The following is a 72,089-nucleotide window of genomic DNA, read 5'->3' on the forward strand; positions in this document are numbered from 1 at the left end:
TGGGGTCTGCTTCAGCGCCAGTGCCCACAGATGACAGAGACTGAAATGGAAAAACGGGCACCACAGCTACCACTGTGGTTATTGGAAGCATAATCACAGGGGCCGGGCTGGGGGAGGAGTATTTAAGCTGTATTTTGTTTCTACTCTTGCATGGCTGCATAACAATTACCGACTTCTATTGAATCTCTCCCTGTTTGCTCCTTGGCCGTGTAGCTACACGGGATGCAGCACCCAGGCACGCCCCAGCATTGTCGCTCGCCTGTTCTGCACGAGTAGTGCCAAGGAGCACTGCGCGGCCGGGGCTGCCGCAGAGATGCCTGGGCAATGCTCCGCCGTTCCCTGCGGTTCCCATTTGCATCTCAATGCCAGAACTGGGCCGATGAGCTGGGCTCCATCTCACTTACACCAGAGTAATAATTGATTTCAGGCCTGAGTAAGTCCATTGAGCTCAGCTGAGTTTCTCCAGATTTACACTGATGTAACTGAGATCAGTTTGTGACCTCCATGTAAGATGAAACATTATTATTGAGTATTTGTCCTTTTGCGTTCATGAAGAGCCAACGATATGCTACTGACAGTCATATGCTAATAAGATAAGGGAGCAAAAGATGTCTGAGGAAGGAAGAAATAGATTCAGTGCAAATCTTTTCTAATTCTGAGACAAAGGGGAACAGTATTTAGATAGAAATGGATCTGACAACCATACTATATATAGATCTAAACTTTCACTCCCATGATTTCAAAATGTTTTTTCCATCAAGTTCAAAAAAATGAGTTATCCAAATATTCACTTTTCTCTTTCTCTCATTGAACTTTATGCTTTCATGTGAACATGCTCACCTTACTTCACAATAATGCTTTGCTCTTCTAGTTTGAAAAAAAATTCTTTGAATATTATATTATAACCTTGAAAATAAAATGCAACACTTTGGTAATTATTTTTTGATTTGTAGTTCTATTTCCTGTTGTAAAAAAAAATCTGAATTCTTTGAAATTTGAGATAAAACAAAAATTCTAGAATTTCTCTGTGAAAGAAACATGCAGTTCCTGCCTGCTGCCCAAGCCTTATCCTTTCTGTGGCAGTATGTAGGTCTGTCCTGTCCAGAATACTTCCTCCCCATTGTATTGCCTTCAACTGCCATTGCATGGCAGAGATCCCCAGGTCTTCCTGAGGATGGTACACCACATCCACCTGAAACTCCAGAGCTTGTTACGTTATTACTTGCCTATGTAGAAAGCAGCAGGAAGAGTATCAAAAAACGGAAGTATGTTAGTCATTTTGGAAAGACAGGCTGTAGTAAGCATAGTTCAGCACTGATGTCATAGTAAGATTCAACACCTTTATCCTTCCAGGGGGGAAAGAGGCAAAGTCCTACATCATATCATTCCAATCCCAACACCTTTATCCTTCCGGGGGGGCGGGGGGGGGGGGAGAGGCAAAGTCCTACATCATATCACTCCAATCCCAGCTGTTGAGAATACCTGAAATGGGAGATGGGCGGATGAACCACATCAAATTGCTTGTCTGCTTGCCAACACATAGGCTGCTTTCCCTTTTGAAGTTCATCTATCAGCTTTTCACATTTCTGTTCCCCATCCTATCATTACCCAGTTCTGTGACAACCTCTTATATAGAGGCTGGCAAATGACAAACATGGCTAGGAAATATAATGTGAAATGTTTACAGATTATATATGTATAGCTGCATAATGAGTATCTAAGAAGAAAGCACATTTCTTGGCCGAGTGGATTTAAAGAAAGTCCTACAAAGTTAAAGCCAATGCTACAAAGTTCTGTCTTTCTGCTGCCTTTCACTCTTTCCCTTCCTCTATTCTTTTTCTTTTTTTCTTTTTTTTTTTTTTTTCACTTTGTCATGAAGCAATAAGGTCAACACAGCAAGCCCATCTCTCTATGCACTGGTTACTAGCTGAGGCTATGCCTTTGATGTTGGGAGTGGGATCTGACTTACTATATATTTCACTGAAGACTTTTTAAGGTACCATATTTTTTCAGCTAGTAAATAAAAGAGATGATCCATGCTTTTCAAAGAATGGGCATGTTTTCCACACTCACAGTGGTTCTCACTACCTGACTGAAATATAATTCAGACAGCACTTGAGAAGAATTGACTTTCTAAAATCCCCACCATTGCCGCAGAGGGGCTTTGGTCCAATTTTAAATAGATATTTCTCTTCCTGGTTTTGTTCAGTTTTAAGATGCTACTCATTTAGTGCAACTTCTTTTGCAAATCCCAGAATAAAAAGAAATTTTGCAAGTGTACAAGTCAGTGCTTTTAGAAGATAATGTATTGTAAAATGATCTCTGCATCCTTTTTATACTATAAAAGTGCTGACAGCACTTTGATGTGGAAAGGATGAGATACAGTAATCTGAGGGGCTGCTATGAAAAGAACGACATGCTTTAAGCTGGAACTATACAGAGAAACACACAGACTAATGACAGCTTCACACAACATCTAATTTGATTCCTTCTTTGCACCACAGTGGAATCACTAAACCACAGCCATCTGCTAATGAGCAGGGAGGCTTCTGAACAGAGGTCACCTTTCTCCCATATTTTGTAAAATTCACTCCACCCCAGTTATAAAACCATCCATTATCTCCTTTTCTTCCACGTTTTGTTGTTGGTGAGTTTACTGTCACATAGAAATCAAATCAAGAAAGGGAAAAAGTAGTGCCTGCTTTTGCAATTGAAATTACTTCTAATTTGAAGTAGAAATTACTTCTATAGCTTGGGAAATCAGTTACAAATATTCCTAAAAAAAAAAAAAAAAGCAGACCTTCTCTCCCCCACACACGCTTCAACTAAATAACAAATGTAAAGCTGGAATACTATAGTTTCAAGCAGGAGTAACACTACATATGTGCTTGCAGATCACCACTTTACCGGCAAGTGACCTACTGTGTGGGATCACTTTTTGGTATTGCCCACTCCAGTTGGCAAATGTTGACTACAATTGTCAAGGGCAAGAAATTTCAAGAGCAGCAGAACTATTTGCGATACTGGGAAATGAAATGTCATGCTCATTAATGCACCTGTTCAGGTTTCATATTTGACTGGGTTAATGCTAAAAAGAACAAACTTCCAGATAAAGGCAAATGCTGAATTTTGAATGCTAGAGAATAAATGCATCAAGTTATTTTTATGTCTATGAATGTTAGATAGTGAAGTATTTCCTAAAGCTCAGAAATTTGTCAGATTTTTAATTAGAACAAAATTAATACACTGAATTGCAAATAATGCACTGAATTCCTAGTGAAAAGGCATGCTCATTAGCTGTACCACAACTTTCCTGTGCTTACATCATGCACAAAACACATGTGACTCACCTCGAAGTATCTGTAACCATCACAAGGCACCTAAAAATTAAAAGAGTACTTGTTTCATTTTCTCAGAGTAGAGCTTATTCTTCCACCCCTAAGGTATGTGCTGTGATCCAAACAGACTGGAAAAACTAGATGTGTGGTGTCAAAGCTATGAAGATCCATAAAATAGTGATTAAGAGAGTAGATCTTTATTTACATTTATTTGAGAAGCCAGTATAGCCTTTAAAAGATTGTTTGCATAGATGCATTTGACAGATAAATTACAGAGCATTTCTTTTTATTATTATTAGGTAATCTAATTAGTTGTAATTCTAATACAACAATGAATAATTAAGTTTTTAAGTTCGGTGAGATAAAGAATGGACACACTCTGCAACACAAAATGAGTTTATTATTTCCAGGTAAAAATATTTAGTGAACGTGTAATGAAGCTGAGGGAAGCTGCAGAATCTAAATATCTCCTATGCAGAGAACAAAGCTACATGTCACAGAGTTAAGCTTAATTCTGGTGCTGCTCCCACAATCGAGAGCATAGTTTTATTCTTTGGAACTTGGGAGTACCTGCGAATGCTATAATTTATTTCTTGTATGCGTGTTTTATAGTACTTTCTCTTTCTCATAGTTATCTTCATTCACACAGATCCATACAACTCAGAAATAACCACAGCTGGCTGGCTGCACGCTTGATCTGAACAACATCGTCTAGTTTACTGCATTGCTGCCCTGGCACAGATCTTATCACATCACAAGCCTTTCACACTTACTTATCAGGCTGAAATGCTCTGTATAGTGTGCAGGTAGAATTCAAAGTGCTGGCTTTGACCTCTAGAGCTCTCAGCGGCCTAGGACCTAGCTGAAAATCATCTGTTGTTTAAATTGAGATATACCTGAGAAAACTAGATCACTCTGCTAAAGAGAGCTGTTAGCAGGCTATTTTGGGAGACCATGCCTACTATTTAAACTTCCTGCTTCTGTAGTACATGAAGTCCTGAGCTGTTCCTGTGACAGGTTATTGAAAATTATTTAAAGCAATTATTTGCATCTGTATGCTTTTTAATTTCATTTATAAATTTCAGTTTATGGCCAACCCATGCAAGGGGATGGAGAGAAAGACATAGAACTACCCCAAATTCTGTTTGTGGTAGATGTTTTTCAGGGTTAGACAATATTAGGGCATCAGGGTGGTGTAAGAAATATTGGAGGGGAATAAATTTTGTTTGTGTAGGAGGCAGCTGTCTTGAACCAGCAGTGAGTAAGAGAGTGAGCAAAGCCGGGGGGTCACCAGCCCAGTAGGTGGCAGAGGACCCTGCTGAAGCCAGAAGGTGCCTTGGCTGGGCAGTGGAAAATCAGCTGAAGTGCGTGAACATGTGACTTCGATAGACTTGCACTTACACACTCCCGGCTCCTCAGTTTTGTTGTGAAATTGCCTGTATTGCTAAACATAACAGCACGCTGCAAAGCTTACCTGTCAGTGACGGCGGTATATGGGACTGATGGGGAAACTGTCTGACAGGACAGGGAGTTCTTCCTTTCTGTTTCATGAATTTTGATTTGTCACTGTTGTATAGGGTAACTGCTATGTAAGGCGGATGCTCTTACCTTTCATTTTAAATTATTTTCAAATAGTTTTCATTGGTGTGGAGGTCATTGATAGGAATCTGTTTCTTGCTTTCCTTTCCAGTAAGGTCTGTTACCCCAGGAGAAGACCGACCATTACAGAGAAATGAAGGTCCATGCCTGCTTCTCCTGGCTGTTCCTCTCACAAACCCAACCTCAGCCTGTCAGCCACAATCCCCAGTTCCCTTTCTCTCCCTTTCTCTTCCTTTGCCACTCCCAGCAATGAGCTAATCATAGCTAAATGTTTACTGCCCATACACAAACTTGTAGCATCACTCTGATGTATACCCTTTTACTCAGCCATAAAAATTGCTACTTTTCCATAGATAACTACATTCATATACTGTCAAGCAGTCACATTAGACTGAGTATCATCTTTTCTGGGAAGATCTGCAGTCCAAATTGTCCTACCTGTATATGGTAGGTAATCTGCACTCAGTTTTGGATTATAATTAAATAGACTTACAAAACTAGTTTGCAGGCTGAAGCCAGTGATTAATTTTCCACAAAACCCACTCCTCTTCTCTTCTCTTCTCTTCTCTTCTCTTCTCTTCTCTTCTCTTCTCTTCTCTTCTCTTCTCTTCTCTTCTCTTCTGCTTGTGACTCTTCTCGTGCTTTGTGGTGTTAACAATACATTAAATTCAATTCTACACTGAATATAAAGATTAACAAAGGGATTTTTTTTTCCCAAGTGGCATCCTTTCCTGTTTTCAAGCCCTCTTTTTCTCTCTCACCCTTACCCTCTCCCTCATGGTCTCTCTGAATGTAAAGGCTCATTGACAGATAAACTGTCATTTTTTCATTTCCAAATTTTGCTTTAAAAAATTCCTCCTTTGAGGATGATGAATTTACTAAATGCTGTGATGATGATTCCTCAGTTTTTCCACAGTCATGATGCTGTCAATCAACTGTTGTGTATTACTCAGAAAAACTAGTGATGACTTAATAAAAAAATGCAAAAAAATTATATTGCTTCAGGTTATTATAAAAATACGCCTCTATGACATTTAGAGGCTATTCATGATTATTTTCATGTGTATTTCATGCATTTTAGGGAAAATGCCTAATAGGCTTGTTATCTGTATTTTTACGACTCTGTTGTAGCTAAAGCTGTTCCTTATTTACTCTCTCTTTGTTCTTCACTTCATGCCATCTTTCTTCTCTGCTTATCCACACACAAACAAACAAACAGTGCTTCCCGCTGCCTCCTGGACCGCTGCCAGCTGTCCTGATGTCAACCGGCAAAGGACAAAACCAGCCCAGCAATAAAGAAACTCGCCAAGAAGCAATGCTTTGCAGCCTCGGCAGACAGCGCATCCTCCCTTTCTTCATGATGCCAGCAAAGATGTCCTCTGCAGGCAGAGTTCTCCATACTGGAATTATTAGAATTCAGTCATTTAGTTAACTTTCTATTATTTGGCATAAAATAAGAAAACTAAAATAAACTGTCTTTTGACAGTCCTTCCAACCAACATCTCTGGTTGCAATGCTTGGCAGAATTTTTATGTTTAGAGATTGATATACTGGTGAGTAGTTAATTGACTTAATTTTCTTAAACTGCCCCTTCCCAAATAAAAGCTCTTGGGGGCACTGTTTCATTATGAAAAGAAAGGAGAAGAGCTGAGAAAAAGATACTTCTGTTCTCAGAATTTAATTTCCCACAACGACACACAGTGATACTACAGAGAATGACACATAAGTGATAGAAGCTTTACCAGTAAATTTTGGAGCTATGAAAACTCCTCAGTGTCAAAAATTAATAACTACATTCAAAGTAATTTATAACAGGAGCTGAGAAGCAGTGGAACAATATATTAGGGAACTTACAAAAGGATTTCCAGAAGTAACAGCTCATTATAGCTATAGGTAGGAGGTGGGGAAAAAATCCATATTGTTGCTAGCAATTGGTATGGTAGAAAATAACAACAGCTATTTGATTAGGTAGGGAAAAAATAGAAATACATTTTACTTCCTAGAGAATCTGTGCCTGAAAGAAGAAATTCTAAAAAGAATTGATTAACAAGACATGCTTTCTCCTATTAATTCTTATACAAGCAAATTACCTATGATCCAATGCTTAAAAAAACCACAACAAAACCCCAAACCCTTCAACACTTACTAATGCATACTGTCAGGAATGCACATGAAACAGAAAATCAAATCAGGTTTTCAGGTTTTCAGGAAACGTTCATGTCCAAAGCCAGACTACCTTCAAATTTTAAGATGATATAAAATGAGATTTTTAAAATTACATCTATAAAGTAAACCCAGTTTAAAGCTGAGTCATAGTAGGTCTGCAGGATGCCTCATCCAAGTAAGAGTTAAGGAACATGTTTTTGTAAATCTTAGTAATTTTGTTCTTTTTGACCTGTGCTCTTTTTTGAGAACTACTGAATTTGAAGTGTACTGAATGGGGTGAGTATTTGTGCTTGTTTTCAGCTCTGTTAATTGAGGCGGCTGTCTGTCCTTGCTTTAACCTACTTTCTCTGCTGAAGTCATTTTGCCTTATAAATCCCATGGAGATTCGAGACACAAAGCCAGTTTATTTCTACAGTGGTCCCACTTTGTTCAGAAATATTGCCAAAGGCTTATTTGGAAACCCTCCTCATAGGAAATAGGAACATTTGGTACTTTGCAAAGACCATAAGGACTCAACTCAAAATAGAAAATACAGTTACCAACCGTAAGATGGTATACTCCCTCCCTTCAAATTTAATATCTGAGGAGAAAGCCCACTAAAAACAAAAAAAATTCATATTCATCAGGTATTAAAATGTGATGTGACTCTAAGTATTTATTTAATTATTGGTTAATTGCTTGATAGTTCTTATATATGACATTTTCTGATATGGACTTCACCACACATTCTGTAGCAAAATGTTAAAGGAAATTACTATTTTTGTGTATACTTTCATGCTCCATTTTATGCCTGAAAATGTAGAAGTCTTTTCACCATGATCAAAAAGGATGGGACATTCACAACTGCATATTTTGAAAAAGAAAATCTCATATTTATACAAATTTGTAAAAAATTGAAGTACGTGTCAGTGTGCTGGAATGCCTCCTGTTAAGCAGGCTGCAGAGGTGACTGATAGAGAGTGCCACCTGTATCCAGACAGGTTTTTTGTGAGCAGTCTTCATAATTGCTTTGTGCTTTCAAAAGAGAAGAGCATCATTATTTTACATGATCCTCCCCACAGCGAGGATGAAATCTATCTGTCCAGAAGGACTCCTGGGAAGCTGACAGTTTTTTGTCAGTGTTCAACTGCAGCCATGGTTTCCCCAGAAGTTTCATGAAGTAGATACTTTACCAGTAACAGGACAGCAAAGAAATATAACCATACCAGCAGCTGAGCAGCTGAATTTCCTACCCTGGGTAGCTGAGAGGAACTGTGCGTGGCCATAGGGGTGCAGGGAGGAGGCAGTGCTTGAGATTAGAATTTAACCTTGCAGCGGAAAATAAGAAATATGTTCCTTGAGTGCAATAGGATTCTGCCCTTCAGAAGATCCTGCCCATGTCATCATACAGTCTGTTTCGATTTAGACCATGAAGCAAATCCATTCTGTTATTCCTATTAATAGTTTTTTATTTGTTATTTATAGGAGGTCTTCATCAAAGCAATAATGCAATTAGTTTGGCATTACTCCATTAGCTGTGCCCTGGTGCTTGCAGATCTTCTGATCTGCAGGCCATAATGATAACTAAATCATCAAATAACAATAAAGTATTCTAGATCCTAAAGTTGCTATATCACAGCCCTTTGGAGAAATACAGCCATATGCCATAGGAAAACCAGTGCCCATTTTTAGCACAAGTAATACTGAGATACAAATCACATCACACAGAGTCAGAGTTAATTAAGTCAGGTACCTACTGTTTGCCTATAGTTTGCAACAGCTATTAATTTGAAGGTTTGCTATAGCACTAAGAAAAGATAATTAACAAATGTAGCATTTCATGACATGATGAACACATTTCTAAAGGGGCTTGTTATGGTGACTTCTTCTGGATAACACTGTTCTCAGTAAAATTTTAGACACTATATCATAGTAATTTAAAGGGGAAAAAATGTTAACAGATCTTACATCTGTCTCTAGGTAAAGTGGAAAAAGGCCAAGAGCTCCTACTGTTGAATATACAGTATGCAAAACCACACTGCAACTAGTAAAACTATCAAAGGAGCATCAACATTTTGGCATTTGTTTTCGTTATTTTGAACACATAATTTTGCCAATTTCTGTGAATTTGTTTTTATAATATATACATTTTTAAACATGACAGAAACTTCATATTTTGTTTAAAATCACGAGATTCATTGCAAGCAGTCGCTAGCTCCAGTCAGACAATACCTTTCCCTCTGCATTGCTGAAGAGATGAAAGATGAACACAACATCCAAATGCCAGTTCAGTAACTGAGAAATAGTTATGCTCACTTGTCCTGTAGTTAAAGGCTTGACTGGCTGCTTCTGCTCGATGAAATAATGATAAAAATACAGCAGAAAAGTGACAGAAGGAACAGGGGACTATTTTTTTTTAATTGTTGTGAAAGACAAACTATGGGAAGAACACATATTTTCCATTTCTAGCTTGGAAAATCAAAGGTGAAGAAGAATGGTCTAACCATCTAGCCACGTTTTTAGAAGCATGTAACAATTAATTCATTGATCCTTAATACAGGACAACATTTTGGTGGAATTTCCATTACAGGTGGAATATTCTTGTTTCTGATATCTTTACAGTCATGCTCCCTTTCTATTTAAAGAGTAAAATTTGAGTAAAATTACATATCAAGATTTCAGTAAGAGAAGGATTACATCATGTAAGATTTCCACACTTAGCGAAGAATATGGACACAACCCAGCAAACCACTAACTACCCATCCCGCTATGCTATACAATCACCGGTTTAATGCAGGTAGGCCAAAAAAAAAAAAAGTGCATTCATCATACCGTGTCCTATAGTTTCTGGGCACAAACCCACTTTCTGGCACTGAACGTCATGTCCCCACGAGGGGGCTCTACTGTTCCAGCTCTGCAGAAGAGCAGAGCGATTGTTTTCTTCAAAGGCCAGGAGATAAAAAAAATACTTCATATAGGCTAAAAAAAATCAGCACAAAGGAAAAAAAACATAATTGAAAGGGGTTTAGTTGCTAAATAAGCTAAACCTGCCAAGTGATGACACAGCTCAATTCATGGTATAGCCTCAAAACTTTAGACAGACTTCTAACTGCAGGGGCTGGCTGTAGAGAAACATCTTGGTTTGATGAACTCTTATCACTGTGGGAGAGAACCAGCATTCTTCTGCAGTTGTGTAAGGACGAAGTGAAACTAAGGACATGAATACACCAGTTTACACAGACCGGAGCGACCTGTACCTACAGTGCTACCTCTGGCTTCAGTCCGCACCACTAAATAGGAATGACTTCAAACAAACAAAAAACCACTAACATCAATGAGCAAAACCTGAGCGTAAAAAAAAGACCTTTTTATGCCAATCTGCATTTGCTGTGCCCTTCTTTTCTGAATAATATGCTTAGTCTGTGTATTACTTTAAGGGTAGAAGGTGCCTGAAGGGACAGGAATTGTTTCCAGTCCTAGAAGCTGGTCGGAGAACAGCATTGCCACAAAATTAAAAGAAAGGAAATGTTAGCATACGGACTAGGAACCTGCTTTAAACAGGAGCTGAGCAGAGTTTTGACTACTATGAGAAGCAGCTGAGAGGCTGTCATTAAAAATAATAGAAAACATATGTGATGTGTTTTCACACACTGGAAATTGTGTGGAAGTTCCACATATGATCATGCCTACCCACTGAGCTCATGGGGATAGCTTTGCTTTGATGAGGTTTCAAAACAAGCTAGGAGTCTGCTGGCGCTTTCTTGGAAAAAATAAAATTTGTGATGGAGTGTCACAAATGTCACCCATTTGATGTACCAAAGAGAGATATTTCTCAGTTAGTATTGTAAATCCATGATCTCCTAGCATTTATTAAAATGTAATGGTGATGGGACTTCACAGCATAGATATTAGATACCTCTAAAACAGTGGTATATACATGATGTAAGAGCATTCTTCTTTCTTTCTCTCTCTCTCCCCCACATGTTGCTTCTTAATACCCTGTAGCAGAGATTACTGCTGCCACAAAAAAGGTAGCAGAAGGGATTGCACAGCCATGTCCCACCCCGCTACAGAACAAGTTCAGCTTTGTTGTCTCAGTCCTCCTTTGCTGGCTAGGCTCAGCTCACTTATCTGACCTTGTACTGAAACCACAGAGGATGTGATTTCTTGTCTCAGCTGAGGTGTGGAGTAATATCCTACAGCTGGAGCATTGTAACAGCTATCTGGAGATAGAGTTTGAGCCTTGCACAAAAATGTGATTCCTCAGCATGCTAAAGGTCACACTGATTAACTCTAATGGGAATTAGTTGTGTATAAATGCCTTACTCCTAATAAAGCAGGCAGGGAAACCAGTCTCCAATCCCTCATTCTGTGATTAATTAATAAAGCAATATTAACTGCAAAGAATCAGCTACCAGAATAAGGTATTGGAGCAGCTATGGTTGCTTATCCAGTAGTATTAGGTACTTTCAGTGAGCTTCTAGATACAAGCCTTTATTGCTTATTTGTAGAAGACTGGGAGTTGATGGAGCTACAGCTGCTCATGCCAGGAGGGGCACGAGTCCAGGGAGTGCAGCATGTGGGTGATTTTTAACTTGTATCATTTCAAGCACAATGACAAAAACTGCCATGGGAAAATAACATGACTAAAACTATGTTTCCTGTGGCTTACTAATGGAGTATTCATGCACAACATTAAGCTGATGAATATGAAATTGTTGGACACATTATCCTTTCTCCCTTTGTGGAGGTTTCAAAGATTATAATTATGTTTGGTTTAATTGCTATTAGTCTCAGTTGAATTGTCACTGCTTTCAGCATTTTCAGTGTGTAGAAATTTATATTTTAAATTTGCCTTATCTGAAGGCACAACTTCTCATGTTGATTAAATTTTGTATGAATTGGGTGTTATTGTATTTTAAGGTCTGATCTATCATTGTGCTCACTTAAGAGAAGGAGAAGCATTCCATGTTGATTATTGCTGTCCTAAATATACATAAAGCCACTTCACATGAGTTAATTCAGATACCAGAAGCAATGTGATCCTGCTAGCCCATCCATAGCACTGTGCTGACCTAATGAAACAAGGTGTATCAGACAGCACGGATTTCTACTTAGTGTGGCTATATGGTTTCTAGTACCAGAACTAGCTCACTTAAACTTAACGTAGCTCATTTATCTCCACTCCACTTGCATTGTGCAGGAGACATGCCCCAAGATAACTCAGAATACATATAAACCCATATGAAAGTAATCTCCAAAGAGCTCTAGTTAGACCACTCTCATGCAGTTTCTTCCAGTGTGTGTTTGATAATGTTCATGAGTTACTCTTGCTTTTATGCATTTTACTGGAACTGCGGGGATCATGTTTCAGTACAGCATTGAACAGAGTCCTGCCATGCTCTGACTGGTTCCACTGGGTGAAGGTGTTGCTACCTGGGGACCTGCTCTTTGCACGTGGGGGCAGCTCTGCAAAGTCACTGGGGTTACTTGTGCAGACATGTAGGACTGATGATTGAGTATACAGTTCCTCAGAGCTTTTTTTTTTTTTTTTTGCTTGTTTGTTTCTTGTGTGGTTTTGTCTTTGGTTTTTTTTTTTTCCAAGACTTCATAATCATGCTCCATTCCAATTGCAAGAATTCACTTCAGACTGAGATAGAGATAAGAAATCCTAGTCATCTCTTACACTTACAGACTAGCTGCATAGCTCCTGCAGGGTGATTAGGATTGCTACAGTTAGATGCTTCATCCACCACAACCACAGAGACCTGAGTGCTTCCCAGGCAATTAAGAAGGCCCACATGCTGAGCAAGAAGCTGTGCAAGACACACCAAGCAAGAGGATGTGCCTGAACTCCTCCTACTCTCTAGAAGTCAGAAACCACAGTCATGGCTCTGCTTCAGACTCTGAACATGTGGGATCTTGAGTGTAACAGATTCAAAAAGGCTGGTCTGAGGTATTCACCCTGCATTGCTGCCTACTCCTTAAAGCATTCACTCATGAATTGCAAGCTTTGGACATGCAAGTCTTTTCACCCTCACAGAATTAAAACTTATATCTCAAAGCACATTGCCAAACCACAAGACTAGACCCACTATAAAACTGAAGGTATTCTCCATTCACTCTGATGAGGAATAAAATGTAAGGGTGACACACCGCAGAAAAGGGACTGCAAGATGAGCAGACCAGAGAAGCAATGAGCAGAAGGGAGCTTTACTCCATAATCCAACAGTAAAAGCATTAATTTAGGAAAGGAGAAAGGGAAAACCTCACTTCACTGCTTCTATTCAGTATTAAACTCCCCTTTCCCTTTCTTGTTCAATGAATTCCACCTTCCCAGCCCCTCCTCTGCTTTCCACATTTAAGCGGAGAACTGAAGAGTGTAATTTATGCCACCCCATGTCATTCAGCTGCTTTCAAAACATAAACTTGTTTCTCAGAGGTAATCAGTTGTCTCCTGGTGAAGGCACCTCAAAGCAGACTGTTTATTTCCCATCCCTGTCCTCAGGCTCCCTCTGAGGGGAATGCTCAGCTGTCCATGTTTGTTCTCTCCCAGGGCGTTTGCAGGGACAGCCTGAGTGATGGTACGTGCGCCATCAGCCGCAGGACGTCCTTCTCGTGAGATGCTGCTGCCACATTGATGCCATATGCCTTTTTATTTCATGACACCTGTTTACACAGCGTGAGTCAGGAAAAAGATTACTTTCACAGCAGAATGGGAAACCACAGAGCGTTCACGGGCAGGCAATGTTGTATTTGCAGTGGGTTCACGGAATATCTAGTGAAAGCATTTAACAATTCATATTGTCAGAATCTGTATAACCATCCAGATACATGCTGGTTTCAGTCTCCTGTGTAATCACCACAGTTGCAAATAATTTTGAAAGCCAAATAAATAAAATTCTGTAGCTAAAACTTAGTTATAAGCAGAAAAAAAATCATGTCCTTTTCCTGATTATTATTACTTAATATATCCTATCCCGGTGTTTGTTTTGATTAAGGTTTTCTTGCTTTATCGATTATTCTTCTTAGTTTTGCAAAGTAAGTGGGAGAGTTGACTTTTATGACTTTGTAAGTAAAAATAGCTATTATCTCTGGAGTGCAGAATATTTATATCTGGTATGATGCACAATTTTACGATAGCACTACTGGCCCTTGGAAAAGCTTAAGAACAGGTTTGTTAACACTTCAAGTGCTGAAGAGCAAAGACTGGTACCTTAGTTTAAACCAAAGCAGTTTTGAGTTAAAATACTGCATAGCATGCTCAGTGATCTCAGTCACAGGACGATACTCCCTTTCTCTTACTCTTCTGTGGGTTTATAGTCTTGGACAGAAGAGCAGGGCAGACAGTTTAAATCTTGGTGGCTAAGTCTTCCACTGCTGCACCAGTTTAAACAGACTTAATCTATCAACTCATGAACATAATCTATCAAATCATGAACATCCCCTCCTCATTATGTTGTGATATTTTTTTTAACACTGATGATTTAAGCCTGTAATACTTGTTGCAGTTAAAGTAGTATTACAGGTGTGTTACCTGATGTGACAAAACAGAAGTACTATAATGTTCAGTAGAGTTGATTTAAGAACTTAAAAAAAAGAAAGAAAAAAATCTTGCACCATTTTCCAACCTTGAGAAAGTTTTACTAAATTCAGGTGATAGTTTTAAAAATTAACATTACCAGGAAATATTAAAAAAAAACTTAAAATATTAATTGCATTGCATTCATATAGTTTCATCCACAAAAGAAAAAAATCACAAAAACTGTGATCAAATAAAAGCTAGATCTCACCCCCCCCCAAATACACTGGAGGAAGCTGTGTTTTCTGCATTGTTCTACAAAAGGGTTATCAGAATAGTGAGGAAGATTAGAAATTAGCCCAATGTATCACAGCAAGCCATTGGCAAAACTGGAAAAACAACTCAGAATTCCTGAACAGAAATTATATGGTCAAGGAAAAAACAAGCTATTCCATTCCCACAGCCAGGAATGTGGTATCATTAGGGAACAGAGGAATACGTAACTGAAGAACATTTAGGGAAAAAGGAGGGGGGAGGCAAGTCGTTTCCCTGAGCAGGGTATGAGAAACAAGCCTTTATAAAGCAGGAAGATGGATTCCTGTTTGAACAAAACCAGAGTACGCAGAATTCTTTGTCTTGTGTCCTTCTGCCTGCATGAAGCAGTTAAGCAAAAGATTAGCTACAAAAACTACAAGTCATCTGACCTAAAGAGAAAGGAGAGCTGAGAGTGGTTGTTTCAGCAGTGAAAAAACATATGGGGCTCTAAATGCTTTGAGAGCTCATGGGGCAGGGTGCAGAGCCAAGATTGCCCTTTCAAGTTAGCTGAGACACCAAAGTGGTCACAAAGGACCCTGACTCAAGTGTAATCTTAGAAAAGTATTGCTTCATCAACAGTTTCCATTATTGAAATTATATAGTTTAAGAGAATAAAATTAGTGTTCTACCTACCTAATATTTTACCTAATTTAAAAAACCCCAAACCAAACCAAAAACAACAACAAAAAAAAACCCACAAAACCCTGAAACAACAAGAAAAAAACAAACAGTTCCAGGTAACCTGATAAGTACAGTATGAGAGTAAAGTTCTTTCACAAATGGTAAACTGGAAATCTTTGTAGGGTCAGGGGATGCATTTCATCCTAAGAGCAGGCTTAGGATTTAGGAATTCCCTCCATAAAACCTGCAATCTCTCGTGGCAGGCAATAAGCAGCATTCCTCAGAAAGCAGTACATGTGGTGCCAAACACCCTGCGTCCCCAAGAATCACACCTTCAGAGAGCAGAAACCAGAGCTGCTCTTTAGAAGCTGTTCTTAATTGAAAGTTTACAAGAGAAAAAGCAAAAGTCAAGCATGCAGTATGACAGAACTGCTGCAGTGGGAAAGTAAGTGACAGGTAAGAAGGAGGGAGGAAAAGGGCAGCATTGATGTTGCAGGAAAGTATATGCTTTGCAAATCAAGAAAAAGTATCTCTAGAAATGATGAGAAATTTGGATTGTAGGGTCTAACCCTGGAGTAAATAACCTCTTAGACATGAGTTTGAGTCAAACTCCCCTCTTATTATACTAAAAGGAGATGTATCTGCATTTTGAATATGGCTCTCATTACTACTAGTGACCCTACTAAAACAGAGATGTGCATGTCCAAAAGAAAAGTGAGAGGCAGCATTGTTTTAGGAATGCTAAGAACAGATGACAGCAGAATCAAAACAAATGCTGGGGTTTCATAATAATATGTAGAAACTATCATTTGATTATGTACTTCATCTATTCTCTCCTTTACATATTTTGTAAGCCAACCAAGCCAACTAGGTGTGTTCATGAAAACCAGTATTTCTTCACAAAGCACCAGTGACAATGGACACTTAATGGCATCCATGTGCCTTTGCAGGATGAAATGCTGGATCTGAGTTTTAACTAAATGGTATGACTGCATGAAAGTTATCATGATTAAAACGTTTTCCTATATTTGCATCAAAAAATCCCAGCCTCATATTTTCTAATGTATACTCAATGGATGCATAAATGCTGGGGAGGAATGGTTCTTTTAAATTGTAGCATTTCAGAGCATCTGGTTATGTGATATAATGTTACTGGTAATCATCTGTATGACATAACTTGGTGGTAGAATCAAGCCCTATTTAATGTGAAGCATAATTATGGTAACATTTGCAAGCTATATAACTAAGCCTATCTTTTACCCTTAGAAAATATGTAAGTCAAACATAAAAAAAAAATCCATAAGCAATTAAGCAATAAGGCCCCAGTAAAAGTCATCACACTAAGCCCATGCTGTTTACAAGATCACAGCTGTTAGGCCCCAGCTCTGCCAATTCGCCAGCCCCACACTTCACTTCAAGCAAGAATTGGATACAGAGGATGTTGTAGTCCTGGTTTTGCAAAGCAATCCACAGGGCGCAATGAGGAGGTGGTTTGCATCACTGTGATTTAAAAACATTTTGTTTAAGTACAAATAGTCCTGTCCCAAGAGAATTCTCACAAAATTAATACTGTATTTCCATATTGATGAGAACAAATAAAACATGAAGTGTTAAGCATGTAAGTACAACTAATTTTTAATATGCTCATCTAGTGCTCTATACACATGTATCTAATGTAATGACAAATCTTTCAGACCATGTACAAATTAAAGTTTCCTTGTTATTAAGAGTATCCCCATCCTTTAAGTAACTACATTTTTTAAATCAACATCTTAATCCTCCAAAAGCAGAAGCCTTGTATCATTCCCACAATGAGAACTGACTTACATGGGTATACATCAAGTGCTAACAGAAGAATGAGACTACTGAATAATAAAGGAAGCAAATCAGCATCCTGAAAGGTCATTTTAAAAATGGTACCTATTCCAGCAATTGCATGTAAGTCTGAGATGTTGTGAACAAGAAAAAAATTCTGGGATTCCTGACAGTAAATAATTTTTAGAAAGTAGCAAGAAGATACTGAGAACTATGCTTTCCAAAAAAAAGTGTGGAGCTTAAAATTTGTACCCTAAGCAATAGGGTACAGAGTAACTCAATAGAAGATTTCCAATTACTCCGCATTGAAGGGATTTTCCTCAAAAACAAGCACTGAATAGGACTTCTACTTTACATGAGTTTTCTTAGAGAACTTTGTGTCACAAATTTCAGAATTTAGGTGTTGGTTTTTTTTAAATGAAACATCTTCATTTTGCTTTCTTTAGTTCACCATTTTGATTTCACTGTTTATTCCTTACTTTGTGGTATATTGAATTAGCTGGTTTTCTGCACTGTTTCAATAACATTTTCCTATTGTTTCAGGAAATAATGCAACTCTACTTTTTTCCCCATGCATACTGTTTCCCCACACTGTTGTTGTCTGGTGTGAGACTGGCCAGCATCACAACACAAAGAGGAGATTAAGCCCTTATGCCCCAATTGGTCACTCTGCACCTGAAGTTCAGCTATCCAGTCCCTTTTTGCTTTACAAAATGCTAGGGAGGACTTGAGTTGCAGGTTTTAGGACCACAGTCACTAAAAACTTATTCAGATTGGCTCACCAACCTGGAGGACCAAGGCAGTGAGTCAGGGCTGCAGAACATGTGGCAGAGGAAGACTACATGACCCTAGGCACAACCAGGAGCCACCCAGCTTCTGGGTCCCAGACCTGGCCACCTGGGCTGCCCCGGGGGCTTGAGACAGGGCAAGGACTCCTCTACAGTAACTGCAAGAGACACCTCCCTCTTGACAGCTACCTAGTTGTGAGAAAGTAAAGGAGACATTTCCCCACTGCCAGGACTGGAGCACATGATTGAGGGTGCAGTTCTCACAAGAGGGGAAGGGAGAACAGGAATAAAACACATAAAATGACACACTTTCATCCGCTGATCTTTGCATGGATGCTGCAGGCAAATAGCTGCCGCTCCCAGGAAACAATCTTGTGGATTGTTCTATGAATATCATAGTTGAGCAAATTCCAGCTGTGGGAGGAACACAGGGAATGCATCAGCAGATAACACCGTATTTTTGTCTGTGAGTCAGCATAAGGCCAACATAAACTATGGCTCATCAAAATTACTCTGCTGTTGATGCGTTTCTCCCTTCTGTTTGAAAGGGGGAATTGTGGGTAGCATTTTTCCAGCATTGCTCCCACCTTGTTGCCACCTTCTTCTCCTCAACAAATACTGTGTCCCACTACACGTGTGCGCACAGGGACTTGCACGCAGATGCTGGCGGGCGCAGTGTAGCAGTACTGCCACGCGGCTCGGTTGCAGATGTCCCTGCAGGAGCCATCTGGCTCTTGGCTGAATTAATGCCTTTCTGACCCTGATCTGCTCTGTCCTCTAAGAGTTTATTTTCATTATCTCACAAGGGTAGAAAATGAACCGTAAGCATTTTAAGACCTTACATAGCATTTCCCTTTTTTTTCCCCCTCCCTATGCATTTAATTGCTTTCCACAATCCAAACAGATTTGTGCCTACAATAAGCCACAGGCCCTTTGTTAGCGTGAATCAGTGGTGCTCAATTACTTCAAACTTTCAGAGGCCAAAAAAACCCCCTCTAATAAACGGGTATCCTAACAGCATTGTAACACTCAATATGGTATGATGTATTATGTCTGTCCTGGACATATTTCAAGTAATGTTTAACCAGCAGCTTACGCATAAGTGACAGAAGTGAGTGCTACAGGTGTTATTCAAGGGGCAGGTGTACTAAATTCATTCAGAAAATTCACTAAATTTTAGAGATGCTGGAAGACTTTGGATAACTTCTCATCCTGAAGGGAAGTGAGTCGACTGCTTGTTTGCTGTTACCTATATTTCTGACAGGAACGTTGTACATTTGGTAGCAGCGGGGTTGTTTTTTCTGAGATGCCTTCACCTGCCAAGTCAGCACCAGAGAAGCGCAGGCTGAGCTGAAAGGAGCAATACGGCTGCTATAGAGACACTCACCCAGGAGTCACCCTATCGGCTTATTTCCCGCTGGGTTTTGGGGTTTTTGTTCCCTGCCACAGCCGGTACACACATTTTCATTCTAAATAAGAGACTGAAAGGGTGCGGTACGGACGAGGCCGGTAAGCGCGGCCCCCCGCAAGATTGCCGCCGGGTCACCGCCGCCGCAGAACTACGTTTCCCGTCGTGCAGCGGTGCCGGGGCGGCCGGAAGTTCGCCCTTCCCCTGCGCGGCTCTCGGGGCTGTAGCCGTCAGCGTGCGCGCGCCGAACGCCGCCGCCGGGCGGGTCCTGAGCACGGCGCGCTCAGTGCGCGCCGCGTTCCGCCGGAAGCGACGTTGTTTGCGGCCCAGCGCGGCGGCGGGCGGTAGGTGCGGAGCTGGGTGGGCCGCGGGCTGTTGGTGGGTGACGGCGCTCCCGCGGGCAGGGCAGGGCGGCGGGTCACCCTTCTCCCCGGGAGTGGGGGGAGCCCCCGAGCGCCGCCCGCCCGCCCGCCGGCCGGGTCCTCCCACGGGTTGGGGGGCACGACCTCCCCTCCCCGGTGGCAGCTCAGCCGCGGGCGGGGGGCCGCGGGCCGGGCGGTTGCGCAGCCCCCCGGAGAGCTCGGTGGTCGGCTGGGCCGGGGCTGGGCGTCGTGAGGCTGGGCCCGTGGGCAGGGCCTCGGCATCCTCTGCCGCGGCCTGGCCGCCGCGTCTCGCTGTTGGCGCCGGCTGTGCCGGGTGGCCGCGACGGTGGTGCTGGTGAACTCCCGGCTGCCGTTTTACAGCCTTTGTCTGCTCCGACAGGGGCTGTGTAACCTTAAGAGATCTGACTAGGTTTCGGGGGGGGGTGGGGGCTCTTTGTTGTGGTTTAAGGAGTTATGCAAGCATAGCTTTAGAGAACAAATTAAAAGCGCGGGTTCCTGCACTGTGTGCAGTAGAAAGTTCATGATTGTCTTCTGTGTGTTATAGATGAAATGTTCTTCATGTGCTGAACTCCACCTTGGATTGCCTCATTGCTGCACATTCAGAACTTCATAAAAAGTAGGAAGTAAAGATGAAGAGCAGGGTGACACAAGTAAATGTAAGTGTTCTTAAACCTAAACCGTAGGGTTTGATTATTCCCTTCTTACTGGTGATTAGGCCTGTAGTTGATGTTATGTTAAATGAAACTCCCTGGATGTAAAGCAAACAATATCCATAATGGACAGCAGCTGTTTACAAGAGAAATATTACTGTGAAGTCAGTGAATTGCAGCTGTTTCTAGCACTTGTTGTCCTAACATCGGAAGTTCTGAACATTATTAGGATATAATGATAAAGTAATGGGTGAAAAGTGACAGACTGATGGCTTAACAGAGAACATAAGTATGTGGAGAAATAAAGAAAAGAGGTGTTGAAAAATTAACAGTGATGTTAAAATGGAAAGATACAGACATGGAGTAGCAGTTAATGTGGCAACTCTATTTCTTACTGTGGAAGTTAAAGCTTTCCCTTTTAAAAGTTGTGTGGTACATTTCTGAATGGATGGGAGTGAGTTTTAGGAATGCAAGAAAAAAAATTTGCTTTAAAATTACTCTCCGAAATTGGCGCTTTAGAAATGCGATATTTGTCAAGTACACTAAATTTGGGACTGGTTAGCGGAGCAATTATCTACTGATACACTGTCTCAAATCTATGGTGTTTCTCTGCCTATAATTCTAGAGTTTGACCCTGCATAGGCTTCTTCACTCTTTTGGTTCCATCTTTTCTGACTGAAGTGATTTTTAATAGGGATGCTTAAGGGGTAGTTGATACTTTCTTACGTCTTCCTAATCTGATGGTAATGGTAGTGCTCGCTCATGTGTCAAAGTAAGCCAGTCAGCACTGTTTTGGATGCTTTCAGTTAATCCGTTTGATCAAAATGGATGAGGAAGAAGACTTGTGGCAGAAAGCCTGGTCATGAAGAGCTCAGGGTGACAAGTTCTTCAGCAAACATAGCTGCTTTTGCAGGGAGACATGATGACTGCCAAATACAGAGACATCCATAATGTTTTATTTCTGTGAACACTTGTCTTTTTGGGTCTGCTTGGGCAAAGGCAGATGATGTAGAACTCATGAGAATGGATCATCCTAAAAAGACCCACTTCATCCTATCTGCTAAATACCATTTAAATACAGTAACTGTTCTGTGTTTTTCAAAGATTTTTATTACCACTTTCTTGGAAGCTTAGGATACATTTTTGCATCGTATTATTTGGAGAAAAAAACCAACAACTTCAGGACTTATTTTAACCTTGAATGATTTCAGTGATCTGCTGCATGGTATAGTCCCACAAATGAGTATTGAAAGGGCAAGAAAACCTTGTTGAAAAATGTGAATTTCTTGTACTAGCTTTGCCATCAAAGATAATGTTGCTCTGGAATTAAATTGTCAGATGGACAGTACTTTTGTACAGCTGCATACTCCCAGTAAATGATGCAATGCATTTGTATTGCACCGTTGTCTTGATTCAGGCAAGATAATAGTGGGAATAATTTTAACACAGTGTTAGAAACATACCCTAGGGAAGGTGATATTCTAGGATATGTTGTAGTGGCCTCAAAAATACAAATATAATTTACATACATATACACACACCCCAATTTGAGTGATAGTGAGTCAGCCTCATCAGTCTGTTGATACAATGGTGCTCATAATCTTTGTGTTGCTATTATTTCTTTAGGAAGCCTCAGTTAATATTGGTTTTACTTGCACAGCTCATTATAAACACTGCACTTGCCATTTAGTGAAGATACTTTTCTTTCTAATTAAGTTTTTGGAGATCATTGGGTATAACTGTCCATCAGGGTCTGCTTATAAAGGAGGTGTCATTGTATTCTACTAACCAACAGTTTTCACTGGTTCTTTGGTGGGGCAAAAACTGGCATGCTAGCATGCTATTGCATAGAATGCCACTTCAAATGAGATTAGTATTTCTGCAAAAAGTTCAGTCAAGGTGCATAAGCAAGTCCTTGCATTGAGTTTCTGCATTGATGTGAAGTGTTACCTATTTCACAGCTGATCACTGGCTGATAACATAAGATTGTGGTTCTGAAAAATCATAAATAATATTTTAAGGGAAGAGAGAGGACCCTTACAGTCCTACAGAAAAGTATAGGGGTTATAAAAGCTGCTTCTCAGCTGTACCAAAGTAGTCTTGAAACATCTTGATGAGGTGAATGTCTACGTGCATTGTAGATGCTGTTATGCTCCAATTTTTGTGTATGACTCCATACTTCTGTATGTCATGGTTCAGCCCACAGAATTTGCTGTGAACTATTTAAGTGTGTATCACTTAACTGTGCAAACTTACATTTCAAAAAAATCTAGATTTAAATTTACTTCCACGATCTGTTAAGTGGAACAGTGTGACTTAGATGTTTATAATGTATGAAGCTAGGAATGACTCATGAGAAAATAAATCATGGTTAGTAAAAAGGAGGAAGGTAAGGAGAAATTGTGCAATATAAGGGATTTTTAGGAGAGAGGAAAGACATGCTTCAAACAAGAAGTGGTGGAATTCTGTTAATGGTATTGCATGTGATGCAACAAAGTGTAAAATGGTGTATGGAAGAAGGAAGCAGGAAAGGCAGACTGAAGGTCCATCTATTCTAGTCTCCAGCAGTAATTGACAGCAGATGCCTTGAAAAGTTTAGGAACAGGGCAACCACTAAAAGTACTCGCCCACATACTCTCCCAGTCTCTGCCTATTTGCAGCTTGCTGAGCCAGATACATTTTTTTGGTAACCTATGTGAATTTCTCTTCAGTGTTTGTCCAGTCTCTTGAACGCGTGTAAGCATTTGGCATCTGCAGCATCCTGTAGCAGGGAGTCCAGCTGCCTGATTACTTGTTATTTAGAACCATCTCTCTTTGTCATAACTGACTGTCACTAGCTTTATTTGATAGCCCTTACTTCTTGTAAAGGAGTAGGGAACTGAAAACATGATATGCTTTGATCTCAAGATATACATGCTCACAGTAATTAATTAATGTTGGGGCTTGATTTTTTTCTTTCTGTTTTATTAAAGCATGGCTCCAGCTACGAGAGGAGGGAAAACTATGGTTCACGCCAGAGAAGTTTATCTCCAGAGGACAGGTAGAATGATTAAGTTTTATACCCTACAATTCTGTACATCTGTCAGATAGCGAGTTAGATAAGTTAAAAAAAAAACCACTACAACACACAAAAAACAGGTTCTGTTTCTTTTTATATAGCACCATAACTGAGCACTGAAAAATAAGTGTACATTTAGTAAAATACTTGCATGGCAATATAGTTGTAATTAAATAGATTTTTTATTAAAACTAAATCTTTAAAAAATCCTTAGCATTCAGTTAAACTGTCACGGGACTTGAAAATGGAAATTAGATGCCAGCTTTTTGCTTGGACTCACATGTTGCTGATACCACCATTGTAACCTTAGAGTAAGATTATTGATGCCAGCAGGAGGTGGAGAAATATAATTTGCAGTCTACCAAGGTATGAGATGAACTGTTACCAGTTTACTTTTAATTTCACATCTTAATTGGAATGAAACTTCTTGTACTAAACACAGTATCATTTTTTTTCTAATAGTGTCTGTTCTGTTTCATGCTACGCAGGCAGAAGTAGGTGAAACAAATGAATGCATATGTTCCAAGGAATGCACAGTGCTGAATTTACCTTTAGTATTTGATGTTATTACCTTTAGGTATTTAATTTTAAGTTTTAGGAGGAGCTTCCTTCTACAGTGCTGCTGTGATTTTTGATTATTTTTTGCTGACAACAAATTATTATAAAAGGAGCATCTTCTGTTTGAATGATGCGTATATTGAAACTCACATTGCAGAAGTGGAGCAGTTCTGTATTGTAACATTGCATTGGAAGCAGATACTAATAGCATTGCTTTTCTAAGCCTGTTGCTAAGAATGTTGTGTCTTGGGTTGTGAATAGGGATGTAGATCGTGACAGATCTCCATCTCCCAGAAAGAGAAGATACTCTGATGACAGCAGATATGATCAGGAATATTCAAGAAGGGAATACTATGATGACAGAACTTCAGAAGGAAGGTACCAAGACCTTTCTTAATCAGTAACAAATATGCATTTTAAAGAATAAAACGTGTAAACTTTTCGTGAACCCTTGGATGTGTGGTGGTTTTTTTCCTTTCTTTAGAAGGATTGAAAGGGGGAGAGAAAGACACCATGAGAAATGGGAGGAGAGAGAATTTGATCGAAGGAAGCAGAGAAGATACTCATCACCTGATCGTAGAAGTCCAGAGGAGTCAACAGTCCAGAGCTCACTTGCTCATGATGAGACCACTTCAAAGAAGAAGAAGGAAGAAGTGGATCCAATCCTTACTCGTACAGGTGGTGCATATATTCCACCTGCCAAGCTGAGGATGATGCAGGAGCAAATCACTGATAAAAACAGGTGAGTTGAAAGTAACATATTAGAATTTTGAAAAGCAAAACAGTGAAGGGTTTTAGTGAATGTTGGTGAAAATAGGATATCTTTTGAGGGCTGTGATCATTCTTTTGAAGGTATATTTTTATCAGAAGAAAGGTAAGAGAATCAGATTATGGCTGTACCTGCTTCTGCTGCAAAGTGTAAATGGAAAAGTGGGATACAGAGCACAACCAGGGATTTTTTGGAATATCTTAGAAAACTGAGCGTACTGTGTTGTAACATATCTGTGGAGAATTACATTTTGGGATATCATGTTTATTCAGTGATTTCCTAGTATTTAAATGTATAATTCTGAACTAGTTTTCACACGCAGTGACTATTTTCTTACCTATTTTACTGATTATAACTTACATTCACGTTTTCATATACAAATAAAAATTCACTCAGTGCTACCTCAAATTTATGCATTAGTAATTTGTGATACCTTTGTAATAGCTTGGCGTATCAGAGGATGAGTTGGGAAGCCTTGAAGAAGTCGATCAATGGTCTTGTCAATAAAGTGAACGTTTCTAATATAGAAAATATCATTCATGAGCTCCTTCAAGAAAATATTGTTCGGGGAAGGTAAGTCTTAGTATTTTAGAACAATTCTTAGCGTTAAAACAAATGTTAGCGGTTCTGCTAATATGTATACTGTTCATGTGTATATCACTATGTGTGCTATGTGTAGTGTATGGATGCTAGTCAGGTTTTGAAGTTAACCTTAGCCTACATTATCCTATGTAGACTAGTCCCCTACTTGGGGAAGGGGCCAGGGGGGTAAAGGAATTGTATGTTTGGAGGAATAAAAGTGCAACAGATGACATATGTTTCCTTTTCTTAAAGGTTTTTCCTAAGCATTTTATTTGAATGACTTGCAATTTACAGTCTGTCTATTTACTTTTGTATTCCCGGATTTTTTCTGTGGGACAAATATTTGTAGCCAGTATCTAGCAAAACAAATTTTATTGCAGTTATCTGGCCGGACTGTTTATTGTTGTAATTAAGAGAAGGGATTATTATGGTATTTGAGCTCAGTACTACATCATGGTGACTGTGCAAGTACTGTGTGATGACTTCCCTTGCTTCAATTTTGATGTCAATAGAGGTTAAATATGCTAGTCTAAAGGAGTATGGGTTTCTTAGATTGGCTACCATTTAAACAAACAAAACTAAACCACTACAAAAAAACCCTCTGAACAAAATATCCAGAATTAATTCTGTTACATTTCAAACAGATGGCAACACTTTTTCAGTCACAACGTAATCACTGTTATTTGAGGAGGTTATAGCTAAGGAATGCGTTAGTTACATGTATGTCATACGTGATGGGAAGATCAGAATCCTGCAAATAATGTAAAAATAACAGAAGAGAATTAAGTAAAATCTGGGGGTTGAGCAAGTAGTTCCTGAATATGATTTCTGTTAAAAGTCATAATGAAATTTCAAACAGTCTGTTGCAGGCAAGTAAAAAGCAGTTCTGCGTTTCATGTCACTGAAACTTAATTTTCATACAACCAGTAATATTTTAGTTTAAAAATTAGCTTATTGAAAATTTTTAGAATAAACTTGTCTGTGGAAGTGTTTGTGTGTGGTTTATAAGCTTATAAATTTCAAAATAATGTAGATGTAAAATCACACCATTTTCCTTTTTATAGTTAATTTTTACTTCCAAATTTGCACAAAGGTGCGTATAAAAGTAATGACATGAAGGTTTATGTGGCCGTAACATCCTTTTCTGAGTTTTCTAGGAAGAGGGTAAATAAGATCTGAACCAGACCAGTTTCAGTTTGTAAGGAAGAACTAACAGTTTCAAAATTAAATATTCTGTTTCTGCGCACTAGTATGAAGTGAGTTCTATTTCATTTGTCAACTCTAAAGTAAGTAAGAATAAGGTCCTTATGTAGTTTGTATATAGTACCCTGTAGGAGGTTTTTTGAAGATTTCAACAGACCAAAGAGAAGACAGAGTCGGACACCAGTGTGTGCACTTTGAAGATTCATATCTGGAGGGCTTTTTTTTTTCTCACCCATTCGTAATGGAGTAATACAGCAAAAATAAAATTCTATGTGCTAAAGCGTTAGAAAAAGCAAAACTGGGGGCAGGAGTCTCATTCTTTTCAGACTTTAGTCTTGACATACATTAAGTGAGAACGTTAGTATAATAACTGTTATCTCATGGTGTTTACATTCATTTAGGCTCTAAGTAGTAGGTTTTTATAATCAGTTCTCAGTTCCAAAACATAATTATTATGTTGAAAATATGCAGTTTCATTTGAGAAAAGCATTGAAAAGTATTACTTTGCTGATTCCGGTTTTACTGAGCATTCAGTTTTATTACTCCTAGGTAGATATTTATTGTTAGGGACCTTTTATGGAAATAGAATTTTTATTTCTTAGAAATTTGTTTTGCTTGTTGAAGTTATCGTTATACTGAAACACAATTATGTGTTTCTCATAAATAGTTGTGGAGCAGATGTTTTTTCTGGCACAAACAGGATTTTGTGTTTTCAGTTGAGGAAAAGAAACAGCACAATCATATGAACTTCAAAGCTAAGAAGAGCCTGCTTTGGGGTTAAAAAAGGGATAATTGCAGGATACAAGATGAAGACTTTTTGCATGCTTATCATCTTCAAATGTAGTTCTAATAGGAATATTTAATAAAGATAAGGTATCAGTTTAAGAATTTCTGAGGTCACACACATTTGGGCAACATTTTGCTAAACTCCATTTCTGGCATGATAAACAATAGTTTGAAATTGACCATCTGGTACCTTCTAACTATTCCAACTGTACAATACTATTTTATGTGATATGTACTGAATAAAAACATTAAATGTTTTATTACCAGAAAAATCTTAAACTTATGTATTTTTACAGGGGATTGTTATCTAGATCCATTTTGCAAGCTCAGAGTGCCTCTCCAATTTTTACCCATGTTTATGCAGCTCTTGTGGCAATTATCAATTCAAAGTTTCCAAATATTGGTGAATTGATTCTCAAGAGGTTGATACTAAATTTTCGCAAAGGATATCGCAGAAATGATAAGGTATGTAAAATGTGAAGAAGCAACATGCTGAAACTTGTAATTCTGCTACGTTAACCTTGTATCAAGTGTATTTAAATTACATACTTCAAAGGAACACATCCAAGAGTTGTAGGTTGGGACCTATCATTAGCACAGTAAGTATAGTAGTATTAGAGTATCGTGAAAGCTTGACAACCTGTTCTGGGTTGGTACTGTGATAGTAGTTTTGGTTGTTTGTTTTAAATCAATATCCCAAAATAGTTTCATGACTTAATCTGAGATGAACAAATCCGTAGTATGTCTGAGTTATAAATTTTTTTCTTCTCTATACGATGTGTTAAAATTTTGTTTTATTTCTTTTGCAGCAACTCTGTCTAACATCTTCAAAATTTGTTGCACATTTGATGAATCAGAATGTGGTATGTTACTTCATGTTTCTTCTCAATCCAAACCCTGTATGGCTATTTCTTTAGTCTCAAGACAGCAGCAGCCTAAGTGAAGATGCTCTCCCTGTTCTAAAGGTTACTGAAAATCTGAGTTCAGGTTTCCTTTTCATGGCTGCGTTAAGTTGTTAGGACCATTTTAGAAAAGACATTGGTAACTGCCTATGCAGTTTTCATCACTTACCATTGCATTTATGCTCCAGAGCTTCCCCAGACTTTGTAAATATGTTTGGGCTAGTATACAGACAAACCTTGATGCAAAGCAAACATCATTTAAGGCTCTGTCCCACAGATCTTAAACAGATTTTCTTGCAACACTGTCATCTGACTTAAACATCTGTGTAGGCAGAACTAGACTCAGTTGCATCTAAATCAAATTTGTATCCAGCTCTATGCTGCTACTTTATGTGTTAGAAATCAGGATACTCCAATTTAAATAATGGCAAGAAGCAGTGTTTCAGGAATGTATTGGGAATGTACAGCATTTTGGTAAAAAGCATACTAATCCAAGTGTGCCATTTGCTTATGTGCCTGATCCTGGAAGACCTGATTTAGTTATAGGCACAATGCATTTACAACTAGTTTCTGTAAAGTAAGTGCTGTGTTATTTGCTTTGTGGAAATGCATTCTGTTTTTTCTTAATGGCAAAATGTTTTTCATTGCTTGCTTGTTCATTTCAATAGCATAGTCACATTCACTACGAAGTTGGTGTAAATACAGGTGGTAAAATTGTATTTGAAATTTTTCACTTTCTCTTAATTAGCTTTGTCCCACTACTGTTGCCTTGTGTGTGTGATTAAACAAGTGTGTTGTGACATCCTCAAAAGCTGGACTGCTCCATCAAGTAAATGACTGTAATAATAGTGTAACATTGTACATTCTGATTCTTTAGTGATATTCTTTCCATAGGCTCATGAGGTTTTATGTTTGGAAATGCTCACTTTGCTTCTTGAAAGGCCTACTGATGACAGTATTGAAGTAGCGATTGGATTTATTAAAGAGAGCGGGCTCAAATTAACGGAAGTTTCTCCTAGAGGTATTAATGGTAAGTGTAATTAGCCAGAACATTTGTCTTTTTGATGTTTGTATTAGTAAATCCTTTTCATATTTACATTTCTGTCTTTTTCCCAAGCAATCTTTGACCGTCTTCGACACATTCTACATGAATCTAAAATTGATATGCGTGTTCAGTATATGATAGAAGTCATGTTTGCTGTTCGGAAGGATGGCTTCAAGGATCATCCAATCATTCCAGAGGGATTAGATCTAGTGGAAGAGGAGGATCAGTTTACTCATATGTTGCCATTAGAAGATGACTACAACCCAGAGGATGTTCTTAGTAAGTTAGAAATGGCAGATAATTCTATGACTGCATTCCCCATGAAAACAAATTTAAGATTAAATATTCATCATGTTCTTCATTTTGTATTTTAAATAAAGATTCTCTTTTATTCTAAAGATGTTTTCAAGATGGATCCAAACTTTATGGAAAATGAAGAGAAATACAAAATGCTGAAGAAAGGTAGGGGTGTGCGTACGCACGTTTTATAAATAATATTTATATATTTACACACTTATTTATAGGGCATTTACTTAACCAACTATTGTTACCAACCTTTATTATTTAACATTGGGTGATATTTGTGTCCCAGAAAATTGTCAGTTGATCATAGACCTTTCCAATGTATTCCTGCTATTTTCTTCAGTATTGTTTCTCCAGCTATGTTTTCATTTGTTTATGACATACCTATCTTTTGGGCTCTGCCACAGCCTCCACCTGAGACACCCTTTCACTCTTAGGTGTTGGATCAGGTGGTTTTGGTGATGAAACTACTGTGGTCTATATTCCTTTAATCTGGGATACTGCTCTTTCAGAAATTCTTGATGAAGGTGACAGTGAATCTGAAGCAGATCAGGAGGCTGGAAGTAGTGAGGAAGATGAAGATGATGATGAAGAGGAGGATGAAGATGGTAAGTGTGTGACTGGCACCTTTCTAGTGATTGATTGGTTGTAGATGAAACAAGAAGGAAAAGCTTAACTTGTTACACATGTTGCAAAACTAAGACTGTTCAAGTGTTAAGGGATGTTTTAATCTTAAGTTATTCTCAGATCTAAGTGTTTACTGGCAAGTAGTATAAAAGTAATGGTCTAAAAGGAAGCATTCAACACAGGCAGAAAATGAAAAGCAAGTTTGCCTGATTGTTCTTGACCATATTGGTTTAATGCAAGAAAAGCCTTTCAAACATAAGCTATTGAAAAAAAGAACATGAAAACACTTCCTTAAAAACTAGCAAAGACAACCTTTCTGGACACTTTCTAGTGCTCTATCATATTTTTAAGTTACTTTCAAAATCAGAATGAGTTTTCTTACAACTGTATTTACATCCTCTATATCTCATTTCTTACTTCAGTTCAGCCCCCTTTCTTGATCTTTAGTGGAAGCAGTCAGTGTTGACACATTTTCAAAGAATGTATTTGATTCCCAGGAAAAAAAAAGATGGATAAGCATAACTGAAGTGTTTGTGCAGACAAAGCCAGCCACGTCCCATTCTTGTAGAATACCAGGAATGGATTTCCTCACCAGTTTCCTGGAGTATTTCACAGAAGAGCGGAGCTACCAGGCTGATGAAAAGTATGAGAATTGACATAACTTTTCATCACTTATGCTATTACCAAACTTTAAAAGAATGAAGGAATATTGAATACCTTATGAAGGTGTTCCCGGAATGGTTTTAGTTTGGAACAGATTTTTCTACACTTGCTCCAGGGCAAAGCAGAACTTCTGCAGAGTGCTGGAACGTAGATCCTACACATAACAGAAACAAAGAATTTCCTGTTAAAATCAGGGAGGCTACATAAAGCATTGTATAGTTAAATTACGCAGAAAATACCTTGCTAATAATGTAGACAAGGAGTGTTAAACCCAGAGGTTGCAGTGGCTAAGTCATGTGAAAAGCCTTCAAAAGGAGAGTTATCCTCTTAAAACTGTATCTCTAAATATTTACCTGTTACAGATGAGGCAAATACTGATTTTTTTTTTCCATTCTCTGTAAAAATAAAAAATAATACATAAAAGTGCTAAACAGTCCTAAATACTTCTAGAAAAAGTAGTACATAGTGTGCTACAGACTTAGTAAATAGAGGAGCTGTTCTAAGAGTTTACATATATCTGCCTTAATGTTTTGCTTTTTACAAAACCATGTTTGTCTTTCCCAGGTCAGAAAGTTACTGTCCATGACAAAACAGAAATTAACTTGGTCTCCTTCCGTCGTACAATTTATCTTGCTATTCAGTCAAGGTAAATAAAATTTGTACACCTATGAGTGTAGTTCTTTTGAAATGGATGAACTGGAATTCTCTTACTTTTTAAATTCTTTTTTAATGTGCAATTTAAAAAAAAAAAAAAAGGCAGGGAAGTGTTCTTTATGGAGCCTGACCCAACTGTATAATGCAGACTGTTTTGACAAATGGGTACCCAAATTCTCATTCTAAGATGAATTCTGTTTGTTTCAAAATGTTTGAGTAATGCACTGGGACTTTTCTGTGAGGATTGCTGTAATCAAAATTTTCTGAGTGAATAAAAGTCAGTAATCTGCAGATTATACAGCATCTTAATAATTTCTGAAAAAAATTGTGACGTGCTTAAAGTAGAGATGCTGTAGAGTTTCTCCTCTTCTGAGAGTAAGGAGTTCTGCAGTGTGGTACTCTTCAGGCCTGTTGCCATCTGTATTGTTTGGAAAATAAGTATACAGATACCAACCCTGAATACAGATACCAGCCCTGAAGTGTACTGTATTTGTATTCGTCTTGAGAATGAAATCCCCTTGCATTACATGGCATGGACAATCAAAACATGGTGGTATAACCCCTGTGTCACCTGGGTGAAAGAAGACATTAATCTGTTGCATGCCACTCAATTCCATTGTTAAAAGTAAGCATGGCCCACAATATTCTGCAGGTCTGAACCTGCATGAGGAGTGAAATAATGTAGTTGTGGTATTGATCATTAGACATATGAATTAATACACTACGGAGATGTATGAAAGGCTCTTATATTTCTCAAAGTTACTGTTCAATACTTTGTTGCCATACTTAAGTTTGTTCATCTTCTACTGGGGTGGGAGGAGGTGCTTTCTGGTAGCTGAAGGCTTTCAATGTGAAAGAACGGGAGTGCAAAGAGGAGAGTGTGGTACATGCTGCTTTTGGAGCTTATGTACAGTGCTTGCATTCCAGTGTTTTTTCAGGCTGTGCAAAATGAGCTCACATGTTTGTGTTTTGCTGAGTTTTGTAAGATGATGTAATAGTGATAATGACCCAAGTCATCTTGTTTTCAGATTGTCTGCAAATGTAATGACTTTGGATTAATTTTCAGATACAAACTCATGAAATATAAAACGTTTATTAAAAAAAACCACAACAAAACACCCAATAAAACAGCTTTCTGAGTTAATGAGATACTTTATTTCAAAACAGTTGAAGTTTCAGCACCAATAATAAATCTTAATATAGTTCTGAAATGTTTTTTGTGTAGTGTATATTGCAGAGATAATGAGAAGTATTTTTTCTATTATTGCAGCTTAGACTTTGAAGAATGTGCTCACAAATTGCTGAAGATGGACTTTCCTGAAAGTCAGACCGTAAGCCTAATTTCTTATTCTTTTTTGTTATTAACATGGTTAAGAAACAGTACTATTTCAGAGCAAATAGACTGACACATATTTCATAGGACATTTGTCTTATGCAATTGCTTCTTTCTGTCAAGCAGTTCAAATGTTTGCTTATAGCCTGTTTGAAAAGGTTTGTTGGTTGGACTGTTGAAACATCCTATGACAAAAGTACTGTAGCAAGGCAGTCATTCTCAGAGCTCTCTCTGTCTTTGAAAGAGCTCTGAGTTGAAGATCATATTTGCAGGCAGCTGTAGACTTTATCAGTGGGGCTTGAAATTTAGGATAGTGCTAAAAGAATGTGTTTTGTTGCTTTCACAGTCCTCTGAATAATAGTGTATTGAATTAAAGCAGTTGTAAGTATGCTTTGTTGTAGTCTTGGAGATCATCAGACAAAATCTGTTTTGTCTTCAGACACTGTGTAAGGTCAATACAATTGGTATGTTTTCAAATTTTCCTGAGAGTGCTGTTGATTTTCTTGTGGCTTGAAACAATGTGTGTAGAAGTAACCTTATTAGTATAATAGTAACTAGTAAGTGGAGTTCTGGGCTACAGTTAGGTGTTCATTCTAAACTTGGTTTAATTTAGTAATCAGAAATTGGTTTGCCTATTATTTTTTCAGTTCTTGTACTGTTTTGTTACTAAGCAATTTACATGGAAGTAAACTAAGAATTCTGATGATTGTGTATTTTCTTCCCAGCTTCTTTAATTCTGTGCATGAAACGTAATACTAAGCATGCATAGGATTGTAATTCTCAGTGAAGCATAACTTGAAGAATTCTAAAGAGAAAAAAAATCCTGTTTTCCAGAAAATCAATTCAGTTATAAAGAATAGAGAGAACAATCTAGAACATACATTCTAGGTCATATCAACAGAGATATAACTTGTCTAAAACTGCTTGTTAGGTAACTGCTTAGAGAACTACTTAACTGTTGGCATTTAATACCATTGCAGTCTATCAACTACTAACTGTTCTGTGTGCAAGATCTAGTCAGAAAAAATAAATTTAATGGGGGAAGGAAAAAAAACCCAGAAAACAACCTAATTCTGACTAATGTCAGAATCTTAGGTGCATAAAAAAAAGGTAATTTTCTTTTACCACTTTATTTGGTGTTCTTGAGATTTGACTTAATATTTGCTTTTCTGTGAATCCTTTGCTTGCTGCAAACAAAAATAACCAGATGTACACAGATGAATTTAAGGTGTTACTTTTCATATACTTTATGGGGTGCTAATTTACTGAATATTAATCATCTTATATTACATAATCCTGTGAAGGGCTTTATTTGTGTCTCAGATTTGAGAAACTTTATATTTCCCCTATCAATCACAAATTAAAAATACATGAATGTTAACTGTATGCAAAAAAAAAAATGTGCAAACATGCTTGGTTTTCCCTGCTGCACTGTAAACACAGAAGTTGTTACTCCTAATTTTGTAGGAAACCTTTCAGAGCAACTCCCGGGTCTTGTTTTGAGACTTAAAGTATGGGTAAATTGAATATATATGGAACTGTTGGGAATCAATTAAATACAATGCTAACTAGAGTACAGTAGCTTTGTGACCAGCAGCACTATAATCTCTGAAATGTTTCCACTGACTTTCATGTCTCTGTAGAGAACATATGATTGGAGGAGACAAAATAGAATATCCCGCTAGCTGTGTAGTCAAGTCTCTAGACAATATTACTTTGTTCCCTTAACATCTCATTCCAACAGATTCTTTCCTATCACTTTCTGCTTTGGAAAATGTGTAAAACGCACTAAGCATCACAGGTTTTAATATCAAAATTTATAGCATCTTTGAAAACTACTACATTTATATGAATAATTTATGTATTTGGATATTAGTTTGTGGTGCTTAGATAATTTATTTTGGTTAGCACACCACCCTATTAATTAAAAAAAGAGGAATCTGAGGTGATGTAGTTATGATTCAGCTGTAATTGCTATGTATGAAATGCTTTTAAAATAAATACAGAAGTGTTATTTTTAGCATTTTGTGTGTGTGGGAAAGTATGTATCTATCTGGAGAGATAAAAATAAATTAGTATCAACCTATGATTCAGTACTAGTTGTAGGAATTACTACAATTCAAGGTTCAAAACTGCTGTAAAACTGCATCTTCTTGTCACATGAGGCAGCGTCTTTGTGCTGATTTCTTTTTTTTCCCTAAGAATCATCATTACTTTCCACCTCACCTTAATCAAAGATGTGAGAGCTTTGACTTGCTCATTGTATAGACTTACAGCTCCTCAGGAGTGTTTATGGGGGCAAAAAGAAAAAAAAAAAGGTTTCCTGATGAATGTGAGAGCAGAAAGAACGAGATACAGACAATAAAATTGTTCAAGGATTTATGGGGCTCGAGTCTGTCCGTGGATAAAATACTGCATGCATTCAGCAGGAAACTTCTGGTTGAATTAACTGCCAGTTTCTAAATAAGGGAAATTATTTTTTGTTCTTTCAAGTTAGTATCTTCTGATTGAAGCCTTTATTCAATTGATTCCCACTGCCTTCATTTTCAAAACAAACCACAGGATTGTTTTTTTTAGCCATAAAGCACTTTTCTTGGTCAGTTTTACTGAAAGCTTCAGCAACCTGTATTGCAGGATATTGTGTCTTTATAATTTTTGTGTACCTTATGATTCAAAGCTTTAACCAATCTTGAGAAATTCCTGAAATGTGTGCTGAACTCTTGGGTGAATCTTCAAAGTTTGTTTATGCTTGTAAGAAAATTGCAATTTAGATCAAGTGTGGGAGAGGTGATAAAGTCATGGTTGGTTGTTTCTTACAGTGAAGACCCTGTAGGTAAGAGCTCATTCTCCATGCCAACTTCTGCTATGAATGGCGGTTATCATGAGAAGCAGGTACTAGAGTGTTTGACTGAAGTATTGTTTAATGCGGTTTCTATTCCTTAAAAATCAGGTGAAACTTAAAATTCTTGTTGCAAAATTTCTGTTCAAATTAAGTCTAATTTTACAGTAGCTTTGTGTTTTCCTTCTGGATGGCTTTACTTAATAAAACCATCTTTCTTTAACTCTGTCATTACAACTGTTTTCCACAGGTTTTGAGTAGTGACTTGTCAATTAAATACAATCTAAAAATTGATAAGAATATTCAAAACCTAAAGACAGATATGAACAACAGTTTTGAGACTAATATAGTCTTAACAACTTTCTTGCAGGTTAATTGTTCCAGAAATCTTTATGTACAGAGATTTTTGTCATGATTTAGGGCTGAGTTAAGGAATATATTTAGCAGTTTTTATCAGTGGTTGAATTATCAGATTATCACGTCATGTTAACTGCTGTGCAACACAAGTGTTTGTATGATTAATACCAGTAATGGATCTGTTGCACAGCTCTGACTTGCAGAAAGAGGATTAAGGTTCAAATAGATAATCTACAGAATAGAACAACATAATACTGCTTTTTGGCATTGCAGTTTAGTATTGGGTGCTGAGGGGAATGTTGGCAGTCTTTTTTTTTAATTATTATTTTATTTATTTACTAGCCTGAAATTGTGTTCTGACTTGAGATGAACACATTTTTCATTTTGCCATGAACTGAAATGCTGCTTTTTCAGAAGGAAATGATGCTGTTAAACAGAAACATCCATCTTCCATTTCCCATCTGATTTGCATGCAGTTAATTTTTAGTCTCCAGCTATATATTCTCCTTCCCCAAAATACTCGCTAATTTCCATCTCCTCATCCTTTATTTTTTCCCACACCCCTTTTATGGGGTGAAAAGTTTGCCTACTACAGTGTCCTGTTTTTCTTTCCCTAGAAAACACCTTTTCTTTCCACAGTTTTCTCTTCCAGATTCACAAGCTCAGTTTTCATTTCCAGCTTTTCAGTTTCTCTTTGACACTTTTTCTCATTCATTTATTTTTGCTCCAGGATTCTGGATATATAATACCTGTTTCTTGTACCTGGACCTTGTAATCAGGAGGACAATTTAAAGACACTTGATCTGTTTCTCACCCTTTTAAATCCTTTTTTAGATGACTCCCGCATGTTCAGTGTTGTCTTCTGCATCAAAGGGCCCTTCTTCAGTCATTAAAAATTCAATCTTCTAAAACGTATCATTTTCTTCTGTATTTTATTAATCTTTGATAGATGGAAGCAATGTGCTTTCTTGTTTCTTACTTTATGCTTACCCTTAACAGATTTTTTGTTGCCTGTGTTCTTGGAGGAGTACATTCAGTTTCTGATGGTTTTACTTGAAAGAAAAGAAGCTGAGGATTCTTACAGTAATACAAATCTATACAGGAGTGACAACTACTTACCTAGAAAATTGATCTTTCTTTAGGAAAACGTATGTGAGGAACAGAGATTTTTTTTTTTTTGTAAGATGCTACTGCCTACAGAGTATTGAATTTTAAAAGGTTCTTAGCATCATTCAAGCTGAGAGCAGAAAGGGAAATGTCTTACCTTGTTGCCCAGTCTCCCTAAAGGAGCAGAGGAGGGGATGGATGGCCAACCAAAAAAACAACCAACCATACATTGTTCTTGGTCTTTGAAAATGTGCCTAAAAGAGATTGGCTTTTAGGCTTTTGTTCCTTTTTTTGGTTGTGATGAGAACTAAACTTGTAAACAGCGATGCTTGGAATTTTTCTAAATTAAATTAAAGCCTCTTCTACAAGAATCTGCCCCTCAATGCAGTTATCCCAGACAAAAGTAATGGGTCCAGGATATTTTTTTTTTTTTTTTTTTTTTGCTTGGAAAGAGAAAAGTTATTGTAGGCACAACCTTCTTGAAAGAATTATGCATGCATTTGACACGTTTTCGTTTTTACAGGATGGTGTCACACTTGCTCAAAACAGTCCTAGTTGGAGAGGTGGGGGTGTCAGTGTCTCTCTTGTGCTATTTATGCACTGAGTCTTGAAGATAACACAAGTACTTCTTTTGATTTGACATTCAGTGAGAATGTAGTCCAGGAAACTGGTATAGAGTAGGATGGTCTAAAGCTGATAATTATGTTCCTATCAAGTTGAGGATTTCTTAGATTCATCACTTACCTTTGTTATTGTAGGGCATTGCAACTGGTAGTTTTGGCAACTGCACCATAATTAGTTCACAGACTTGCTACTGCCTGTAAAAGGTGATCATACTCAAGTAGATTTCCTGTCTTTTGAAGCAGGACTTTTTGTGGGCCTGAGATGCTGATTCAATCTGAATTTTCATAATTTATCAATTAAAAATCCCAAGTACATAGCAGTAACTCTGACATTGTGAGGTTAAAGGTATGTTTAATTGGAGTTCTGTTAATGCATAAACTTCCTTTATTTCCCTGCTTCTCTTATTGTTAATGTCTGGAAGTGTGAGTCTAATGACATGAATACACCTAACTTTCTGAACCATGTACTATTTTAGCCTGGACTGTGACAGCATTTGGTTCAGATTTTTGATTAAATTTAACTACTACTTTTCAAATACATTGCCTTAAATCTGCAAGTTCCATCAAAATCAGAATGATCTTGTTCTCAAACTGCTCATCTGAACATCAGTGTGGCTCAAGACATTAGTTATCTTTGTTTCCAGGTGGTTTAGTATGATAAATAACAATAAAATAAGAATTTATTGCCTATCATATAAAATACAATGTAGATCATAAGATGAAAAGCAATGTGAGGTCTGTTCCTCAGGAGTCTTCAAAAGGTATTGAAGAAAGAAAGGAATTATTAGTGTTATCAGTAGCCTAGAGTTTGAGGTGGGTCCACACTCCCACTAGAAATTTAACATTTTTCAAGTCAATGTGTTAATTTGTGTACTTGTTTATATTATGTTACTGTCTGACCATTTTACACTGATCAAAGTTTTTACAAATTACATAGTGTTTTTTACCTGGTTTTCACACATGTAGGAACCTCAGAAGACTACAACATAAAAAAAAACCAACAAACCAAACACCCAACCGTGCTTCTGAACACACTACAGTTAGGATATAAAATTTTGGTAGACAACAAGGTCTTGCTTCTTCAGTGGTTTTAATTTGTGTAACATACAGTACCATTGCCATGAGTGTAATCCCTGAAGACACAGAACATCAGGAAATGCACATATAGGTGCAGAATCTGGATATTGAATTAAAATTTGGAAAGACCCATTAGTGGAACTGGTTTACCCTCTTTCATTCTCTCCAGTTAATAATGTAGACTACACAGTTAAAATCGAAAACTGTTTCTAAATAGCTCAGTAGGTATGAATGAACTAATTGCTTTGGCTGACCTGAGATTCCTTTAATGACCTGAAGGATGGAAGAGGGGTTATCCCACAAAGGGTCTAAGCTTTCACAGGAAAAATCGTCTAAACATATAGATGGACTATTCAAAATATCAATTGAAATAATTAGTAATGGATTAAAAGAGGTCTCTTAAGCCACAGCTATATGGGATGAAGGCCCAGAAACACAACTTAAGTTTTAAAAAGTACTTCTTTAAATACATATGCTCATAACTTTTAATAAGTTTAAATTTTTCAGTTCTTGCTGATCTTTTCTATCAGAAAATAAATTAAAAAAAAAAATCTTAAGACTAATTTTCAATTGTCTTAGGTGCTTAAAGCTTAATTGTATTTTTTGGAAAATATGCTGCATGTGCTTTATAAATGTGGCAGGTGATATTTGTGTTGAAGTATTTCCAATAAGCATAAAATAAAGTTTTCTAAAATTGCGTATCTTTATGACATTAAAGATAGTAATGAGGTAAAAATAGCCAGTTTCATTATATAATTGGGAAGCTCATTGCCTTTTCTGTGTATGTTGTGGTATATGTTGATGTGTACACAATGAAGGTATAGAAGGGATACAGAATTATCCTTTATTTTTGTGTTACTGATAACAGGCATTAGCTAGAATTCTGACTAGACTTTGATCTTCCAAACATGTATGTATGCATTTAACCTAAGGGGATGGAATTGCTCAGATTACCTCAGTGACATCACTTAATTTTAAGTTTGGCATGTGTAGCCTTCAGGTGGAAGGGAAGTAGATACTGTGGGGCTTTAATGTATTATTTCCCCACACTCTTTTGTGTGTGTGTTGTAGGCTTGTGGCAGCATGATTAAAAATGTATCTATTCTTATATCCAGTTAATGATTCCTGTGTAAAATGTTACAGGTTTGATTTGTGCAAGATTTTTGAAAAATGTATTCAGCTTTAAGCATACATTGATCTAAATATAAAACAAGCTGAGATAAAAAACAGTAAAGGGACAATGAAAGTTGAGAAGGATCATTAGCTGACCAAACCCAGGACAGACCTGGAGACAGTACAGTAGCTGCTGAAAGCACTGCATGTAGTTTGCCAAATGGCCACCTGCTACTGAAACATCTTCCATGGCTATGCCAGCCTTGGCTCTAAGTGGTAATTCGACAAATACAGAGAAAGAGGAGAGAAGCTGGAAAAAATAGGCACATGTGATGGTTACACACATTAAAATATGCAGCAGTAGGGAAAGCTTTAAGGTAGTAAGTGGAAGTAAAATACACTTCAGCTGAAATAAAAGAGGAAAAAGGAAAAATGTAGCATCTGTAAAAGCAGTGCAAATGTATAAAATGCAAGGCACTAATTTCACATAAATCAAATTTCACATTGATTTAAACCAACCTATGTCCTTTACTAGGTTTGCTTCCAACAAATCAATTCCTCTAGTTCCTTGTATGATTGTAGAAACCAAGTGCTGGTATTGATAGTTTTATATTTTAAGAAGCTACATTAGCTTACACAGGGTGGGGATGTCTCATGATTGCTTCAGCTTGTATAGGCAATGGATGGGACAGAGCTGTGTGGCCAAAAAGGGAGGTGGAAATTACATTGCTTCCAGCTAGGGAGGAAAGAGGGAGACCTCCTCTTGGAGGTAGCCTGGGGGGCAGCTCAGAAATTGCAGTCTTAGCTGAATGCAAATCTTCAAGGAAAGAAATAGCAAGGAATAAGGGAAGAAACGGAGAGAAAAAAAAAAGCACTAAGGAAGCCGTGATGAGAAGGGAGTGAGAAAGCTGAGTTGCTTTAGCTTTTCTGTCTGCAGTGAACATAGCCTTTGTGTGAAGCTGAGAGCATATAGAGTGGGCAGGGTGTGCTTATTTTTTAAAATGGTAAAGCTGGGGAAAAAAGCAAGTCTGGTTTTTCTGTCTTCTCCTAGTTTGCCCTTTAGCACCTTTAAATGTTTGATGATACTTGCCATGTTAGGTTGAGCCATGGTCCGTCTAAACCATTGTCCTATTTGGGTAAGAGCTAGTAGGAAATGTTCAGGGAGAACTGTAAGAAATACAGTATATTTAAAGGGAGCTTTCTCCTTATCTTCTGTCTTAGCAGTTTTGGGAAGTGCCTTTTTTTTTTTTCATGATACAATAATGAATTTAAGATCTTTATGAAAGATTATTCACCATCTGTATGTGATGTCACATATTTTCAAAGCATTTTACTTCATGATTGGAGAGCTATACATACTTAGCTAAGCTGAATAGTCACTTGCTGAGCATTGTATGAAAACTGTTGAACATCACAGTGTATAAATTGCCTGTAAAACTGGGAAACAAATTCATCGCATTCTTTAAAGCAAGCGATGGACTAAAAAACACAGGCTGTTCCTGCCATAAACATCACCAGAAGTGTTATCATTGGGAGTACAGGAATGAGTTAACCTTTAAAGCTATAAATGAAGCTAGAATTGCCATATGAACATGTTGCATCTCTAAAATGATTAATTTTTTTTTTTTAAAGTATGTTAATTTTTAATCTGGAAGACAGTTACTCTAGACCTAACCTCAAATTGTTTAGATAGCACTAGCAAGAATGTCTTTGTGGGCAAATCTATTTTCATGCATGTGGTTATTCAAGATACCCTCCTAGAAATCATTGTAATATTTAATTAAAATGTTAAAATACTTAATTACTGTAAACCACAGGGGATACCAATGTTGTAATTGCATTTAAGATGAGGCAGAAAAGTAATTTGTTTTTCAAGTCTTGCTGATGTTATTAACAGTGGCATCAGCACTTTACCCTTTTTATTGTTTAAAAACTGATTAACTGCAGCATTACTGTAAAACAGGATAATATAAAAAGTTAATATGCATTTTAATACATCACACTAACACAATGTGACAGTGTTGAAAGGAATGCCTTTAAACACATATGTAAGTTTGATACGTTACTGCCTTGTTGTTTGGAGGAGGTATTTTTTTCTTGTTCAGCATGGTTGGCTTTTTATTTGGTTTGAGTTTTTATGATGGGAAAAATGTTTCTTTTTGGAACACGTGCTTGGAAGAATGGCACAAGTGGGAGAATATGAAATCTGGTATGTGTTACAGTAAACTGGTATAAGATATAAAGAGGACAAAATGCTTGAAATTATCCAGTATTTTTTATGGGAGTGTTACTGTTAGTTTAAAGAGAAATTAAACTAAATGTGAAAGATGTGTGACTGACAGCTGAAAACCTATTTGGGAATGTCATAAATTGGTTTATGCTATGGAGTTGGTCTTGCAAAAAAAATAATAAAAAACTTAATGGGGGGAAAACTGGAGTCCTGTTTAAGCACAGTGTCTTTCATGGCTCTTAATTTATATAAAAATGTTTGCTTCATTTTTCTTAATTAATGTTTCAAAATGTGCCCTAAACCAGTTCATAGCTGTATTACAGCTTACATAGTAGGTTAGCGGAGTGAGTTTGGTTTTAAACTCATGCATGCTTACTTGCCTAGATCACTGCTCTCAGCTGGTGAAGGGCTCTGGTCCTAGAGGCGAGGTAAAAGCAGAATCCTCCCCTTGTGTGTTTCCCTCTGGTTCTTGGTGTGACGTGTGTGAAAGAATAGGAGGAGGTAGCTGCCAGAGGGTGATTCAATAATGATCTTGGCGTGATGGTATTGGGGAACAAGGAGAGAGGGAGCCAGACAACCTGTATTCCAGAAAGACTGGGACTAGCTGTTCTAGATAGTTGGTATCAGTGGTAGGAGAGCATCTTCTGCGGGACTGTCGTAGCTGGTGCTTACGTCTGTGACCACCATGGAGATGGGGGAAAAATGGAAGGCAGGCTGTCAGTGATGGGGAATGCACAAAAGTTTTGGGAGGCTACTCTAGCTAGGCTTCCTCTGCTCCTTCCTAACCAATGAGAGATGGTGTTCTAGAGGGTAATTCAGAATATAAGCCTAAACCAGCTCCTTTAGAAAACTTCCTCACTGTCTTGGTTATAGAGGAAGTCTAGGCATATCAGCCTCCCAAGGTCAAGTTTAGTCTTTCTTGAATGTCACCCTCAGGCCTTTCTGGTGAAGCAGTTAGTGAAACACTGCCTTCTGCTTGCTTATGGTAAGCAGAGGTGGTTGTGAAAATTACGGCTGAATAATTAAAGATATATTATTACATACCGAAATCTGCAGATATTTCTGATTTTGGAAATACACTGCTAAGCATGCACATTATATTTGAGTTTCCAAATGGCTTGTAAGCCATTTTGACATTTGGAAGTTGCAAAGAATCTTCATTTTCTATAAATGCAGAGATTGGTGCTATTTTTAAAAAGAAAAAACAAAAACCACGAAGAAAGTCCTTTAAGCCTTCCTTCTTTATCTTAAACCTCCTTTTTGCACTGTGGTAAAGTCATTTTGTGAATTAGTTTTGACCTTTGAGGGTGTTAACTCACAAATTTTAGCTTCAGCAGAAGAGGAAGTTTGAATGGCAAAAGTTCATATTCATGTCCCAGATAACTTCTAAAACATGAGAAATTCAGAAAACTATTGATGTTGCCAATGAAGTTTTATGTGATGGTTCTTGTTTCAAAGCTCGCATCCATGTAAGGCTTTTTTCAATATTTTAGTACTTAGTAATGATGGGGTTTTGCTGCTACAGTGAATTTACCTAGAGATTTTTTTTTTTTCTTAAACCAGAAAGAACTCTGCAATATGATACTCGATTGCTGTGCTCAGCAAAGAACATACGAGAAATTCTTCGGGTTACTGGCAGGGGTGAGTTCGGTTTTCAGATTTTACACTTTATGGTAGATAATTTCATTGGTTTACTCAATTTTTTGGTGTGTCGAACTTAAGTTTTACTGGATAAATAAAACTAATAGCCTTTTTATCATTTCGAAAATGGTTATATTAGTTGCTTGGTTGTATTAGTGGATTGAATTAACATTTTGATTGTAATAAGTATAGTAAATGCAGAATGAGAGAACTCATTTTCTCTTTATATTGTTGTGATAGAACAATAAATCAGTGGCAAATGAATGGTATTAAAAGGAGGTAAAAGTATTATGAGTTACCAGAAAATAACCTTTTTACAGTGCTGAAGATTAATTTTGGAGATGCCTGTCTTTTACCACTTCATTCAAAGCTGCTTAGTAGGTTTTATTTAGAGCACAAGACTGAATACTTACTGTCCTGAGCTTGTGGGTGGGGTTTTTTGTTTGTTTGTTTTTCAGTAAAGTGCTAGCTCTTTGTTTTTATGTAACTAATTGCTAATTTAGTTGCAGTTATTTCTTAGTTAAGTTTTCCCTATGATATTAACAGGTCTGACCAGTTATGATAAAATACTTGTCTTCTCAAGGGAGCAAGTTATGCTGGAAGGGAATGCTTTTTCCATTTGTATTTTTTGTCCAGTATTTGAGGAAATACTTCTGCTGACAGTCAGTTACAAAGAACTAACCATATGAATCTACATGTTCAGTAGAATATGAATGTTAATTTCTGTGTTCTTTGGAATGTTTATATCCAAAATGTATTACCTCTGTGTTCCCTGCTGCCTCTTTAATTTTAAATAGTCATTCAGTGATGTGATGAAAAAAAGTTACATTTGATGGGGTTACATCAGGTGAAAATACTGGATGTATGGAAGTAAAAGAAATGCCGGATAATTTGTTGTAGTTCAAAATTGATAATTACTACTTTGCAATGCAGATGAGTTTCTTGTTCTGACAAACTGCTGAAGGCAATAAAATGTATACATTTGAAGGTATTTTTCTTCTCCAAGGGTTATTTAAAAGGAAAATCTTGCAGTAAATATTTGCACCATTAGGTCACTTACATGTAGGTTATTTGCATGTTTAATATTTTGTTTAATCTGGTTGTTTAATTTGTACAATGTTGTCTCAGCGTTTCTGCATGTTGAAAAAAGAATACATGGAATCCTTTGAAGCTATTTTCAAAGAACAATACGATACTATTCATCGTTTGGAAACGAACAAACTGAGGAATGTTGCCAAGATGTTTGCTCATCTACTGTACACCGATTCAATTCCCTGGAGTGTAAGTAAAAAAGGCTATTGTCCTAGATATCTTTTTCAATAATTAATCTGCAGTATTCAGAAATAATATATAATACTTTAGTTTTGTATTTATTCTACAGTTTGGAACTACTTGTATTCGTAGCAAACTGGATTATTTTAAGTATTTTCTCAGGCACCGTTGAACAATTCTGTGTTGCTCCATCTCCTCTTTCTGCCCCTGTGCATCATCCTCCTCCCTTCCCCATTCTGAAGTAGTTGATTTAAGCTGTTATTTTATGGAGCTCAGCTGGAATTGGATGATTAAAATGTACTTTTTTAGAATTTTGAACTTTTAATCAGCAATGTAAGTAGCAGAACTGTCTCTGAAAAACAAGAAACCTTTAAAAATTATCTTAATATATAAAATTAAAAGTTCTAAAGAATTATAAGAAATTTAAAAATACTGCTATTTTGTGATTTAAGTGCCAAATAAATAAAAGCAGTCTTGCATTCTGAGATATAATAATATAACATTAAAAATGAAGAAATAAATATCAAGGTAACTTCTGTTTTCATACTCTTCTGTTCTTGTTTCACAGCCTAGCCTAATTGTCATTCTTCAGGCACACACAAGTCAGTCCAAATATTTCCCCTCTTTAGAACTTAAGTCCAGAATCTTTAACTACCCGGAAGTTCACACACCTGATTTTTCTCTTTAGAAGCTTTCCTGGATAAAATAAATCCTTGAAGAATTACTAGCATAGATATGATCAGAAACTGCTCCCAGGTGGTAGAAAAGAATTTTTGAGGAAGCAAGTCTTGACTAGGAATTACAGGGTTTATGTTCTTGCAGGGGGAAATTAGTCTTTATTAGTTATTTCATGAGAAAAAAAGTTTTTAAGATAAATAAAAAGAACGTATGTTTAAACCTAAGGGGTATTTTCTAAATGTTTTTCTAAATATTTTCAGGTCCTTGAATGTATAATACTGAGTGAAGAAACTACCACATCCTCCAGTAGAATTTTTGTCAAAATATTCTTTCAGGAACTCAGTGAATATATGGGACTTCCTAACCTAAATGCAAGATTAAAAGATGAGTAAGTTGAAATTTTATTTTCAAAACTGTAAATTTAATTAGTTCCTTTATCTGAAAAAGTACAGATAAGAACTCTGTTTTCAAGTTCAACTAAGACTGCAGTTCTGTAGCTGCAGTACTTCAAGAATCAGTTCATGTATAGATTTAGTCATTGCAAGAGTCCCATTAAGCTGAGTGTGTTACTACCAATTTGAGTTCAAATATATGCATGACTATTTGCAAGATGTATCTTTTTTTTTCCCAATGATATTCAGCTTGTAGAAGAATTTTCCAAGTGCAAGTCTATTTTTATTGTCAGCTATGTAGCTGTGTAATAAATGTTACTGTGGCTTTTTGCTGACAAAACTTAGAAGAAAGCAAAATAACTACTAGTAACAGTTTTTCTATGATTAGTTGCTTATCCTTAAGTGTAGTGTAAATAACACATTATTTTAAGTCTGTATATGATTTAATGCATTGTATTCTGGCAACGTTCCTTTCAGTTGCTTGAGCTATTTCCTGTAAATTGGGATTTCCTCTATGATGAAGAATTTAGTAGATGCTTTAGCTCATAAACTTATACTTGAAACTATACTTAGGGCCTCATTTGGTGGGATTTCAGCATAGATACCTAGATCTTCGAACTTCTTGGTCAACAAGTATTATCCTTTGCTATCACAGGCTACTGCAATTTCACAAGTCTCTTCAGGGCTTCACAAAGTCAGGCTTTCTTTTGTCATAATCTGACAGTATGTATGTAATTCTTGTGTGTGAAGAAGTTTGTTTTCATAAAAGAACAAGGTTTTAGATAGCATATTGGTCAGATACATCACAGATATAAACAATGAAAGTATAGAAAAATGCATGAAGAGAAAACTTTTACTGTCCTATGGAGATCCATACAGTTTGTTTTTCAGTTTACTAATGTCAATGAGAATTTGTGCTAAGCTGGCATGGTGCTTAATTTAGATGTTTGTTTCCATCAGAACATTGCAGCCTTTCTTTGAGGGATTATTGCCTCGGGATAACCCAAGAAACACTCGCTTTGCCATCAATTTCTTCACTTCTATTGGCCTTGGAGGACTAACGTGAGGAACACTATTCTGATTTGATATTTACTTTCCTTCTCTCCCCTCCCCCCTGCCAAAAAAAAAAAGTTGAGGGAAAAAAAACCCTTTTTTTGTTGATTAGGGATGAATTACGAGAGCATCTTAAAAATGCACCAAAGATGATAATGACACAGAAACAAGATGTTGAGTCATCAGATTCCTCTTCATCTTCAGAGACAGACTCTTCCTCGGATTCTGATTCTGACAGCAGCAGTAGCAGCTCAGAGTCATCCAGCAGCAGTGACTCCTCATCTAGCAGTGACAACAGCAGTGACTCTGGTACTTAAACATTAGCTATAAATATTTACTTCTATTTACTTCTATACTCCTATTTATTTTTATGTATACTTGTTTTGAGGAAGAACTAGCTGAAGACAGTGTTACTTTCTCTGCTTTAAAAACTAATTATTTTTTTAAAACTTAAAAGTTTTAAAATACTGCTCATGGAAATTTATTTTAGAATTTAGAAAAACAGAATTCCATTTTTTAAAACTTAAATTTCTGAGGAACGTTGTTTTGTAGATTAGTTTTTCTGCAGAGTTGATACCTGTTGCACAGTGCTATCACTTCAGTTTAGTGAAGGATGGAGGGATTAGAGTCATTCCCTATTAATATTTCTGTGGGATGCTTACTGGTGAACTGTAGAGACTAATGTCTACAGCTCTTTTTTGCTTGGCTTGATTGATTAAGCTTGATACTACTTGTGTCCTTCCCTGTAAATATGTACTTCTTCATGGGTCAGAAATGACATTGTTCAGTTCTAGCAATGTGTTTAAACTTTATTCTTCTTCAGAGTCTCCATTTCTAATTCCTCTTCCTAAGGAAGAGTTTGTGTGGTGTTACAGTGAAGGTTCTTGTCTGCAGAGAAATCTCCAAGGAAGAATTAGGTTTTGCTGACAACTTAGTATTTTGTAGTTTTATGCATTAATTAGTGTTTAGCATTTATACCATCCTGCTGATGTAGAACCTTCTATTTGACATGAGGTGTCATAAACGCTAGTATGTGTTAGTGTGTACATTCTCCCCCTTGTATATAACATGAGCAGATGATCACACAGCATGCATTTCTATAGTACAGAAGCTTGCTGATTCAAAGTTAATTTGATTTATTACGTGCCTTTGAAATGAAAATGTTGATTAATAAAATAAAAGCAGTGTGAACTGCTCATGCTTTGGAAATGCACTTTTGTTCTCCATTGCAATCTTACTGTACAAAGTCTGATTTGTGTGTCATCACATTAATCGCATTAATGACGACAAAGCACTAGAGGAGGGCACAGTTAAACAGGGTCAGAGAAGGCGTTGGTTCAGCAAAGAGCCAGATGGCTCCTGCATGGGCAGCTGCAGCTCTGCTGAGCTCTTTGATAGGAACCAGAGAGGTAAGTCCTTAGTGACAAACCAACTGAGTCTGCAGTCTGCTAGTATGAACACTTTATTTTTGTAAGTTTAGGACCTTACCTTTTACTACTTGTCCTTTCTCCATTCAGGAACACATTGATTAAAACTTGCATTTTGATATCTTTGCAACCTGGTTTCACTTTTTTTTTCCTAGTTCTTGTGTACTTAAATACAGTGGTCAGAACACTTAATTGGAGATAACTATATTCTTTAATGGTAAACTTGGTTGAGGCCCATTACTGGTTATAACTCCAAGTCTTCTTGTGTTTGCAGCTTTTTAAATCTTTAAAATAACTTGGTAGAGTTGAAAGGCATTTTTCAGAGGAATGTGCTACAGTATTTCAGTGTTTTAACAGTGCAGTGCATAAGAGAAAATAGAACTGCTGATTAGAAATGGAGAAGTTGAGCATACAGCTAAATGAGAGATCACTGTCTTACTGACAGTTAATGTGTGGAACTTCACCAGCTAGCTCAGCTCAGGACTGCTCTGGAGAGGTCCTTCCAACCAAAACCAGTCCAGCAGAGGACAAAATTTGCTGGTTATTAAAGCAGCTTGTTCCTTTGTATTTCCTTTCTTGGGTTTTTTTCTGCATTCTGGTGGATGTAAAATAGTAGGGGAAACAGTGTTTAAAAAACTTTATTAAAATCTGTTTGAATTGATCCATCATCATGTTTTATCAGAATGCGAGGAAGCCTTAGTTCAGACATGAGACTAGCCAGCTGCTGTAGAATTCAGATACTTGATGTACTATTAAATCAGTTTATGGCTGTGGTATTTTCAAAAGGTGTTTAGAAACAGTAAGCTGATATGATACTATAGTTCATACAATAAGGTGAATTAACAATTATTCTAAATGGCTGTTATTGATAAATACTGTCAAGTGAAACCTAGAGGTTCCTTCTAAAGAGCAAACGGGAAGAGTAAGGCCTCTTCCACTGAGATGAGCCCTGCTGTGTATTTGGAAATACAGAAGCTAGTTTTAATCTTAAATTGTTGACAAAGCTGTCACTATTTCTCCTGAAAATGAGCCAGAGGGCCATTGTTATGTTGCTTGGTACCACTATCTCAAGCTGTTTCAGCATGCCTCCGTCTCCTTATAGGGTAGTGTTGGAGATTTTTCTCTATCTGCTGTTTTTAATCTCCATTGACTGATAAGCTTTTCCAGGAAGTAATTGGAAAAGTAAACTATTTTTAAGAGCCTGGATGGTCTGGGAAGGGTGATCTTTCTAAAAAAATTATTTATGAGAGTGCTTTGATGTATGACTTTACAGCCTATGCCTGGTCCTTTTGTATCTAGTCAACAAGAGGATGATGATGGGTAGAGGATCTCAAAAGTCAGGCATCACTTGCAGATAGCTAAGGGACAAAAGCCCTGTTGATGGATACTTGTGAGCGGCAGGCCCATCTGTACAAATTTGAGTTGTTCCCTCTTAAGCAATTTACTTGGCGCGGGGGCGGGGGGAGCAGAGAAGCAAGGTTGTTGAAGTTCTGTCAGTACATAGAATTTCAAATCTTTTAAAAAATGAAAGCATGTCTTATGTAACCAAAAAATTCTTGGATCAACAGGTTTGCAGATCTTATGTCAGACTCCCATTGAGTGAGTTACTCTTTTTACACTAATGTGACTGCTTAGTAATGTTTTGCATTCAAGTGCGGGTTTGTTGAGTTGTTTGTAAGTTGAGGAAGAAGTTTCTTGTTTGAGCTGCATCATGTTCTCAACACCTGTATAGGCATTGTAAAGGGAATGAAATGCAGAAGGCTGTTCCCTAATTTCTTATTTGTATGCTTTTAAGGTTTTGGGGTGATGCACTGTGACCTTGCTTTTTGTTAGCATGAGAGTCTTGTGTTAGTAACAGCTGAGTTACTGAGAAGTATTGAAGCTTAGAGGAAAAATGGAGAATAGTCTTGGGCTTTGTAGTCATTCACACTTTTATGGAGAATTTCTCTTTATGTAAAATAAAAAGCCTGTAGTGCAGACAGACATTTAAAAATACTCAGTACCTGCTCTAATTAAAGAATGGGTGAATTTTCCCCCATTGCATGAGATACTCAGTTGGGGGTAGGGGGGAGCAATAAAGTCAAAGCTCATTATTTTGAAACCTTTGTCCAGATACATACCCACAAAAGTTTTGTGACAAAAAAATAACTCTCTAGAACTTTCTATGTAGTTTAACAAGTTAAGCATAATAAATTAAAATGCAACCTTATTCCCCTATTTGTTATAATTTCAGATGTTCCTAAAGCAAAAAGAAAGAGAATGCAAAAGAAAAATAGAGAATCTGATAAAGTTTCCAGGAAAAAACAAGAAAGGAAAAGGAAATCACTTGAAAAGAAAATGGGAAGGAGGCAGCAAGAGGAAAGAAGTGATACTGAGAGCAAATCAGAAAGAAATTACCAAAATTTGAGAGAATCACACAGGAGAGATGATGTATCAAAGTATCATCACAGAGATGAGTCCAATGGCAGAGATGGTTACCATAGTGGAAAGGATAGGAACCATGAAAGAAGTAAGGATTTGGAAAATAAACACAGTAATTCAAAACCAAAAAAAGCAGAGAGAAGAGCTTCTTTGTCTGATGATGAAAACTACAGACACTGGAGCAAAGATAATGGACATCGCAGTAGAAAAAGAGAAAGATCAAAATCCAGAGAGAGAGCCCATAATAATTCAAGTCCAAGAGAGGAGGAACAAGAAGACCGATACAGAAATGGTTCAGAGAAACACCGAGAGAAGTACAACCGTTATTCTGACCAGTACAGAGAATCCAGAAAGAACGAGGACAGACGAAGGGAGAATTCCCCACACAGACGAAAATAATACCTAACCAGAGTTTGAAATAAATGTGCATTTGAGCTATTAAAACTGTATTTTAAAAACTATTACTGAACTTTCTTTAAAAAAATATTTTGTACAAAGTGATAGTTTGCATTTGTAAATTTTATGAGACTTTTTCAAATTTTCAGTACCACTTTTTTGTAACTATTGCATTAAGCCTTTCTGTTAAATTCTTCATTTGGAAAGATGAAGCTGTTTATTTTGTGAATAAAACCATTAAGATATCAGTGAAATGGGTGGTTTTTTCACTTTCAAGTATTTGTTATTGTAACTTTATAGTCTTAAAAACATTGGTTTTTAACTTTGCTTGTTAATTGAAAGTCAGATACTGAGGCTGGGGTGATAAATGTAAAATTTCAGATTTCAATATGAATGTTATGTGAGAAGGCTTTATAAAAATTTTCAAAGATCAGCATGAGTGCTTCAGGCATTCTGTAGCTGTATATTCTTTCAACTTTGCAAACATGAAAGCAAGTTTGACCAAAATTTTCAGGAAATATTTCAGTTTATGTTTTTCTTCAAGAGTTAAAAATTGGAAAAGCAATATTGCTGTTTTAAATGTCACATCTGAAAGTGTGTCAACTTGTTCTGTTACTTTTCACAATGTTTTTTAATATTGTAACATCCTGAGCTAGTTACACTTGTGATCTTAGAGAAAGGAGGAAAAAAAAGTTGGTGGGGTTTTTTTTTTCCAACTATGAATTTGATTTTGAAGTCATGGACTTCAACTCTCGCCCTACAAAGGAAGTGTTTTAAGGAACATCTTTCCCAGTATATATTAAAAAAAGAAGAAATTGAAATAAGAGGTGTTTCAAATCTTTTTAGATGTGTTGAACTACATGGCTTGAAATGCTCAAGTTTATTAGAAGAAAAGTTTAAAAAAAAAAAATTCAATTGCTGCAGCAGTTTATATTATAAATTGATCTCCCTGGAGTCATTTGAAACAACTAGCTCAACATTTATTGTATGAGTAATGAACCAAAGTCATCTGGTTAAGACTCTTAAGTCTCATTAGTAACTAAGGAAAACTTTGGAAGTCTTTTTGGCATGAAATAGGAAGTAGTGTAGACATGGTCAGTAGGAAAGACAGGTGATAGTTTTATGTTATGCAATTGTTGATGCTGTAAGACTTCTTTTTGTGAAATGAACACAATTGCTGGATATACGAGAACTTACATGTTTCTTGTGTAAATCCTATTTCATGTTGTATAAAGCATAGAAAATATATTTGAGCTGTTTTATAACAGAATATAGAACAATTCCTAAGGAAATAGATCGGTTTTGCCTAAACCTTGTCACAACGTTTTTCTAAGAAAAATGTCACACTTTTAAATTTTTTTTTTTTTATTTAACAGAATTTATTTCTGCAAGCTTTCATGTAATAAAACATTTTCATTCAAAAACATTTGCATGGAAATGAAATTCATATTGCAGAGAAAAAATAAGGTTTCTATCTTATTATACCACACAGCTAGAAATGCTTTAGTGGCATCATGAGGTATATGTTGTTTAAGCTGTGGTGGTCTTCTGTCCAACGCACTTATTTTCAGAAGGATTTGTGCATTTGGGCAGTGTGTATTAATTCCAGAAAAACTTAATTTGAAAGAATGCTTTCTAAAAAGAATTCTGCTGATAATTGTTATGCTTTTTTGATAGCTTTTTACAAACATTATTGAAAATGATCTGTACTTCATAATGATTTAATTGTACAAACTCACTTTGTTTATCTAGAGTGATACTTCCCTTACTATGTTATGGGTTTAATAGCATAAATTTTATTAACCCATAACTTTTGAGATACTCTGTTCAAGTTTAAAAGCCTGTTGTTTACATCTTTAATAAATGAAAATACATTAAAACAATAAATCTGAAAACAAAATATTTATTTAAAAAAAAAGGCATTTGATCTCAGACATGCAGATCAGGAAATGCCAGCTTAAACATTTCCAATTCTTTGTGTTATTTCATACTACCTGATAAAAATATTGTGCTCTTTGGTGAAAAAAGGGACAGGGTGAGATTAGGACTTCAGCTGGGGTCTTAGCTGCAGTTACAATTTCTTGATGTTTTGGGTTGTTTTTTTTTAATTTCCAGAAATAATAATAGATATTAAATTTAGTAGAATGACTTATTAAAAATGGCTCTTATTTTTACCATTACTACTCTGAGCAGGTTCATGTTAGCTAGAAGCAGTAAGACAATGTGCAGTGGTTCCGATGTGTGCATGTTAACAGACGTGTGCTCAGAGGAATGGCTGTGCTATGGCAAACCAAAAGTGTCTCCAGCCCAGAGGCGCGGTGGTCAGTAATACCGATTGCATTCCCAGTTTTTAGCAGACGGTTGCTTAAGGACTTCCTGAGCCAGCGGCACTGTGTGCATCTCTGAATAAGGTCTCACCCATTAAATGGCCTAATTCTTTTAACGCATTTTGGGAGGATTCTGCATCACCCTGTGCCAGGAGTTCCACTATTTTACTGTACAGTGTGTATAAAAGTATGTTTCTTTCATAGCTTCTGCCTGATCACTTTCATTTGCTACTTTCTGATGTGTTTTCTGAGTAATGGTATGTATTTTTTTCCTGTTTGCCATCTTGTGTGTGATTTTATAGACCTAAACCTGTATATTCTTTGCTATTTCTTTTCCAGAAGTTAAAATTCACTTGTATTCTCCCCTTGTGTGGGACTGCTGTATAGACGTATCAGTTGTCCTGCCCTTTATTTATTTATTTAACTATATTCTTTATAAGGGAAAAGAAGTCAAAATACTATTAAAATATCCTCATTTTGAATACTACATAGTATTCCAGGAGTTGTACAGTGACAGAAGAGTTTTGGGGGTTGGTTTGTTTTCAGTCCATCCTCTAAATTGCTGTAGAGCTGACTGATCCACACTGATCCTGGGCTTCCTTTCCACAGCAGTAACAGCTAATTGTAGACCGTGCACAGTAATGAAGTGACTCATGCATCTAGTCTATAATTAGTATTGGAGCTCTAGCTTGTGTTTTGAATACCAGTTTTGAGTGAAAGGCTTCCAGAAGTGGAGGTTCTACGACATTCTTCACTATTTTTGCTCGGTTTTTAATCCTTGTTACTTAAAAGTGTGATTGGAACACCCTAGCCTTAGCTTTCTGCAATTGGGTCTGGTTATGACTTGGTTTAATAGAGACCTCTGCTCTCAGAAGTCACCTAATGTAGGTACCTCTAAGCCGTGTGCAGGTAACGGCTTGGCTGCCTCTAATGTAAAACAAATCCTAAGCTGCTTTGGTCTTACTGAACTGCAAGTTTCAATCACAAGTGCTCGATGCTGAAGAATGAAAACGTGATGGCAGAGAAATGTGCGGTTATTGGCCCTGTAGGTAGCAACCTATGCCATTGGACTTCAAAGTGTGTTACGAGCGGGGGTGTTCATAGCGATGCAGCGTTGGTCTTCGCAGTGTGTTTGAACATAGAACTGTCGTCAGCTTCTTGGGTTGGCTCCTGCAGTCCCTTGTGCCGGTCAGCGTTCAGGTGCAAGTTCCTCTTACGCGGGGCTGTACGTACTAACTGCCTTCGCCTGTCAAGGGCGACAGCTGTTGGAAGAAACTTCCAGACTCGGCTAGGTCTGAGCTGCTACGAACTAAAAAGATGTTTGGGAAGGAACTTCTGGTGGACCTGTTCTGATCTTGTATGCTTAAAATTTACCTTTCAAAAGTGGTTCTAACGTCCAAGTCCATAGATACGGTAAGGGAGACTGCATCCCTTTTGCTAGGACTCCCTGGCTGAGTTTCTGAATTTCCTCACAGTGATGGCCTTGGGTGTTACAGAGATGAGCTGCCCGCTCACCCAGTGAATTCACCATCCATGTAGGAATCAATCTTGACTGAAGGGTTTGTGGTATCTGTAAGAACTGTAATTCTACTCTGTAACTATAATTTTATTTGGAGCAAGGTCTGTGAAGGTTGATTATTCATGCACTCAAGTCTGAAGAATGTTTTTTGGGGAAGAAGATGACTTACCACTGTTGAGGCCATCTTGTTATATAAATCATCAAAATATGACCTCATAGTATGAAAACAGTTAGATAAATTTTGGGACAAAACTATCCTCTCTGTTAAAAACACTTTAAAATTGTCATTAACAGATCATGCTTTCTAAAGCAGTTTTAGTTGCTATTTAAGCAATATTGCAGTCTTTACATTGTAGATAGTTTACCTCCACAGTTCTCCATGGGAATGGGAACCTGACTACAAAAATGTTTTTCTATTTGCATTGTTCATGTTAAATGACTTTTATAAACAGATTATGTACATATGGAAAATCAAATTCTAGTCTGAAAATTACTAGTAGTACTAGTCAGATTTAGATGGTATATTATTTTAACCTAGGAGCATGGTGTTCTCTAATTTACTTACAGCTCCAGTAACATAACTCTTCTTAACTTTTGAATGCAGGGTATGCTCTAAAATAGCATGTCAGCCACCAGAAAAATACATGAGCTAGGGTGGACACTTCAAGCTCCAGTAGCAATTGAAGTGCCTCCCTGTCATTAAATTTGTACAGGTTTATGAATATAAAATATAAAAGAAGACACTACTAGCTCATCTTCATTCGCCATTCTTAAACTACTTTGAATAGTCTTTCACTGTTGCAGAAAGTATAAGGCTCATTTTCTTGGAGAAGCTAAAAAAGCAAGAGTCTATTATGTTAGCAGAGAGAATTTACTCCAGTTACTCTTAATAACATTCAGAGAGCAGGGAAACTTGTCTTTCAATTTATTTTCAATTAGAAAGTTGCTTTTTTTTAAAGCTTTTTTATTTGTCAAAATATTTTTTTAAGAAATGGTGAAGTCAAAATGCAGAATAAAGGGGCATTTCAATTAAAACTCTACATAAAACATACATTAGTAGGTTAGAAGTGGCATGAGCAAAATACTGCTTTATATGCTAGAAAAACTTGAGGTCACTTCAGAGATGTTCTGCTTTTTATATGTTTTCCTTGAGCAAGTCTATAATTTGGCTGAGACTAGTCAGGGATTTTCTTTTCTTGTCTACTCATAACTATCATAAAGCAGTTTCTTCTAACTTAAAAAAAAGGGGTGTGTGTGCAACTTAAAACCTTAGTGTTGTTGAGAAAATGGTTTGTTAACCCATAAAACAGACAAGTCCACTAAGAAAATTAACTCACATTTTGACTGTTTAAGCTATGTCCATTTAGAGTTATCTTTTTCCATTATGTTGTAAAATAAGGCAGGGACCAAAATTTTTCATGAAGGAGAAAATAAGCTGCAACATTTCTTAAAAAGTGGGGCGGGGGGGAGGGAGAACAATGGCATGGAAGAGGATGCAAAGCTCTGAGAAACAAGAGAATTTATCTTCAGTGTCAGGGTGCTGATGGCAGGTAAGGAGGTGAGGTCAAAGCTGTTCTTATAGCGAGGAGCCACTGACACCGGTGTGTAGGTGCAATGCTAATTGGTTTTAGCTTGTTGACTGGTATTGCTCCTTAATTACTTAAATGCAATGTGCATTCTCCCTTTAAAATTGCTGGGCCCTTGGCTTTTTTTCAGTTGCTTACCTATTGCTTTTGGAGGTACTTTATGCCTCAGTCACAGCTGTGAAATCTCATGAGAAATTTCAGTTTCTGGGCTTTTTGTATAATAAAAAGCTGTGTAAAAATTCCATTGTTACTACCTTACCTAAAATTTGGTTTAACCTGAAGAAGATTCCTTGTATTTTCAAGTCCCTATAGATAATTCCACTCCATCCCATAAAGACTGGAATTTTTCAGCATCCTTTTATGCCCTGGAGTAATATTTAAGCTAGTTGGAGAGATGTCCGTTGATTTAAAAGGGAGAGGAGTAAGATCTTTCATCTGGTCAGTTACAGATACTGCTCCTGTATTGCCTGTATTTGTGTTGCTCAGTATTCTTACTCTCATTTGGCTTTCCCTCATTTTCTCCTGCTCTAGTTACAGTTTTTCCTTTTTTTTTTCTAGCACTTCAGAGCTTTGTTCTTTATCACATGCAACATTAGCCATTTAGAAAAGTATAATGCCGAAAATACAAATCAAAAATGTACTATATATCACTTGCATAATGCATCAAAAAAATGTTCTTTAAAGGATAATTTGGCTGAAGTAACAGTGTGTGCGCACACCTACAATAAAGAACAAGCATGCAGCATGCTTCTTGCCTTCTCCTCCTTACCTCAGAATAGCGAGTTACAGAACAATTGCAAGTTTGATGAGGTTGATGAGTCTTACGTTTGTAAACAGTTCTTTCTGATTGCCTTTATTTTGTGCCACCTTTGCTAGGAAGAGACACTGGTGGAGTTTTACAGGTTTCTGAATTTGGATAAAGAGGTGGTTGAAGGGTCTCATGTATGCCAATGTGCCCTCGGAGGAGCCACAGTGGTACTAGTAACAGCAGAAAAAGTAAAGAGGGGTCAACATGTAGCATAGAGTTGGATCCCATAGGCCTCTGTATGCCTGTAGGGAATACTAAGAGTTGGTATCTTCTTACTGGCAGACTACGTAATCAGCCAGAGTCTTTTGGCTGTAAAGGCTCATGCAGAGGCTCATGGAGAGAGCTGTGCACTGCTCAGTCAGTTTATCCATCATCTATACCTGGGCAAGGCTATTAAGAGAGAGAGGCATCTTACTGTCCCCTGCCTGTCACCCTCATCACACAAGTTCAGAGCTGGGTGTGTTATGTTGATGTCCATTTTGGTGATCATTGCTCTAGTAATTTTTCACCCAAGGTAAACGGTAGCTCTGGTCTGCTGTTCGTGCACACCGAGGCTTTTCACAACGGCTGGTATGAACCCTGTGAATCTAACCTACCGTGGCTGCTTTACGGGTCATAAACAAAGAAAACCTCTGCAGCATACAATGAACTGGAAGAGCCACTCCTGGGCATAAAGAGAGCCCAGAGGAAATAGCTTCCTTACACCAAGGTTAGCTTTTGCAAGTACTTTCTTCCTTTCCTCTTTTGTCTTCTTCCTCATCCTCAAACATAGGCGAACGTCTTACGTGAAATTGTGAAATGTCCCAATTTTTCATTTGCTAAGCTAGAGACACAATGAGAAGTGCCCAAACAGTCAACTTGAAAATTCCTCTGGAAAAACAATGGAGGTCAGTGGTGCTGGAGGGAGAAAGATTCCAGGAATTCATGAGTGGTCCCAGTTAGGTGGCTGACAGCAGCCCTTTATTTTGCTGTTTCAGTCTTAGTGAGAATGCTGTTCTCCCTCTCTTGTCCCCACCTGTGAGAGACTGAAAGAGTTAATGTCTCAAACATTGTGGTGGGGCAAGTTCTGCTTAAAGACAAACCCTGCACAGCAAGGAACCCAGGTGAAAACCCCATCAGCTCAGACATCAGCAACAGGAGGGGGAGGGCATGCTGGAGGGTTCAGCTCCCTGTTCTGATACAAAGATCAAACGATGGCCATGTCTGCAGGGAAGGAGAAGTTACTCCACAAAGGACCCCCAAACCCAAAGGCTCACAAACTGCTTGTTAACCTGATGAGTTCAGGTGCCTGCCCAAAGGAGGGGCAAGGATGATAAAAAGACACCAACTGAAGCCCCAGGCACGCAAGCCCACCAGGACTGGACACCTCAGCTGACAACCAACGCTGGACCCAGGACTGGTGAAATCTTTCTCTCTTCCTTTTTCTCTCTCTGTCTTCTCTCTTTCCTTTTCCACGATCCCTACACCTCATCCATTTCAAGATATAAACTGTTGGCCAAGTCTGAGACTAAGAGTAGATTCAGCCGCCCCTGGGCCCTTCTCTAAGGAGGAGTCTGGAAAGCAAGGGGGTCTGCTCTGAACCTCCTGACTCAACGGGAGGGATCTCCTTATTCCCTGAATCGATGTATATGGTTACACGGTTTACAGAAGTAGCCTTATGCCAATTCCTGTTGTGAGAAACCCTGCCACCTACTACCATGCCTCCCCAGTTCAGTTTGCTTCTGTCATGAATAAAATCTTTAACTGATTGTTTGGTGGTGTTTCACCTTAATTTAGCCTGAGGGAATTTCGAATTACACATGACTCCCTGGTCTGTCCAGTCTGGGTTGTGACACCACCCCTTACTGCTGGGAGCGTTAGACACAGTTTTTCAAGGGAATGCATGACAACAGATCTCTCTCAAACTGTCCTCCCCTTCCCATCTCCCATGTGTCCCTCAAAAAGGAAGAGATGGTCCCCTCTTTCTGTTCCCTTCTAAAAATGGCATCTCGTGCCCCACATCTGGTGTGGATATATACACCTTGAGAAGCGGGCTTAAGTAATTGACAGGTTTCATGTGGCCTTCTCTGGGTCTCCTCTGTTCACCTGCGTTAGCAGTCTTCAGAGTCAGGGGATGTTTATGGTGGACAGAAAGCTGTGTTAATTTGGGGGTTGAAATAGCCAATTGAAAAGTTGATATATTAGATCATATTATGCTAGGGGTGCAGACAGCCTTTGTGGCTTCCTATAAGGAAGGAATACTTAAGTGATGACTACCTGGAATGGGACGCACACTTTTAACGAATATGCTGCTTTTGTTCAGGCCTTGAGGTTGGATGTCTGGTCTGTAGGCTCTTGTTCTTTGATTAGATTCGGAGGGCCCCCTTCTTCTTGTGCTGTACACTTTGTTATCAGTCACCAGAGGTGGAACACAAAAGTGCTTAAGAAAATATTGAAGCCAAGTGACTGACTTGATCAGTGATTGAAATGAGAAACTGAAAATACGCATTTGGGGGGGGGAAAAGTCCCTTTTCAGCTCTGTTCCTTCCTGTCCTCTCTTTTCTGCACAGAAGAAAAACCCTTGTTATACCTCTTCGTAGAAGAGAGATGGTGCATCAGCCTATTCTGATCACTGTGCCTGTTTGAAATGGAAATTCTTTGAGATGTCATCCACAAGTGCTTCACAGCCCAACATTTTCTCCACTCGTGCCGAGTATGTGATTATGGCGGTGAGGAGAAACTCTGAGGATGGGTTCGCTGCTATGCCCATGGCAGGGAAGGACGCAGCCTCCATGCTCCTGGTGGAACCTCAGGCTAAATTCATCCCTATGCACGTGGAGTCAGTTTGCTTGTTTCATTTTGCAAAGTAATTCTTTCCTCCCATTTCATTTTTAGCTCTCTATTTACAGAGGCGCAGACGTATTGGAGAACTGTATTTCGGTTTTCCACATGTGTATAAACACACAGTTCCACTTGCATACAGTTATCTATTTTCATTCTCTTTTTACATGAGAGCTTAAGATTAGTTGTATGTGTGAATTAACATAGTTCATTGGAATAAATTTCAGCTATTTATGCTCTGTGTAATGAGCTTCATCAATGTACTACCTGAATAGCTCCCAAATGTTATTTTTCATCTACACCCTGTTAACAGTACAAAATATTCATAGTCTTGATGTTATGAAATCTAGCTGGAAAAAAAGTGGTACATGGTACATTAACTGAGGTTCTGTGGTGGTATATGGTGTAACGTAATGCCACCAAAGTGGAAAAATGTGTATTTTTTTTTTATAGTACCTAATGACAGGCACTTCAAAAGGTGGGATTACAGATACCAGCATTGTTAGTGTATATTTTGGTGTCACATTCTGATGTTTTATATACATGCAATTATACTTTCCTTTCCAGGATTAACTGAAGTTGAAGCTTAACTAGAACAGTATGCATGAGGCTCTGCCTCAGCGTACCACGGAAGATGGGTGGCACATCCTGTGGTCTGTGTGACTGTGATTACCAATGTGGGTAAAGAGCAATGACTGGATTTAGTGCACAGGGCTTCTACCCAAGACTTGAGGTCTGCCTCATTTTGGGTGCATATATAATCAAAAACTTTCTTTGTTTCACAGTATTTATAGGAAGGCTTTATTTCCGTAATTGCAGTTTCACTGTAGTTTACAAAGAAAATATAGTGTGAAGACCAATTTTTTTAAGATCTGTGTATCATACTCCAGTGGAGGGAGAGTGAGTTTCAAGGTTAGTTGCATGGCAGCTGTCATCAGTCTGTGAAATCCTCATTTTGAATGACAGGTTTAATTTGCACTTTAACCCTAGCATTGGCTTTAACTTCATCTTCTTCCTTGTTACTAATAACTCCAGTCTCTCCTTTTTCTGTGAAGACCACTATAAGCTCTTTTTATAAAAAGAAATTAAAGGGGGGATGGGGGACACATCTCATATATCCAGAAGGTCTCTCTTGTTTTCTTAATAAGCTTTCTGCTCCACCTGATTGTTCTGCATTACAAGTGAAATATTTAGCTCCTTATCAGTCAGTGTTTCAGAAGAAGATGCCACAAATCTTGCAGACTATTGTTATGGAATTGTCTACAACATTAAAAGCAAAAAGCTGTAATCTGTTTTAAATGAGTTGTTTTCATTTTCATTGAATGTCTTTCCTGTTACGAGATAGGATAAGAAGTGCTCATTTTCTCTTCCATATAATATTCGTTATTGCCAATGTCCAGGGCTAAGTGCTTTTCTATTCATCTTTTCTGTAAACACTTCTTCAGGGTTTCACTTCAGAAGGAAAGCCTTCACAGCCTATAATCATTTTTATTCCCTTTCCTTTCTCTCTCGCCTGTCCTCTGTGACTCTACGCCATACTCTGGGGCCATCAAGCACAGTGTCCCAGTTGATGGGACCATACCACTAATTTTCAAAATGACAATGCATTTTCCTTTTTTTTTTTTTGCTTTTCCTTATGCTTTGGAACAGTCTGTATGTTTGCTTCTTGACAGCCACTGAAGGGTGATCAGGGAGATTGAGCTGCCCACAGTGATGCTCTAGTCTTTCTTCCCCAATTGGTACACCAAAATTGTGTGAATAAACCACAAGATTCACAACATGCCCATTATCATATTCTTGTCAGCAATGACTTTCAGCTGTCATTGTGTTGTCCTTTTAACTAATTCAAGTTCTTTGGTTTCCTATCACTTTTGTTCCAAGTAAGTTGAATGATAGCCAGCAGTACTACACAACGTTAGAATATGGGTTTTGGACTGTTTCACTGTTAACGTGTTGCTGTACAGAATATTGACCATATCTTAGTATGCTTTATTTTCTGGCACCATGCTTCAAATCCCTGATCTCCTCTACCTCACAACTGGTTGGTTTCTTTAATAGCCTCTTGTGCAGGACTTGTTAAAGGTTTTTTGAAAGTCCAGATGAATGAGATTATTCCAGGTAGGTTCCCTCTTCTATCTTTTGGTGGTTCCTATAATTTTAATTACAATTAAGTTAATACTTTTAATTTTTACTGAATATTTATCATGTAACTAAAAATGAGGTCAATAATTCCCCTAAAGATCTTTGATACAATTTATACAACTGACAACTCGAATTAAAGGATTAAATGGTTGAAGAAAAGATGAAAATCTTTGCAAGGGGATAATTCAAGGACTTTAAGTTCAAATACTTTTAAAAAGGTATTTAAAGGGAAAGGTACTTAAATGAATAAGATGAAGAGACTGGGTGTGAAAAATTCTTTCCCTTGTGGCTCCAGGTGGTTGAGCAGCTTTGTTTGAAACTACTTCAGGAACAGCTAGAGTTTAATTTGTTTCATGCGAAGGACCAAAAAAAAAGCAATGAAATAAAATATTTTACTTATTAAAAACCATCTTAGTCTCTTGAACTGCTTAGTTCAATCACAAGTAGACATTACAGTGCTGCTGTGTCCCTGACCAGCTACGGCAGGTGACAAAAGCAGGAGGAAGTATGAACACAGCATCAGTCCCTCTGGATTTATTAATCTGCTGTCAGGCCATGTGTTATCCCAGACGCAGAGATGCAGCAGCCTGGCACGCAGCACAGGAAGAACGTTGCATGCAAAGAGGCTTGAGTGCAAGGCTGAGGACAGCACTGCCACATCTCCTCCGCTTGCTCTCTGCCTTCAGTTATAGCTAAGTGCTTGACCGGTCCCTCCTCCGTGCCCTCCAGCCAGCTGAACTGGTGGCAGGAGGAGGGGAGGGCTGGCAGCTGTGGGAAGCAGAGTGCTGGGAGGGAGGGCCATGTCCCAGAAACAGCCTGGGGCTGGCGCCCAGCACTGGGTCCTCCTCAGATCCTACCTGATGCAGCCCCAAGAAGAGCATGCGGGAACCCCCAGAGTGACCGACACAAACCCACACAGGAACAGGAAACAATCTCCTGTCCTATAAACTCCCCTATGGCAGACAAAATTGCATACAACGTGCTCGATTTAGGTTGCACACACGCTTCATGCGCCCAGCCCGTGCCGGAGAAGGTCAGAGCTGCACAGCCAGGGCTGGCTCCATCTCTCCAGTCTGTTCTGCAGAGTCCTTGCCCTCTTCTCCGTACAGAGTCGTAAGCAAGTTCTCTCATCATGCTTTATGTTATTTCTAGGTGCTAATCTTAATGACTGGTCTTAAACAGGGTTGTAGTTTACAACTCGAAACAGCAAAATAGTGCATAGTTAACTTTGAGATGTGATTGGTGTATTTGGGGTAGAAACCAGGAAACACATGTTCATAATCCTAAGAGAGTGGGATTATGAACCCACCCCCCAAAAAACAGCCTGATTTCAAGAGGGGGGTGGAGAACATCCCCCAGTTGATACCAGTTCTACTTGTAGAAGTACACAGGGCAGAAAAAAAAAAGATTGAAAAGTTTTTTGTCATCGCAAAATTCTGTAGGTGGGGGTGGGGATTTTTTCTTAAAGACCTGTATTATTCAGTCAGAAGGGACCACCTAGTGCAAGGTTCACACAGAAACTCTGCTTGCTTTAATCAGCTGAGAGCAAGGTACGACTCTCACCTTTGGCCAGAAGGGCCGATGCTGGCCTGCGCAACAAGGGCTGCCGAGGGGCAGCAACCAAGCTTTGAGAAAATAATTTTTTTCTTGCCCATTTAGTAGTCCTCATTCTACTGCAAAGAAAGAAGGAATGTAGGCTCTTAGGGGGAGCCCGTGTCCCCACTGCATTTGCTGTTGTGAAGATTTTAAGCTCCAAAGGGAATTGGTGGAGGGTGTACTGTTTTGTGGGACAATGGCTGGCAGTAGAGACTGTCATGTCATATATGGTTTCCTTTGCTGAGACACAACAGCCTGTCTGTGGCATGCAGTTGCCAGACTGTCACATATTTTCAAAACAGCTGATTTCATATGCCTACTGGGAAAAGAAATATGAAAAGTTGTCCCTAATGAGCTAAAAATTGTGAGAGAGAGGGACTTTGTGTAGGTGTAGATCTGAGCAGAGCATCACTTTGTCTTCCTCTCAGTCTGATCACAGAATTCATTCATTCATTCATTGCCATGGTTGTTTCCAATAGGAATTTCTTGTTATATGAAAATGAAACTACCCAGTATCTTGCTTGATTCTTTCTTATTTGCTCATGTTGTGCAAATGAAAAAAAACCATAACCTACGGTTTTAATATATCTGGATTGTTTAGTGTAAGGAAGGTTGTTTCTCACTTCTGTTGAACACTGCTGCAGCCACGATTGCTGATGTCTTGACCAACTTATTCATTTCACCTTTACAGTGAAGTAAGAGGGAAGGGGGAAAGAGCGAGTGCACATGAATCATTTGGTAAAATATCCTGTAGGTTAATAGCTCATTTACCTTACGTCATTCAAATTCCGTTCAATTCATTTCTCAGCATAATTACAGGGTGGACCAACTTTGATAAAACCTCCCTCATATATAAACTGCATTTGTTGTTTTGTAGATAAATGTGTATCTGCGCTGAAGCATTCTCTTATCCATGTGGAAAGCAGAATATTCATTAGTGTTCCACCTGGAGCTTCTATCAAATGGACATGGTAGGAGCTCAGGGGGAATTTATTTCCCCTTTCTGGTGCAGGCAGTAGATCTGGTACCAAAATCTTCGCATTCTCCAAAATCTATAATAGACCTTGAAAAGCCCCCAGAGATTCCTGTGCCTTATCGTTATCCCTGGGACTGCTGCTGTATTTCCTTACAGCCTGTTGCTGGCGCTCACAACACCCAGGAGAGAGACTTGTTCTATAGCCAGCAGAGGCGTCGTGAAATAGAAACATCATGATATTTTTTCTGCTAGTTCTGGGAAGCACAGTACCTGGCGCATGTTATAAACCAGTGCCTCAAGCCTGCGTGCCCTGCAGAGAACCTTGACTACAAAGGTCGCTCAGACCTGTATCTGGCATAGTTGTGGGAAGGGCTTCACAGAGACCACCTTCACTCTGCTCCAGTAATAATGTTGCTATCTGAGGAGCATGGTGTGGTAAGAAATCCACCGGTACAAGACTAGGTATGGCTTTTTTTTTTCAACTGTAGCCTAAGCAATTCGCTTCTGAGATCTGAGAGCATCCCATTCTGTTTCTTCTTTTGACAGTACTGAGGCTACCCTTTTTTTGTACATGCTATGCCTCCTCTTAGAGAGAAAGCAGATCTCACAGTAGTGCAGATTTTACCTTGCACATGAGGTTTGATTTGCTCCTCTGTAGTTACATCTGATGTAATTTGGTTTGGTGATACTATTTTGGTGACTGTTCTTTTTTGGAACTGTGTAACCATAAGGAGGCAGCTTTTGATCTGTTTAGTATATAATTAAGCTGTATCTCTTGCTGTCTTTTTTCTACAGAATGAGCGAGTAAACGAATAAAACTGTGCTGGGAGAAAACCAACTATTTTTTCAGTTGAGTTATAAACCCTGAGAAAATCAGATGTAGAATTGAAGTTTTGATACAATTTCTATTCTATCAGTACTAATCTCCTCCTAAAATCTTATTGTACAGGATCCACACAAACAATCTAAGGAAAGATTAATAACTGAAAAATTGTTGTTGGACTTAGTGGCAAATACAGTAATTGTAGGGGTATAATTTTGTAAGGCTGTGGGGTTACATGTTTAATAAGCAGCTATTTAATTATAAGTTGTGTCAAGTTTTTTAAAATATACAATGTAATTACAAGGTATTAAAATTAATTAAAATACAAGTATTAAAATTAATCTTTAAAATGAGGAACCCATCTTGAGTTTCCCGAAGTTATTTTACTGCATTATCTGCCAACTGAAATTCAGTAATTGCAATATTACTCTTTAATCAATAGTATAATCAATAGTATAACACTGTGCATGAAATCCCTGTGTATTTTAAAAATGGTATGTCCACATAATAAATCCATCCCTCCTACCGGTTAAGCAGAATTAACTTTCTGAAACTCAAATGAATATATGTATGCAGGCATAAAAAACCTATGAAAGTAGGAAATCAGAATAATCTAAATCTTGTTCTTGGTCACTTTTTGTTTCTCTTTCTGTGCTGTTGTGGCACAAGCATGCTCTTGCAGGTGTCCAATTACTGTCCCTGTAGACTGATTCGTATGACTCATCCAGTGTGTCTAAGAGACATCCACCCTATTGATGCAATTTCTCACATTTCTGCTGAAATTAAACAAGCACAGCTGCAGCTTGCCCTTTAAATATTCTTTGACCTGGTCTCTGTTCAGATTTTGTGTGAATGTAACTATTTAAGCTAGGTCTGGGTTTTGTCCTGTATTTTTCTGAAACAGTTATCTTTTGACAGGAAAAAAAAAAAAGTTTTAGTATGGAAAACGAAAAGTTTCCATATGAGAGAGAAGTCTTTCTATGCAGTCTGTTTGCTGGTGGGCAAAAAACCAAACCAACAAACCAGTAGTCAAATACTTATAGATTTTCAGAAATAATAGTATGGCACACAATGTCAACTAACACAGATTAATGCTAGTACAAACTTTTAGTGTGGATTTTTGTATCAGCAGAGCTGATGTGTATATCTATATCCTGGTATAGTAATACACTTGCATAGCCTTCCTATACTGAAATATGCTGCAATACCAGCATAAAGCACCTAATAGATGTGTCCATACCCATACGTAGAATTTTATGGCATGCTATAGTAGTTCAGTTAAGTAGCTAAGTAGTATCACCTGTGTTGCCAAATTTGCACTGGTGGTCTTGTTTAAGATCCAGACAGAGCTGCAGTTAGAGCCAAATCCTATCCTTGTTGTCACTGGAGTAATTCTCCCTGGGGATTAATTAGAAGGACTATTATTTATAATTCTGGATGATGCATTGAGGTTTCATACTGAATAATGTTAATTCAAGTACTTGCAATCAAGGATCACAATGCATTTTCATAAGGCTTTCTTTTATTCTCATGTTCAGAGAAGGTCCTGAGGCAGTTGTATAGAGTCTGTCTTTCACCACCACTCTTCTTTTTTACCCCACAGTAACTTTTTCCAAGGTAAGCTTTGGCTATGTAAATAATAAAAGATTACTCTTATTCTTGTACCTTTTTCAATTCACAGCCCAAGATAGAAGATGACTAGTTTCTCATGTGATCTAAACCACTAGCATGTACATTGGATTTTGTATTTCATAGTTTTCCACTGGGGAGAAGTGGCAAAGTTATACTGCATATGCTTGGTTTGTTTGTCCTTGAAGTGGCAGAGCTCTTACAGAAGAGACCATCCCTTCCCTAAAGAACGATCTTTTAAACTCAGATTTTCTTGGAATCATATTTTGTTGCACTATTTTTATATTAATAGAAAAATTTCCAATATATAAGCATACATGATACATCATCCTTGTTTTTGACTCAGTGACACCAAAGAACAAATGCTTTAGCTCAAATTCCTTATAGTACCCTTCTCACAGTTCCTCATCTCCTATGCTGTGCAGGTAGTAGTATTTTTAAAAACAGATGGGAACTCAGGAGGTGACTCTGATCTTTCACCTGTACTTTAGAAGAGAAACTGCACAGTTCTTATCTGGAAATCCCTGGTGATTTTTAATGGATGCTGGATTAGGAACACTGAGGGAAAGAAATACTCTAATTGGTTTTGTTTTTCAGCTGAAGAACAGTTTGTTTCTGTGTTAAATGAAGTAGTCAAAACAAATAGAATGCCATCTGGCTAGCTTACCTGGGTATTTTACCAGGAGGTTTTCAGATGTTCCCTCTGCCAGTTTTCAACCTCTTAAGTCTTATATTACTAATGTACTTTCTTTATCCGATTGTTCTTCCCTGTGTAGGAATTATCTTATTCCTTGAACTGAATTAGAATTTAAAAAATCTGACACTTTTTTGCAAAGATTTTCACTGTCTGCTGTTGGAATTATTTACCCTCTAAATTACAAAATCTCTAGTGTTTCTAGCATTCACAATAAATCAGTTATGCAGAGGAATAGGCCTCCATGTTATCTGCGAAGCTGATATTCTCAAGGGACAGGATAACATTGAATAGTCTTAATATGTACCAGTGAGCTCTCATTCTTAGAACAGATTGTGACTGAAAGGAAGGTTTTAGCTGCTTTTCAAGTGCTTGGAAAGATGTCATATGTTTTTCTTTAGATACTTTTTTTCTGCTTCAGTTTCTCAAAGGAAGAACATCCTGCAAAAAGATAAAAACACTTAACATAGCTGGGAAGATAATGAAGTACAGATGCAAATATTTCATTTAAACAAAATATTTATTGCTGATTTGCAACTTTCTAATATTGTTTTTACTTAGTATAAAACAGAAACATTTGTTCACAAGTAATTTTGAGAAGAATTGTGAATATATAGATCACCATGGATTTGTGAAGAAGCATTCATATGACTACCCGGTTATTCTGTTTGTTATTTATTATTTATATTGAATGTGTATATACAACCCTAATCATAGCTCATAGATGTGGTTTTCTGAGCACGATGTAGGCAGATAATAAAGAGAATTCCTTGTGCCAAACAGCTTACAATCTAAATTGACAAGATTTTACTCAACATGCAATCAGGAAATAGAAACACTATCATGGGAATTAACTGACCTGTCACACAATACAAATAGCATAGTTATGAAAGAGTGAACGGTTGGCAGATAGTTCATAGAGTAAAGCATATTCATATAAACAACTTTTCAAATAATTTTGAATAAGGCAGATAATTCGCAGGCACCCTCCCTAAGCTAAATTCATCAGATACTGAGCATTCTAGCTATAGTTGGCAGACACAAATTTAAAAAAGGGGTATCTTTGAGCAGTTAAGAAGACAAGTGGGGCACTTAAACATATTTTTAAAACACCAGAAAATTGGAAATCTGTGGAGAAAAATAAAAAAGAGCAGTGAAGAGTTAATAGCAAATTGCAAAAAGCATCTCAAGTAACAAGGACTCGATCAAATATAGGTGCAAGCTAAAAAAGAACAACAAAAAAATCATTGCCCTACTTCAAAAATAGATTGGTTAGCAAGTAGCAGGGTGGCTAAGTAGTTGCTTTGTCTGTTTTTACAGGGGAGGCAGATGGAGATCTACTACATCTGGGATTGTTTCCCCAGAGGCAGTAACAGGGAAGCTAGAATATGTACAGGCATATAAGATATCTGGTTATAAAATGTCAGATTCCCTTAGAGGAACTGAAACTCAAGATATGCATACAGCTGTGAATTTTAAATTGATGAAGTTTCAAAAGTCTTAAGAAAAATAATTGATCCAGAAACAACTCTAAAGAACTTCTTTAGCGGAGGAAAAAAAACCCCAAACCCAAACAGGCAACAAAGAAGGAACTGCATGCTAGTGGGCAAAACACTTACAAGGTCTTTTGAAGCAATGTTGTGAGAAAATACCAGGATAAACTCAGTTTGATTAGGGACAGGGACATGGATTCAGGCATGGAAGATCATACTTCAGTCATCAGAGGGACTTTCTTCACCATATTTTTTCCATGCATGAAAGTAAGTGGTTATATTTTTAGCTGTGTTTTTTATTAAAACTCTGTTATCAGTTTTTATTTTGAAGACCATAGAAATGAGTCAAAATCTTCAGGGGAAAAAAAAAAAGCAAAAACCTCTCAAGTTTTGTCTTCACATCTACATGGTGACAAGGCTATTACTGTCTTGCAATGGGTAGAGTGCAAAGCAAACACAGAAGGCTGCCCACATTCAGTTAAAATCAAGAGACTATGAGTTTAGAGAGTCTGGGCCAATTACCCTGGGAAAGAAGACATGTTGAGGTAATCACTTAGAAACATCTCCCATTATAAGAAGAAATGGTACTTAATGGGAGGGAAATATTGAACTAACTCTACCTGTAGAAGCCAGTTAAAGAGGAATATTGGAAACAGCTGGGTTTATTTCCAAAGATGGAGACTTGTGTAACATGCCTTGGAAGTATTTATTCTTCTTGTTGTTGTTCCTTGCATTATTGGCCTTATGGGATCACCAAAAAGGCAAATCAACATTTGGAGCATTAGGACACTAATTTCATATTTTGCGTAGACCACAAAAAAAAAGAAAGGAAAAAAGCGCCTATATTCATATATCAAATGCCCTGTGGCAGATTATTTTTTAAATGGACTATAATAAAAAAATATTGAGTCTTAATTGTAATAAAAAGCACAACAGTCAAGTAAAGGAAGATTTCCTCAAAACAAGTAGTAGGCCTTTCATATATATAAAATGGAGCAGTGTGGAGAACTCAGCAGTTGCCTTGTTTTCTGGAGGAAAAAGTTACTTAGATTTCTTGCACTGTGTCTCTTACAGGGTGAATCACGTCTGTGAGGGTTGCTTGAAGCCTCCCAGTGGTGACCTCTCCTCATAATCTGATACAAAGTGTCATCCAGCTTTAATATTATTGTTCCCGTTGGCCAGAAATAGTTCCCAGTTCTTGGGATTTCCCTAACTGATTTTGGGTTGCAGGCATTCCTAAGAGATTTGCTTGCATGCAACATTGTGCACAGATCTATTCCTTTCAGTGACAAACTCACATCACACTAAATCTATTCTCAATGACAGATGTTTTAAAAAAACAAACCCATCTAAATTTATTTTGGTAGAGCCAAATTTAATGTTCTGAATAAACTGAAATGATAAAATGAAATTCTGATTCACACTCAGTATGTCTTCTTCCTACTCTACATATTCTTACTTTACTTAGGATAGGATCCCACCTCTACCTGTTTTTATAAGTTGGTCTATGCAGCTTTTCAGTGGAAATGGAGCAAGCAGTAGCCTCTCCTTTCCGTGAGGTTCCTCTGGGTTTACAGACAGTTATCTCCTTGTAAGGTCTTCTAGGTTAAATGGTCTTCCTGTTGCTCATACCACTTTACAGTTGTTTTGATATTCTTCAACTCCTAAGAAATACTAATTGTACAACAATTCTGTAATTTCATAACTTCTAGTGTGCTTTCAGGGTTTGACAGAGATGAAGTGTGACACTTCGACAGTACAGATCACAGGGCATTTAAAATTTTCCATCTCTCCCACCTATACCATCTTCTAGAGCACAGCATTTGATAGGGAGCTGGAGTCAAGAATGGTGGGTTGCACAGTGGAAGACTTAACTTAAATGTTTTATAAAGATGTTTACAATTATGGGTTAAATGTTGCTGTTTCTGATAAGAACAGTTCTTTCAAAGACAGATCCAAGGTATACTTTCACATAAAGTGTTC

General features: G+C 37.7%; 1 protein-coding gene across 4 annotated transcripts; it reads left to right on the forward strand.

The window, feature by feature from the left end:
• The first annotated feature begins 19,770 nt into the window (after nt 1-19,770).
• Nucleotides 19,771-53,577, forward strand: CWC22 (CWC22 spliceosome associated protein). Of its 4 annotated transcripts, none has more exons than XM_075028323.1 (20): nt 19,771-19,895; nt 20,479-20,590; nt 23,557-23,624; nt 24,462-24,578; nt 24,688-24,942; nt 25,414-25,542; nt 27,837-28,005; nt 28,350-28,403; nt 29,337-29,472; nt 29,560-29,766; nt 29,887-29,949; nt 30,303-30,398; nt 31,645-31,726; nt 33,005-33,065; nt 43,977-44,054; nt 45,183-45,335; nt 46,265-46,392; nt 47,357-47,458; nt 47,562-47,758; nt 51,110-53,577. In XM_075028323.1, the coding sequence occupies exons 2-20, from the start codon at nt 20,564-20,566 to the stop codon at nt 51,694-51,696; spliced, it is 2,709 nt and encodes a 902-aa protein (XP_074884424.1). In that variant the 5' UTR covers nt 19,771-19,895; nt 20,479-20,563; the 3' UTR covers nt 51,697-53,577. The 4 variants fall into 4 exon arrangements, with proteins under 4 accessions (XP_074884424.1, XP_074884421.1, XP_074884422.1 ...); XM_075028320.1 differs by having other exon boundaries at nt 24,685-24,942; nt 51,110-53,575; XM_075028321.1 differs by having other exon boundaries at nt 19,823-19,899; nt 24,685-24,942; nt 51,110-53,576.
• The last annotated feature ends 18,512 nt before the right edge of the window (nt 53,578-72,089 follow it).

Source organism: Buteo buteo, chromosome 5 (assembly GCF_964188355.1).
Source record: "Buteo buteo chromosome 5, bButBut1.hap1.1, whole genome shotgun sequence".
Lineage (NCBI taxonomy): Eukaryota > Metazoa > Chordata > Aves > Accipitriformes > Accipitridae > Buteo > Buteo buteo.

Excerpts from the sequence above, each read along its gene's own strand:
- CWC22 (XM_075028320.1), top strand. The coding sequence starts at position 20,564 with ATGAAGAGCAGGGTGACACAAGTAAAT. Across the intron at positions 25,543-27,836 it reads GAAAATATTGTTCGGGGAAG|GGGATTGTTATCTAGATCCA; the intron begins GTAAGTCTTAGT and ends GTATTTTTACAG. Across the intron at positions 33,066-43,976 it reads ACTTTCCTGAAAGTCAGACC|AAAGAACTCTGCAATATGAT; the intron begins GTAAGCCTAATT and ends TTCTTAAACCAG.